Here is a 55713-nt window from a genome sequence, read left to right as displayed (position 1 = left end):
AGGAAAAATGATTGCTTGGCGTTCGTTCGATACTCGTAAGACGGGTAAGAGCTGAACGTAAACAATTGATTGGAAGGTTTTTTTGTTTTTTTTTGTTTGTGTATTATAGTTAATGATTAATTAGTAATTATTTGAAATGAGTACATACTGATTATTTATACATTTTATTGGCATATTCTAAGCTTTTAGCTCTTAGGTTTAGATGTCAGAATCATAGACTAGGCTACAGTAGCAACCGCTAACATAGGCTAGGCTTATTGCTAAGAGACATATGCTAAAGTCCTAATATATGTATGCTAAATTCTAATATATGCAGTAAAAATGGGGTTGAACATTACATGCAGTTGAATATTACTCAAGTATGTACAGTATTTTGCCTTTTTGGAGTCATATTTCTTCCGTCGGATCGGCGTCGTAACCCTAGAACATGTGTTTTAGGCCTGGAAATATAATTTACTGGGGTGTTTTTGGAGGGCTTGGAACGGATTAGCACACGTTGTAAAATGTGTTCCAAGATACGAAAAACTCATGATACGAAGGCCGCCTCGGAACGGATTAATTTCATATCTTGAGGTACCACTGTAGTTTTCTTTTTAATGTGTGTTCACATTACAGTATAAAATACTAATACGTAACCTCTAATAAAGGTCCTTGTAAGTAAGAAGGGTTAAGGACTTGCAACTTTTCCAGTTTCTTGCTGTTTCTTTCAGTTCAATCTTTTTACTTCAAAGAAATTTCTGATAATGAGAATGCAGGTACAACACCAACAGATTAGCAATATTCTTTGGTATTAAATGCTTCTAAGCATATAACTGACGATTTACGTGCATGAATTACTGTATTTGTTGTACCCTGCAGTCTGTTACCATATTTATTAATTTTATAAAACTGCAAATAATTTGCTGTGCTTTATTGGGCTTTTTTAATTAGGCCCTGATTTCCAGTATAAATCATCATTAATAATTTTTTTTTTTAACTGAATTTTTTCTTTCTGTTAGGGAGTTTATGAGTGATCCAGTAATGAAGCCCCGGTATAATATTCCTTTGCACGAAGAAAGGGAAATTGCACTAGCAAGGTTGCAACGTATTTGTGATGCTGGTTTTATCTCTGTTCTTGATTTCCGAAACAACCCTTTAAGAATATTTGCAGCACATGAATTAGCTGCTATAATTGACCCTGCAATGACCACCAAAATGACAGTCCAGGTATGTTGCTATATTTTGGGAACTAAACCACTTACATTCCATTTAAATTTCATAAACATAGCTTAGTTTCATTTGTTTAGCAAATCATTGTATCTCAGATAACTGATTATGCACACTCACATGTTGAATAGACTTTAAACCGTGATAAGGGCTATTCTTGAAATGCCATTAGGTACTACCTACAATGTTTCTTCTTCAACCTAATGTCCCAAATGCGTGATGGCTGTAGTCTGCCACTTGACCTTTATGCTGTCTTTCAAGAACAAGTTCCCATGAGTCAGAAAATGTGATTGAGTATGGTTATTGAACTATCTTTAGGGTTTTGATCATACATGTTCTCTCTTTGTCAAATCAGAAAGTTCACTGCCACCGTATTTTACCTTGGGGAAATTGCTCATATGTATCCAGATAACTTCAGTAGTGGCAGTTATTCCTAAAGAGTGTTGCAATGTTGTAATCACCAGCATTATTTCATAATTAGTTTTTAGACCAATTCACATTAACAGTAAACACACTGTTGTTCATATACAAAACAAACCTTTGGTCTTAACATTAGGATAATACTGGCACCAAGCTGGAAACTGGTAGAATTAATAAAAAAACTTGTGTGATCCAGGGACTATTGGCATCTGTACCAGTCACAGGGTGTAGTCCCCGTTCCAGAATGCCCTTGGCGCCCCGTTACCTATCAGTTACTTTCCTAATGCCTTTAAGATAGGATGTGATTACTTTATCTGTTTAAAGCCGGTTTAGTTTGCCCGTTTAATTCATATTTTCCTCTCTCTCTCTCTCTCCCTGGGTGATCTCAGTGTGGGTGTGATCTGCTAGATGTGTGTATGTTGTGAGATATGGAGAATTTTGCTTCACCAAGGGAAATTTCTTTGGGATCTTGCAAGAGACAAAGGAAATGCCCTAGAGTGAGTGGTTTTCTTTGTTCAAAATTTTTAACATCAGTATTTATGGATCCTCATCCAACATGTAGTAGGTGCAGAGAAAACGTATGTACTATTACTAATCCTTGTTCAGTTTGTCGTGGTTGGTCAGTGGAACAATGGATGAAATTTTATGGAAAAGGCCAGTACAAAAGAAAGGAGACGCCACCATCTTTGGATGACCAAGCGTTGTCGGCTTCTTTTGTATCGGTGATACATCAGACTGCTCCATATGTTTCGTCACCTACCTTTGATGTTTCCCATACCCTTCAGTTTCTTCTAATGATTCGTTATTGGAAACTCCAGGAGGGGTTTTGGGTAATTTTGTGTATATTTACACTGTCATTCCCGGCATGGAGAGGGGGATTATCGCCATCTTTGTCCCAGATTTCAGCCCCCGATGCGCAGAGGAGGGAAGGAATGTGGTCGGTGTTAGGCCTACCAGGCGTACCATCCTTGGAAGGGTTGCTATCTCACTATATGGCGTCACGTTTCCGGGCCCGCTAACTATGAATGTTCCGCATCCCCCTGGCCTGCAATTTATGGGAGCGAATGCTACGGCACTGACAACAACATCGACATTTCCAGCGATGCAGAACTTTGAAAACAGTTTTGCAGCACACACAGGGATATCAGCAGTAGCTGCTCAGTCTCTCCCTACAAGTGTGGTGACGTCACAACCAACGTCACACAGGCATGGCTGACGCCATGATGTCACAGCCTGCTGCTTCTCTCACTACTTCGTTGCCTCCGGAGATGAATAGGCTTTCTGACTCATTGGTACACACAGAGTCATGAAAAAATTACAAGCTCTAGAGGAAAAAATAGATAAGAAAGACAAAAAGAAAAGACGTGAATCGCCTTCTTCGTCTTCTTCCTCTAGTTCGACTTCATCGCAAAATTCAATGACGTTACTGCGTGTATCAGTCAAGCGTTGGAGGATAAGAGACTTCGTGACTGATCCTCGTGCCAAGAGGGGAAAAGTAAATTCTTATTCATCTTCGAGCCAGGACTGTCACATCCCTGTCAGCAACAAAGTGAAGAAGGCAGTGGCTAGTAAAGTTAACGCTAACGAATGATGTCATTTACATGCACCCGAACGGGCGAAAGCATTGACAGCCACTGGAATGGCAACTGCTGCGGAGATGCCAACGGTGAGGACAAAGTGGTTGGTAGAGACTCCACTGCCGTTGGGGAAATCAACAGTGAGTGGGCAGCATTTGACGAAGAATGGAGAATGTATACCAGTTTCTCCTGTAAGACCTTTCAAAATAAGAAGGAAGGATGAAAGAGCTCCCATTAAAAGGGCAAATAATAATGAAGAGTTGGTAACCTCTCCTGATACACCGATGGAAGGTGTTGTTCGCCTTGACGATAGGAGATCAAGGTCAACTTCAGCCGCCCAATGACCTTGAATAATATTAATAGAGATAGAGAGGAAATTAGTACGATTTCACGAGAACCGTCATCTTGGAGGAATAGACGGTGTTCTCGCTCTAGATCTGCGAGCATAGAAGCAGTTAGGCAGTCACGTTCTCCTCGTGGCTATTTAGGGTCGGACAGCCATGATGCACCTGAACGTTTGTCAGAGGATAGAAGTGAACTAGCTTCTCCTGTAGCCGAACACAATACCTTGGAATCGGAGGAAGGGGAAAACCAGGAGTTTCGGGCTTCATATGCGGAGGTGGTTGATTTGATTCGACAATTCAATAACCTTTCGAGGAGTCCAGAGACACCTGCCAGTATACTTCCTCCAGGAATCAACATGATATCTGGCCTGAAAAAGAATACAAAGGTGTTGTATGAATTACCTTGCTCAAGTCATGCGGAATCGGTTTTACAGCATGTCAATGCACAGATTGCTGGAAGGGATAATTCGTTAAGAGCAAATAGATCATTAAGTTTATTCCCTTGCCATTGCTGAAACAAAGGAAATATTATGCGACACCTGTGGTTCCTTTGCTATCAAGACAAATCAACCCACATGCGGTAAGGTTTAAAACCTGGATTAACCTTGGATCAAGTTACGATGGAATGCCCGTTGATGACTTATCAGGAGGCTGCTACATTGGAAGCAACGGCTTCTATCTTTCAGACTGCTTCTTGGTTAGACCTTTGGTCAACAGCAGTAGCGAAAATTGCATCCTCAGAATCAACACGAAAATTAGTGGGTGAGACAATGTTTTTCAGATTGCTCCAATTGGGTTCAAAAGCAATTGCGTAGTACTTGACGAAATTGAGTGCCAATGTATGGGCTAATATCCTGTTGATGAGGAGAGATGCAGCATTGGCTAGATTAAGCTGCACTATTGATTTGGATTCCCTATTAGCAATGCGAAATGGGGATATCCTAGAGTCGCAATTGCTGTTGCCAAAGGGTATAGAGTGGTACCTCAAGATACGGCCTTCGTATCATAATTTTTTCATATCTTGAACCGGATTTTACATGTAAAATGGCTAATCCGTTCCAAACCCTCCAAAAACACCCCAGTAAGTTTCCTCATAAAGCTAAATTGACCCATAAACAATGAAGTATACTACAACAATTTGGACCATTCAATACCTAGCTTAATACGTACTAGTAGTACTAATATGTATGTACCTGTAAATAAAGTGTATTAGTGTGCATGGTATACAAGAAATACTGTACGTATGTAGTAAAATGTGGAAGCTTACCTTTCGAGTGAGGCTATCTCCGAAAGTGGCGACAGAGGACAAACGGCAGAAAATTTGTTACATAGTACGTACACTTAACTTAACGAAACACATTAACAAAACCGTAACACGTAACTTTACAAAAAACTTCAAATTTATTATTTTTTTTTGTCTTTTTGATTTTTTTTTTTTACTTATACTTTGTTTTTGTTTTTTGTTTTTTTTTTTTTTTTACAAAATTTCAAGGTTTCTTTACCTCCAAATGGATGCCAGTCCGTTTATGGAATTTTTCGAACCACCCATGAGAAGCCTTGAAGTCGGGTTGCCGTCAATGTCCCCTCTTCTCCGTCGTCTTCGGCTTGGACAATCAAATCGCCGAAATAGCGCTGGCCTTTGGCAGATTGGCGTCTCGGTTATCATATCGCCAGCAATTTCTTTGTCCTCAATCCATAGAAGAAGCAGCCTCTCCATTTCATCATGCATGTGGCTTCTCTTGTTGGACCAAAATAGTCACGCCCTTGGAAGGTGTAGCTGCTTTGATGCCTTCCTTCTGGTTAAGGATGGTGCCTATTGTCGACGGATTTCGGCCGTACTATTCCTTAGTGATCACACTCAACCACATGCCAGCTTCATACTTTTTTATTATCTCCATTTTTATCTGCAAAGAAAGCATTCTCTTCTTTCCGTGAACTTCAGCAACTTTCTTGGGACCCATGACTATACTGTACGTAATTTAAGTTATGTAGTATACTAATTAAGTTCTCACACAACACGATAAAGTAGTTCAATGAAATCACTAACACGAATTTACGTTTACAAACGAAATCATATATGTGAATGAACAAATTCCGCGTGCGTACGATAACGCTGGTATGATGCAATGGCTGAAGAAGAGCAGGCAAATCTCGGACTTTACAGCAACAACCTTTCGTATCTTGAACAATTTTCGTATATAGAGCCACAAAAATCTTCGTACTATTTGCTTTCGTATCTCGAGTTTTTCGTAAGTTGAGCCTTTTGTATCTCGAGGTACCACTGTACTAGAAGCTGCTATAGACAGAAGAAGAATGGATACTAATGACAGATTAGTCCAGCAACCAGTTAGGAAAACATCTGAAAGCCAGGCTAATTCTAATGAGGTAAGACAACATCAACAATTACCTCAAAAGAGACCAGTGAGACATAACACCTCTAATAGGTCAACAAGACCTTCTTCCCCACAGAAGTTAGCTCATCAGCCCTTTCACAATAGACCCAACAGAGGAAGGTTGTATTAGGGGCAGGGGGAGAGAGGTGAGGGAGACAGCATACTGTAAAGATAATCTAGAGCATAGGATACTTTTCAGTAGCAACACACTCCTCTCAATAATAGGAAGAGAGTGGGGAGATAATAGATCCAGGTACAGGGATTGGAGAGGTATATGAGAACAGATAGCTCTCCACCTTCCATAATGCAATAAGCTATGGCATTGTATGAAACGCCTAGAGAAGGAAACCAATAGATTCTAATATATCTTTGGTTCAAAGGTTATAGTCCATTTGTCTTATACATCTATTCGGAAATGGATAAAGGTGGAAAAGTTTATCAGTAATTTCCATTATCATGAATTCTGGAATGTATTAACGCTTGGTGTGGTCATCATGGAAACTATCAGAATTTTCAGTATGAAGAAAACATTGTCCATACTCTTGAGTCATTAAAAAAATTTTCTTGTCAATATGATCTGTCGCTATGTTATCAAATCAACCTAACTTGTTTGTTGTCAAATCAACTTGACCATTTTTGCAGTAGTCATTAAGTTTGCCCACACTTGAAGGGTAGATAATATCTAGCTGTTGCCCACACTTGAAGGGTAGATAATATCAAGCTGTTATGTGTAGTTTTCACTTAAACAACAATTGAATTGTCTTGGTATTATCCTCAAAGGTTGTGCACCAGAAAGCAATATTGTTAGTAATGAAGATATATGTAATGCTGTGGTTTGCATAAAGTGATTTGCAGAAATCATATTAAAACTTCTGTTTTATATACTTTTTCATGGTAATCCCTATGTGAGGCAATCATTTAAATTGTAGTATTATTAATATTAAGTATTTTATTTGAGATGAATCTTACTATTGTTAAATTGAGCTATATCTCCCCCGTCAATAGGCGAGTTGGCATTCAAAAAAAAAAAAAAAAAAAAAAATTCGAATGGCTGCCCGGATGACTTGTCTAGTTCTCCACCAGGTGTTTCGAATGTTTTAGCTCTTGTCAAAATTCTCCTTGCCGCCATTGCGGCTAGGCGATTGTTAGTATTTTATGAAGTTTGGCTGTTTTTACACCTTTTACGGTATTGTAATTTCATTTTCCTTGGATATCTTCCACCGGAAGTAAAACCAATAACATCAAGCTATGTAGGAATGTTTTGGTGTAACCAGGATGGTGAAATTGGAAGTTTATCAACATTCCTTTGTAGCAGGGGTACAGGGTGTGATTTTGGAACTACGTACTAGATGTGAAGAATACTATAGGGAATTGTTCTGAGAAATTTATGCCTGAATATGTCAGATATAGGAAGACTGGAACTAATAGGTTGCGAAAGCAATTAGTTAGATCAGGGCTTAAACCGTTTTGTCAGGCTATCCCTACTCAGACTAGGCATTTTTGTAGGCTAGTATTGACTTCCATTGTAGCTCCGCCTTCTACTCCCCATTTGGTTCAGGAAAAGCGTAACGAGAAGTTAGAACATTAACCTATTTTTAGTTCTAATACAATTTGAACTTAGTTCGTGACAGGAACGTTCTGAATCCCTCCATTGTGCACTCATTTTCGTGTTCCCTGTTAGAAGTAAGGAGTTGGTGCCCTCGTCTGTACGTAGCCCGAGCCTAGGACTCCCCTGTGACAGTTGGAAACATCTGCTGCCAGGGAACCGGGTCGGTTCTCGGGACGATGGTATTCTGTGCCCTCCAATACCTACTTCGCCCTTTTCATGATCTGAATCTCGTTTGAAGCGTTCGCCAAAGGACCGTTAAAGAGTTCACATAAGGACCATTTCGGTAAGTGTTGATGCTCGCTCCGTAGACACATTCTGTCGTCTTTAACACCTAGTTTGAGGTGTTAGCATGCATAGACTTAATAATATATGGATAATATAGGTATATGTAGACATTTTATTGAGATGATAATGTATCTGTAGCGAGTTTTACACGTTTAGATATGTCGACTCGGTCGACTGATTATCTCTCATGTTTTGGTTATTCTAAATTCATGTATGCTAGCATATTCCTTTTTCTTCATAATGCTTAGGTTTGTTCTTTGCGTGCTTCCTCTTCGGCTATCGGCAAATCTCTTACTACTGCCTCGATTAATGTTTCTCTTCAAGGCGACACTGTCTGTAGTATCTAAAGTTCTTGCCAAGTTAGATATTTTAGCTTCAGAGATTTCTAACGTAGTTTCATATAGGAATGCTTTCAAAGTATGTACAATCGCTTTCAGACAGAGGCGGGAGCGTTGTTGTAACTTCTCCACCACCTTCCACTTCTAGCGCCTCGCCTCGTTCTCTCTCTCCCTCTGTCGACTCGTGCGGACTGCGGACCAGGGTTCCCAGACATACGATGATTATCGTACAATATAGTATTTTGACCCTCTGTACGATAAACGATTATTAATGAAAATACGATAATTTAAAGAGATTTGGTACAATAATTTGTTCTGATACATCGGGGAACCCTGCTGTGGACATTGTTGACTCGTGTGAAAGCAGTTGACTCGTGCTCTGAGTACAGACTTGGCAGAGTCCCAAGTCGCTTAAACTGTCTTGCTCTCAATGAGTCGTGGTGGATTCGATACAGCACTCAACTGCTGTCACCTCTTCTCGACAAGTGTCACTTTTTGTCGCCAAGGGTTGCTGAGAAAGAGGAATCCTTTAAGCTCTTTGTTTACCTCCTGTTGGCAGCTGTCTCCTCCCGTCTTCTGCTGACGGAAGAAGAGTTTGAACGGAGTTGGAGGAACTCGTTTAGGCCGGTCGGCGTTTGTTGCCACAATATGCCTTGCTGTATCCTCATTTTGTTGAGGATAGAGGCCACATAGAGAATATATCTTAATTTTCTTAGCACATTTGGCGCACTAAATAAAGGAGAAGAGAACCAACGCTTTCTCCAATTTGAGAGCATTTCGTAACTTTTCTCGTCCTCGGACACAATCTCCCTTTGTGTCTGCCTTGGCTTGTAGTCTTGTCTTTTAAAGTCGCGGAGAGCCGAAGGCCGACTTTTGCTGTACAACGCTTATTGGTCCTTTAACCGTCTTTAATAGGAGGTTCGCTTTCTTTCTCTTTCCTGTGGGATCTTTCTCTTTCCTGTGGGGAAATGAACTCGAGACTGACAGACATGCTGATGGATTTTCAGTCTACTTGAGTTATTACCTTTTTATCTATGTTGTCTCGTCTCTGAGACTTCTTAGAGAGGTGGAGACGCCAACCCAGCGGAAGTTTAGTGAGGAAACAAGTAACTAAAACAAGTACGTAACTCATTTCTGATGCTGCAGGGTAATGTCCTCATGCTTATACTCACTCACTCTGTTTGGAAGAAGTGAGAACACTTTCGCTTCCTGTCTGATTATGAAGCTTGGGATTATCTATTGGTAGTCTTATTTTATACCTTTCAGGGATAAGTGCAGATTCAGGTGCTGGGATATGAACAATTGCAACCTCTTAACATGCATGGAGAGACTTGGGACCAGTATGTTATATGGTGGAGACAGTGAAGGGCAGTTCTGATTCTTTTTGGTTGTCCTCCACTGGTTTAATCTCCCTCTTATAGCTTCCCTTGTCTTCAGCAGAGTCTCTCATAAGAGTCTTTTAGTAGGAGATTGTATATACGTAGAGGGAATGATGGTCCAAGGGTAATTCTTTAGGAAGACACCCATAAGTAATTGTATATATTCTTGGACATTTGGAGACTGAATAACAGTAAGTGTCTGCCCATATACTTGTTGATTTTCTGCAAGGCCAATAGAGTACAGGTCGGTCGGAGAAGAGATTATCGGTGACTCACCTTCCAGAGTGAGCCACAATTCACCCTCGCCGACACAACATTCCCACCTGACCCTTTTAAATATACGTCCAGGCCGACAACCACAACTTAGTACTTAGGGTCCTTCTGGAGATGTGGCCCACAAGATTTGTCTCTCTCCGACTGACCTGTACTCTATTGGCCTTGGTTTTCTAGCATGGTTTTAGAGCCTTTCCAAAGAATGGTCAGACTTGTGGTACACATGCAGAATGTATTCCACTTACCATACATTCACAGTCATGCAAGTTCCTTCAAGAGGTTTTTACCAGAAGGTATTGCTGTTCTGTGCACTTTGTTTGGGTTAGTGTGCAGCCCTCTATAAGTTATGTCAGGGACTTGTTGCCCATTGGTAGATGGTGTCGACTTTAGGAGCAAGACACTTCTACTGAATCAGTGATTCAAGTTAGCCCCACTCTGTCAACAGTATTCCAAAGGCCAAGGACCTGTCGCTTCTTCTGGCCCAATTTCTATGCATTATATTGTTAATTCTTTATATCCCCATTCTTATCTAGTGATGTGGGGATGATATTTAATTATGCAGACTTGTTGGACAAGATGAATAGGCATGTGCTGCTTGAAGATTTTAGACCTGAAAGAAATTTCCTATATGGTAAGGGCTTTTCCGCATGAGGAAACATGGCCTCACTGGTTATTTTCAGATAATCATGCTCAATTAACCCTCTAACGCCGAAGCGGTAAAAAAAAAATTGTCTCCCGTGTGCCGGAGGTGTTTCAGAGTGAGCGCGGAAGCGGAAAAAATATTTTTGTCAAAAAATCACAGCGCGCTTAGTTTTCAAGATTAAGAGTTCATTTTTGGCTCCTTTTTTTTTTTCATTGGCTGAAGTTTAGTATGCAACCATCAGAAATGAAAAACATTATCATTATCATATATAAATAATGCGATATATGATAGCGCAAAAACGAAATTTCATATATAATTGTATTCAAATCGCGCTGTGCGCTAAACGGTTAAAGGTAACAAGTTACTTTCTTTTACGTTGTAATGTACACTAAATTGCTATCATTTTGGTATATAATACATTGTAAAACGATAAAGCAACACAGAGAAAAATATTATCACAAAATAATGCATGAATTCGTAATGCGCGGACGTAAACAAATATTTTTTTCAAAAATTCACCATAAATCTAAATATTGTCCTAGAGACTTCCAATTTCTTTCAAAATGAAGACAAATGATTGAATATTACTATACTGTAAGAGTATTAGCTTACAATTGCAGTTTTCGACCATATCTGACGAGTTAAATTTGACCGAATGTCGAATTTTTTTTTATATATATATTTGTTATATGCAATTATTTCGGAAATAAGAAAAGCTACAACCCTTCAAATATTTTTTGTTTTATTCTACATAAAATTGCACACATTTTTCATATATAAAACTCTATGAAATGCCTAATATGAAATGGAGCAAATATTCCGAGAATGGTACGTACGCATTTCGGAGATTTGTGGCGGAGAATCCGCGCGCGGAGGGAAGGAAAGATTTTTTTTTTAAATTCACCATAAATCTAAATATTTTGCTAGAGACTTTAAATTTGTTTCAAGATGAAGATAAATGACTGAATATTACTAGACTGTAAGAGTTTTAGCTTACAATTGCGTTTTTCGACCATTTCGGTAGAGTCAAAGTTGACCGAACGTGGTTTTTTTTCTATTTATCGTGATTTATATGCAAATATTTAAAAAATGAGAAAAGCTACAACCTTCAATTATTTACTGTTGTATTGTACATGAAATTGCGCACATTTTCATATATAAACTTTATGTAACGGCTAATTTAAAATGGTGCAAACATTACCACAATCGCACGTATGATTTTTTCGGAAGAGTTAAAGCGCGGACGTAAAGAAAATGTTATTTTTTTTCATAAATTCACCATAAATCGAAATATTGTGCTAGAGACTTCCATTTTGTTGCAAAATGAAGGTAAATGCTTGAATATTACTAGAATATAAGCGTTTTAGCTTACAATTGCATTTTTTGACCATTTCGGTAGAGTCAAAGTTGACCGAAGGTTGAAATTTTGGCAATTATCGTTATTTATATGAAAATATCTCAAAACTGATAAAAGCTACAACCATGGGTTGTTTTTAGTTGTATTGTGCATGAATTGACACATTTCCATATATAAAACTTTATGTAACGGCTAATTTTAAAATGGTGCAAACATTACCACAATCGCATGTACGATTTTTTTCGGAAGAGTTACCGAGCGGACGTAAGGAAAAAGTTTTTTCATAAATTCACCATAAATCGGAATATTGTGCTAGAGACTTCCAATTAGTTTCAAAATTAAGGTAAATGATTGTATATTACTAAAATATAAGAGTTTTAGCTTACAATTGCGTTTTTCGACCATTTCGGTAGAGTCAAAAGTTGACCGAAGGTTGAAATTTGGCAATTATCGTTATTTATATAAAAATATCTCAAACTGATAAAAGCTACAATCATGAGTATTTTATTGTTGTATTTTACATAAAAATGCGCACATTTTCATATATAATACTTCATGTAACAGCTAATTTACAATGGTACAAAAATTATGTCAAAGTGACGAAATAATTTCCGAGATGTGTCACAGATACTTTTTAGTGCGATAAGAAAGAAATTCGCGCTTGCGCGCCTGCGTAACGATTGTAAACAAAACAACACCTTGATCCGTGAACTCCCAGCATCCCCCAAGGCGCGTGATTCAAAAGTTTTAGGCTGGTAGGCCTATAAGTATTTTTCCGCGAATTTTTAAAAAAAACTTTTGTATGTCGACGTAAAATACGTCCAGTCGGCACCCGAGAGACAAAAAATGTCAACGTAAAATACGTCCAGTCGGCGTTTAAGGGTTAATGTACAGTTTCAGTGTAAGAATTACGACTTACAAATAACTTTCATTAATTTTGTAAGTAATCCAGAACCAACTTTAGCTCCAGGACTGTAGGAGGGACACTGTAACCAGAAATCGTCCATTTGGTTTGTAAACCTAAGTCCAAGTTTTGGTCTTTTCCCTCTGTCATTCAACACAGAGTTTATCTAGTGTCATTACATGTTCATGCAACATAGAATGGTCAAACTACACCTGGTGAAACTTTTTAGATGTCAGGGCAGTGGAATGACATCAGGATGCTTAGCAGGTTTATTCCCGGTCAGAAACTAAGTCTTTGTGGGAAGTTTGCTGCTTTGAGTGAAATGAAACAACAAATTGGTTTGATCATCCATTCTGTGGAAGGACAGTGTTTTAGCAATTGGGGATTTAGGAAGAACAAGGGCCTTGACATCCTTAAGTTTGGCACTTGGTGTGGATTTAAGGAACACTCATTTCGCTTCCTAGCATGTAGATGAACAGGGACATACGAATGATTACTACTACTTTGTTGGCCCTTGGGCTTGAGCAGTGGATGTATCCTTAAATTTTGCCTAATTCAGACTCATAGGCCTGCCCCTTGTATCTACTCTGAAATCTATTGAGCAATTTCATGTTCAAGAATTGCTTAGTCTCCTGTAGAGCCCTTGTACCGCACGGACAAAACTTTTCAGAATTTCCAATGCTCTTGGTAGATGTTTCATTCTTCCGTTGAGAAGAAATCAACTCTACTACACAATTCCATACAGTTCCATTGATGTAGACATCTCCTTAACTGCTTGGAGATGTTAAAATGTCCCCTCTCAATAGTAAGATTTTCAAGTTATCATAGGATCTGTCCTTAATTTAAAACTGCCATGGCCTGGGGTCAGAAGCAGTGGTCTGTGTGTTGCTGGGGGTACCATTCTGGAGGAATTTTCAGCACCTGGAACCTTGTAGACGTCAATGTCTTCTGTTTAGAGGAGATAAGACTTTTCGCTGTCTACTTCCAAAGTTATCGTTCCATACATACTTTCCTCAGTATTTCATCAAGTACTTTTAGATCTTGCTGAGGACCAGCACTGTAAGGTGTTGAGATTGAAGCCACTTCATCTCTATATCAGTCTCTCTCTGGAGTTTGGATGTGGGTCTAAACTTTATCTGAATTTACTGTAAAACTTTTTATTTAGCAGTGGTTAATAAGTAAATTTACTGTCAGCACCCTTCTTTAAACTGGTGTAAAGGGAATGCTATTTTAGCTTTCTGCCTTAGAGCTGAGGGTGATGTTAGGCTAGGCTTTACAGTTCCCTGTAAGAAATTCCAATTTAAAAACCCCGGGGGGGGGGGGGGGGGGAGGAAACTTCTCTATCCTGTTGGGCATTTAAATTTAAAGGTTAAACCTAGAACATTTTTATCATTCTTTTAGAGACCTTGAACATCTTTGTCAAAGGTAAATGCTGGAAGAGGCAAAGTTAACCTTTGGTTTTGTGGTTTTAAGAAAAACAGATGTGGTCAAAGGTGAGCCTGGAAGAGGCAAAAATCAACCTTTTGTTTTGTGGTTTTAGAAAACCTAGCTGCCTTTGCCAATGGTTAAGCTTGAAGGCAAAGTTAACTATTTGTTTTTGGTTTTAGAAAACCTAGAATGTATTTGTGAAGGTTAAGCCTGGAAGAGGCAAAGTTAACCTTTTGTGTTGTGATTTTTAGAAACTTATAACGCCTTTGCCAATGGTTAAACATGAAGGCAGAGTTAACTTTTGTTTTGTGGTTTTAGAAAACCTAGATGTATTTGTGAAGGTTAAATCTGGAAGAGGCAAAGTTAACCTTTTGTGTTATGAATTTTAGAAACTTTGTCAAGGGACACAAGGTCCTCTGTGACATAATGGGTAGGCTAGTGCATAAGAACTAGCTCCATATCTTCTACCTTATTGAAGTTAAACATTCATAATGTGAGAAGCAGTTGCAACTTCATATAGTGTTAAGTCAATTTGTCGCTCCAAAATAGGATTGATGTGTCACAGTAGAAGTACAATTCAATTTTTGCCCAATTACTACCTTAAGTATACAGAATTGTGTTTGAAAACAGTAAAGCCCTTAATCCGCTACTAGTAGTGGGTAGTCTTTTCCTGAACCGAAAAAGAGCAATTCTTTAGGCTCTCTTGTTTAAATCCCGGGTTTTAATATTTTGGGGAGCGTGAAGGTACAAATTTCGTATAGGAGCGTACCTTTATATTGTAAAGGTATTAATTTTAAGTGACTGTCTTTTGATAAAGCTTTTGGACCCAGGCACAGGGGTCCCTCATACCGCTTGCGTTCCATGCTGGCTGAATCGAAGTGGTTTTCTACGCAAGGCTGCTCTTTGCTGCATACGTATGAGAGCCTTGCCTCCCTGAAATGGATACCAACTTCTGGTGGTAATAAAATCCACCAAAGATTCCAGATCAGGTGAGAATGTTTTGGGTTTCGTATAAGAAACCTTTAGCTCGAATGGCTGAGCAGAATTTTGTCTAGCTGCACTACCCACCATCCTCCTCGTAATGTGGGAATCAGCTAAATTTAACAGTAGGTAAGATTCATCTCAAATAATGTAAATTTTCATAATAAAATTTATTATTTGGTTACTTACCTACTGTTAAAGTAGATCCACCCAGCCTCCCCACAACTTAGTGGCTGTCAAGGAGAATTCTGACAAGAGCTAAAACATTCGAAACACACCTGGTGGAGAACAGGTAAACTAGACAGTCATACAGGCAGCCATTCGATTTTTTGTTTATTTGAATGCCGACTCGCTTAATCGGCGGGGAGATATAGCTAAAGTTAACAGTAGGTTAGTATCCAAATAATAAATTCTATTATGAAAATTTATATAATTATTTTATTCCAGTTTAATCTTTTTGGAGGAACTGTCTTAAAACTTGGCACAGAAAGACACCATGAAAAACTCCTAGCTGGCATTGACAATTTGCAAGACATTGGGTGCTTTGGTCTAACAGAATTGGGATATGGCAACAATGCTGTTGAAATGGAGACTACAGCCATATATGACAAGGAAACAGGTGAGAATACTTAAAAAACTAAGTTGAATTGATAGCAATTAAATTAAAGTATACCTATATTTGAACTGCATTTTGTAATTACAGTACAGTAAGCCCCTGTAGTCACAGACTCCAGATTCACAGACACTCGTATGTGCAGATTTCTCTCTGGAACATATACCCCCAATATTTGCAGGAAATTCACCTATTAGCGGTATTTTGTCTTGAAAAATATCTACATATTCCTAATTTTTTTTATGAATTCCATCATAAAATAAACTTTTTGTGAAAAACTTAAAAAACAGGTAAATAAACATTTCTAGTGAGTTTTTCTTGAGTTTTAACTTACAAAATAGGCAGTTTTGATCAGTTTATAGGGTTTTCAACTATTCACTGCTTCTAGCTATTTGTGGGGGGTGTCTGGTATACCCATCCCCCACGAATACAGGGGAACACTGTACTATATGAATTAGTATATTTTCTTGCACTGTGTAGGGAAGTTCAGGTATATATAGTACCTCGGCTTAAACCATTCAAAGTTACAACTGTCATCTGTTAAGGCATTTCTGGTAAATAAATTAGCAGACACAGGCTTCATAGACTAGGCAACTTTTGAAACAAAACAAATCAGTTATGCCCAGCTGTACAAACAGCCACATATTCCCTGTAGTGCAGTTCATACTAGTTATAAATATTTCGTAAACACAACTTACAAACTATTTTTGTTCTAATTTCCATTTGTTGTCTCATCTGTCGTACAGTGTAATATTGTTATGTGGAATGAATGGTTGGAAACTGCAGCATATTGCACCAGCAAGTCTAGCTAGCCTGCATAGATTTCACAATTGAAGATTTTTTTTAGTTCTTTTTTAATTCTTTCATAGCATGTTCGGTACACGGGGTAAAAGTAGTACAACAGGTATACACTGTCTGAATTTCCAGAATGTATTTGATGTTGTGCTATGAAAATTACTGGCAAAAATAAGAAGTCTAGGTATTAGTATAGATAAAGCAAGTGACTGGATATAATACTAGCTGATAAACAGAAAAGAGTGGTCATTAAATAGACATTCTGTTATTGGCAAAAGGTCACAGTGGTGTGCCTCTGGGTTCATTGCTTGGTCGTAAATGCCTTGTAGCTATGGCTGACCAACAAAATAAGTTTATTGATGACATGTGAATTTGTATTAATGCTATTTATGATAAAAACATTACAACAGTTGCAAGAAGGCCTCGAGAAAATAGGTTAGCAAAATGGCTGATGCCATTCAGTTTATTAACATTTGGTGAGAAATTAAGTTAGTGAAATGGTCATTGGCCAGAGAAAGTCACTAATGAGGTCCATCATTGCAAGACTACTGGTTTTCAGTAGGGTCACCGTTAATTCAACGACGACAAAAAAGAATGAAAAACCAAAACATCAAGGCATAAAAATGCAGGCAGTGCTAAAACAACCAGCTTCTTGGCTAGAAAAGTATTAGCACTGTCCTGCTATGAAGGTGGTTAGAGAGAAACTGATATGTCACAGCGTTGTTGGGGGTAAACAAGGTCAGGCTGCGCCTGCCTCCTTAACCACCATTGGCTGTCTCTCGTTGCTATTTTAACTGGGCTCCAGCAGGCGCTAGAGAAATTCCCCTACATGAAGACCAGAGGTTTGTTAGTTATGAAAAGTACTAATTGATTAAAAATTTATCATATTAAATTCCTGAATATAAGTAAATCCCAACACCTTTATCAGTCGCAGAGAAGTGTTTGTTCAGTAGGTGATCGAGGTGGGTAAATACTCCTTGAATAGTTTCTGAATCATGTCCCCATTATTAGGAGTAAGATGATTTGATCTGATAATCAGTATCCCTGTTAAAAAATATGTACTGTTTGCTTAGAATTTTCTTATTTAAAATGTATATTTATGACTGTTGGATAATTTTACCAACTTAATGTTTCTAGATGAATTCATTGTCAACACCCCAACAACACTGGCACAGAAATATTGGATCACCAATGGAGCAGTCCATGCCAAGCATGTTGTGGTATTTGCACAGATGTTTGTTGAAGATGTAAATCATGGCATTCACGGAATTCTAGTTCGTATTCGTGACAATGATTTGAATGTGAGTATTATCAACTTTGTAATCAATGTGGTAGAATATATCAAGATTGGATAGTTATCACATAGGTAATATGTAGATGTCATTTTATTTATAGAATGTTGAATATGACAGTAGGAACTTGTTTATATGTTTTTTCTTTTTTTTTTTTTACACCAATGAAAATGTAAGACTTAAAAATGTTTTGGTAGCGATATGAAATTTATCATTAACAGTCTGCTTGGTACTTTTAACCATTGTGTTGACAATTGTTTTCTTGCATTACTCCTTAGGTAATGCCCAATGTTCGTGTTGAAGACATGGGTTATAAGATGGGATTGAATGGTGTTGACAATGCAAAACTAGTGTTTGATAATGTCCGCGTTCCTCGTGAAAATCTCCTCAATAGGTTCAGTGATGTTACTGCCGAGGGAAAGTTTGTGTCACAGATTAAAAGGTAAGCAGGCTGACTTTAAGTGTTTATTTAGTATTGAAATTTTTTAACTGTACTCTACACAAAACTACATTCGTAGAATCTGTGATGTCGTAAAAGAAAAGTAATTTTTCATGGAATTCTTAAACCTGAGTATTATGAGTGTGAACTATTAAGTGTTTCCCATGTTTTGTTGTGATCAAAGCTCTAGAAAGGTATCAGAAAAAATTGTTCTTCAAAATAAAATATTTAGCTCTCCGAAGACTCAGATTTTTAAAATTATCAATTATAATTTCAGTTCTCGAGCTAGATTCCTCACTGTAGCTGATCAGTTATTGTCAGGCCGTATCTGCATTGCTAGTATGTCTATGGGTGGGGCCAAAGCATCTCTTGCTGTTGCTCTTCGATACTCTGCTTCACGGCTTACTGTTGGTGAGTTAGTAATTCTACAGTGTGCATGCATTCTTTATTTTTTTCATGTTGCTTCTGGGGCGTGTCCTATAATCATAGAGGGTCCTCTCCAATGAGTAGCATACTGGTGGTATGTCATCATAAGGGATTGCCTCATAGGACATCTCCTCTGTTGTAGATACACAACTCCTGGGCAGCCGAAGGACTTCTCCCCTGTTACAGTGCAGTTACTTTGACACTAGGATATTTAGAATGTATCCGCATTGAGCATTTTGTCATAGGACATCCCTTGGTTTATCCTATTTTTTCTTCCGTCTACTTGGAAAAGACCTATGTTAGACCTCTTCTCTTCAGCAGGAAGCTGGAGGTCTTCTATTCATGGTCCCAGAATTATATGTTGGAGTAGAGGACCCCCTTCTGCCTTTTGGGAAATCTCTCGGAAGCTGAATGATGGAGTTCCCACACCTACCTCCTTGAATTGTATAAAGTCTGAGGAAGTTGCACTCAATTCTAACTAATGTGGACTTGGTTGTCCTGTACACTCCATGCTCCAAGACCATGAGCTCTTCAAGATGAGCATGCCAACCTTTGAAGGAGGCTTACGAGTACAAGAACAATTCAGAGGGGTGATTTAAGGGTAACTGCCTTTGGTAAGCTCCAAAGTCTTTGGTTATTAACCCTAGTAGCTCCTTAACCCCAAGCTGAGCCGTCTGCTGCTGTGATTGGTCACATCAAAAGGACTTCTCTCCACTCAGTTCCTGTTCAGTAAATAAGATCTTCTGAATGTTTTTCAGAACCGAGGAGGTTCCTTCTGTTGATACTGGCGAGGTGGTACAGGACTCGTTGTGTTTAGTTTGTCTGAAGGATGCGGACCTCTCATCGCCCTCAGAACCCTCGGTGTAGTTCAAGAGCTTGGAGCGGTCTTGTTCACCTAAGAAACTCGACTTCCTACTTGGGAACTTACTCTGGTACTGAGTATTTTCCCTCAACCTCCTTCAAGCACATGCATCAATCATCTCCCAGGAAACTTACTTTGTGAGCAGTTTTCCTTCTGACCTAGGCCTCCTTGGTAGGGTTGGGAAGCTTCAGGGTCCCATCAAGCACTGAGTAGTTATCTGAACTTCTCGTCTCCTAGAGGTTAGGTGTTGTAGACTTCATGTTATCACAGGCCAGTTCAAGAAAGAGGTGTCCTAGAACACCCTTTCATCAAGTTTTCCCACTGATTAGGTGCATACAGAAGTGCATGACACCAGAGGAATACGTTCCTCCTTGGCATTTTAAAGTAGTTATCTGTTCATAGTATTTGAATGGTAGTTCATTACTGCCTCAAACCACTTTTGCTTTCTTCTGCATGAAGTGTTGCCCACAGATCCTTGGACAAATTTCCTTAGGGTCCAGTAGTGGCTGTTCAACAAGTGTCTCATCCAGTGCCCCTGGTGGGATAGTTTGTATCTTGCCTAAGATGATTGTGTGGAGTAGGAAATGAGGGAGTTGACTGGCCTCTTGTCTTTCCCTTTTCTCCTTTCTTCATTCCTTTGGGCAGTTGGAAGAATAGACACATCATACGCAGGAACTGGCTTGATGCAGGTGAGCGTTGCAGCCATGCTGTTACAGCACTTTCATGTTTCGCGCAACATGCAAATCTGCTTCTCAGTAGCTTAAACTCCTCTCTCCAGCAAGGGGAGCAAGAAGTCGTGGCAAACTTGTTTCTTGTGGCCAACATGGTTTGTTCCTGAACAGATATATGTAATTCTTTTGGACTTCCGTGAATCCAATGAATCTGGTCAAGTTTCATTGTATTTGAACCCAGTGGACTGAGCATTAGATATCCAAATATCTAACATCTCAAAGGCTTAGGTCTTCTTCATTAGCAATCTCATTTCCAAGAATGATCAGGTGTGCCAAACCTCCAGTCGGTTCAGGATTCTCATACCTTCCTCCAAGTATGAGTCTATCCTATTGTTAAGGCCGAAGGTTTGTTCCGTATATGAACAAATGACAAATTTTTAATAAATTTGTATTTTTCATAGCTAACAAACCTGAGGTCTTAACATTGACTGCCCACCTCTGGCTGCCCCTCTTACTTTTCACCCTGGGTTGGAAGAAAAACCGATGCATCACTGGACTTGAGTGCAGTCTCTCGACTTGCTTCCACCTCAGCTATGCATTGAATGCCAGATGCCACAGATTCTTTGCATTTACAATATTTGATTGTTTTTAACTGGTTTCCAGCTTGTGCCAGATTTATCCTGTCGTTAAGGTAGAATGTTTGTTAGCTATGAAAAAACAAATTGATTAAAAATTTGTAATTTTCTATGCATACATATTAGTATTTATTGGCTTTATAAGATATTTTATGCTATATTGATCTTGCATCTGTGGGTTCCATGATTTTAGTGAGAGAAAAAGAGGTTAGGTCTTACAAATGAAAGGAGTAAAAACAACAATCCTTGATGGTCAGAATTTTGTTTTTATTGTCTAACACTAAATTTTTATGTGTCAGAGTTTTATTCAAAACATAACAAAACTTTTGCATATTTCTTTTGAGATGCCATGCTAATTAATACAAAAATAACAGCAATAAAGTTGAGAACATCACAAAGACCACCAACCATAGTATATTATCTGCTACCAGACCAAGGTGCTGGGAAGTGAATGTGGAATGTGAGCCCTTTTGTTGCTCAGTAATGTCCCTATTCAGTTATCTTACAAAGAGATAGGGATGTAGGTTGGCCAGATGTAGCTTTTTTGTGGCACCCAGCAAGATGTTACTTCAGATAATTCAAGTATGTACTAGATTATAGCCATAAATCAAGAAAAACAGATAGAGAAGATACCCTGGGAGTAAGAATGGTTAAACCCAGAGCATTTGATCTCATTGCTGCCATTCAGTGCTGGCTTTTCAGTCATGGAAGGAAATGAAGAGCACAACTCTGGTTATTAAGCTGGAATAAATTGGTCAAAGACCAAAATACTTAGATTTTAAAGGTCTTAAAATAAGCAGCTACTTTGTTTCATTTAGTGAAGAAGGTATAAAAAATGAGTGGTTACCTTAATGAAGTGGTTTATGCAAAATTTTGATGACTGTGCTACCAGCAATAGCTATTGTATTCTGCATCAAATCAAGGCTTAGGTCATTGTGGTTCACCCAAAAATTTACTGTAAGCTTTTGATGTCACCCTGAACTCCCTTTTGAGAGCCTCAGCCCTTAGTTTCTTTTGAGCTTCAGCCAATAAAGTCAAATACTGCACTTGTCAGTGATTTGAGAGTGCCCCTTAATGCTTAGGATGATTTATCCCAGATAATTGGGATTTTACTTTATCCATATTTTTGTAATGTACATGCTAGAAAGATATACACAAATGTGTTGTTGAACCTTAGTCCAGATAAGAAGAACTTTAAATGTTTGTCTGAGGTTCATGCTTATGTTTACAGGTCCCAGAGGAAAATCTGACACGTCTATCCTTCAATACCAGTTGCAGCAGCGAGCACTTATGCCACTTTTGGCCAGAACATACGCTATCAACTTTGGTTTAGATTATGTAAAAGTAAGTATAAGCTTATTTTATGTTTGGAAATGAAATAAATCTGTCCTTTTTTACTTCAGATGTTAAAGGCTGTTTCTGTTAGAGTGATGAAAGTACTCTTAAAGTGCAAAATTACTGCTGTTTTTATTATCTTTATCTTTCAACAAGCGTCGTTGGGCATTCCAAAAACCAGATGGATCTGAGCACCCAGAGGTAGTGACAATGTGTTGTGTAATCAAACCTCTTGCATCATGGAACTTGGAAGAAGTGGTATCTGTCTGCAGAGAACGATGTGGGGGTCAAGGATACCTATCATGTAACAGGTACATGATTTTTGCTTCTCTTGCATATTATTGAATTTAGTATCATAGAGACTTCATAGGGGAGCACAGTTGAGGGTTGCAGTATATGAAGGCAGTACTAAAGTCTTGCAGCACCCCTGCTCCAACTTTTCCTTTTAATCTAGAACTATTCCTTGGGACCAACCTTATAAAAATACTGTATAATTATATGGGAGTTGATATTTTGAATGACATTTTTTTTTTTTTTTTTTTTTTTTTTTTATCATTGGGTACAACTTGTGGAATTATATGAAATATATATGTACTAGTTCTTGTTGAATTACAAATATGAATGTATTATATATGAACAGATGAATGTATTAGATGTGAACATTAATTTTAAGTGTAAAGTAAAATTCATATAATTTATTGTTTAAACTAAGTTGTATTTTATCAGATTTGGTACATTCTTGGGCTTAGCACATGCTGCTATGACAGCTGAGGGAGACAACAGTGTTTTAATGCAGAAGGTTGCCAAGGAAAGACTAGCGGCCTTTAAACCCCTTAATGTCAATGCTGACCTTCCTGCCAACCCATCCAACATTGAGTATTTGCATGATCTTATGAACAGAAGGGAAAACCTTCTTTTTAAAGTAAGTTATATTAACAAATTGTTAATTTTATTGTTTGTTAAATGTTTAATTGATTTGGCCTGAATGTTTCTTTGATAAGTTGAGATACTATTTAGCCTACTGAAAGATTAGTGAATACTTTATGCAGTGTGAATTTACTGGTAATAGTCTGTTATGTTGGGCTAAATTACATAGTAACTGCTGTGACATTTCTCCCAAGGATATTGCTTATTGCTAAAACAGTAACTAAGAATGTAAATGTAAACCCTCGAGATGGAAGCCTATTAATAAGCCAATATATGGGCTTATTAATAGGCTTCTTTGGTTAGCGTAACAGTGAATGAAGACAATCTTTTCCTGGCTTTTGTGACCAGTCAGCTTGGAAGTTTATTAGTTCTGTCATTGCAGCCGACTTTCTCATGACAAAAATCCTAGGTAACTGACTAAGCCTTTGCCTTTACCATTTTTACCATTTTGTGTCTGGTATTATACCAAGAAATGAAAAATACTATCCTGTGCTGACTCCAGTACAATATATAGATATTGGTCAGTGGCGAAGGAAAACAAGTTGCTAAGCCTTCCCACAAGCTCCAAGCACTTTCAACTCAATTTTTAAACAATTTTGAGGCCAGTGTAACTTTAGTGGCAGGCTGTTCATTTCTTAAGACAGTGAAAAATGTAGTTGGAGTGGGTGGACAGTATGACAGATTGAGAAAGTAAATGAGATGAAGTACAAGGATCTAAAGCTGGAAGTGGGAGAAAACCCTGCTGTTGCACTAAGTAGTAATAGCTAAGCATAGTTTGGACAGCAAGATGGAAGAAAAGAACTTGGAATGGAAATGAAGTAAAGGGTAATATGTGGGTGCAGATTCTGTAGTTTCATCACCTTAATCATCCTTTTGTTCATCTGTTGTGGCATTCTTTATGATGTAGACTTTCTATGGTTTTATGACTACATCAGACCTAATAGATGAGTGCTGACCTGTATTACATTGGTTGCTCCTTTGAAGTACCCTGTGTCATTGTAAGACTTCTAACCCCCAGCATTCCATTGTGGATCTGATAAGGAAGCTGGACACTATAATTTGATATTCATATCAGGTTTTTGCTTTCACTGATATCATTCACTGTAGTATGTCTTAGGGTGACAGATTCTACATAGTATATAGGAGGTCAATCCCAAAGATCTTTCACAAAAGTAATGAGTTTACCACAAACCCATTACTTACATAAAATCTGAATTACAACTTATGTGGAAAGGATCAGGTTACTAAAAACACCAGAATTAGCTAATTAAGACTTGGGTATATGTGCAAGTTCTTTGACCAACCTCTTGTATAAGAATCTGTGTCACTCTAAGACATACCACTGTGAATTATATCAGTGAAAGCAAAAACCTTTTATGTATATCAACTAATTAAGACTTGTAAGATCCATGTCTTAATTAGTTGATTCCAGCATTTTTAGTCACCTGATCCTATCCACCTAAATTGAGATGCAGATATAAGTAATGGGTTTGTGGTAAAACAATTATTTTCTAAAACAAAATTTCTCCTCCAAGCACATAACTAGTAATACAACCTCCAATCTCCCAGCCCAACTAATTTCATATAGTGCTTGGATTAAACAACACAAGTATAATGAGACATATGGTAGGCTTAAAATATGAGATTCACCCTTGCAAGTGCAGTTCTGTTGGCTGCCTGTTGTTTTCTGTCTTCCTTTATTTTAAGATGGAGTGAAGAGGCTTGGATGATTTCATAGCACATGTAATGGCCAATAACAAGTAATCAGTTTGTGTGGAAAAAATTTTTAGTTGCCAAAAAATTATAAATATTATATCTTTTGATAAATGGTAGAGTATGTTAATATTTAGCTCTTTTCAAGAAAGTACTTCAATTGCCTTAAAGAAGAAAGTCAAATGTATGGGATATAGAAAATTTGTCATTTGTTCATATGCGAACAAACCTTCGGTCTTAACAATAGGATAGACTCATACTTGGAGGGAGGTACAAGACATCCTAGACTGGCTTGGGGGCTTACCCACCAGTCCAGCTCCCAGAAGAAATGACATCTGGAGAGGGACTGAAGCCCGTTGAGAAGCTAGATAAATTGTTATCTAACCACTAGAACCTGAGTGACATACAATGATGTATGAGAGAACCATTGTATAGGGAACCAAAGAGAAACTTTGACTGTCCAATAACAATCAAGACACCAATCTATGATCCAACGGGAAAACTTTTGCCACTGTCATGTCGATGACCATGCCCAGGTAGAGGATCCTTTGACTGGGTACGAGGTTTTACTTTTCCTGGTTGACTAATATGCCCAGTTCCAGACAGAACCGAAGTAGACAATCCCTGTCCTGCAGCAGCTTTTCCCTGGAAACTGCCAAGACTAACCAATCGTCGAGGTACCTCAGCAAACGGATCCCCTGAGCATGGGCCCAACTTGACACGAGAGAGAAGACCCTTGTGAACACTTGAGGGGCTGTGGTCAGCCTGAAGCACATGACTTTGAACTTGAAGACCTTGTCCCCAAGAGAGAAGTGAAGGAACTTCCTGGATGTGGGATGAACAGGGATTTGGAAGTATGCGTCCCTTAAGTCTATCGACAGCATGAAGTCACCTTCCCTCATGGCTGCCAACACCAAGCCCGGGGTCTCCCTCTTGAGCCGTGTCTTCCTGATGAAGTGATTCAAGGTGGATAAGTTGATCACAGGCCTCCATCCTCCCAACGCCTTGAGCACCAAGAAGATGTGACTGTAAAACCCCGGGGACGGACGCACCACTTCCTCTATCGCATCCTTGTCCAGCATTTTCTGCACTTCCTCCCAAAGAGCCAAGAACTTCAGAGAATCTGGAGGATATGCCTTCCTGAGCTGTGGCTTGTCCGACAGAGGTGGAGAGAAGTCAAATGGCAGTAGGTATCCCACCCAAAGGACAACTACCACCCACTTCTTCCATTTGGCCCAATGGCCCGCCAGGCACCCCCCCAACCGTGGTGCAGGAGAGGGAGAGGCGCCTAACCTACCTACGGCCCCCTTTACTTCTGGCCCTTGGGCCCCTTCTTGGCTTGAAGGAACGAGAGCAAAAGGGGCATTGATCTTCTGACTTAGGCCGAGTCGAATGGGAAGGCCCTGCCGTAGTCGAAGTCCTCAATGGCCTACCAGGCGACGATCTCCTTGACTGCTGCTGGACAGGGGAAAGAGGAGGAGCCAGACGTCTCCGAGGACGAGACTCCGACTTAGACAGTCTGTCTTTGGTGTCAGCCCCGCACCGGTCTTTCGCATTCTCGAGCTCTGTTCGAGGAAACAAAAATTGGGACTCAACAGATCTCCGTTCCTCTATGCCAGCAAGGACTCCATATCGAGCGATCACTCCATTCTAGACAGAGCTGCGTCCCTTCTAATCAGAAGAAGGTTAGCCTATAAATTAGCACTGAGGTGAGCCAAATATGAAAACGCCTTGCCCCCGGACTGCAACAGACTGATAAGCGAGGATGCACTCACCAACCCTTCCGGGGACCTGTCAGAAGCTATCTTGGCAATAACCACAGACCAGAAGTCCAGCCAAGAAACGTCTGCAACATGGAGGCTGCCGTAGATTCCAATGCTGAGGCATCTTGCAGAGACAAGGACGGAGCCACCGACCTCACCTGCTCCAAAGTCAATCCCAGCTTCAGGCAAATGGCGGCTGGGTTAAGATGGCCTGACAACAAAAAAGCAGAGCTCGTAGCATAGTACTTCTTATGTCTCGTGAGAGGCAGGGGTAGTAGCTTGGTAGAGCCCCTAGAGCAAAGTGAACCGTCCTGGTCCGAAACAGGCATTAACCTTCTGCAAGACTGACTGAACGTGCCCCGACAAAGGAAGCTGAAGAGATGATTTGGGATCCTGAGTAGTTCCCACTAAGGCTTCCAAGCAAGAAGGAGTGTAAGACAACCGAGCCTGAGTCCTACTTTCCAAATTGTTAAACCCATGAATGAGATCAACAACTTCCTAAAAGGAAGACAAAAACTCTTGCGTGCTCCTGCTCTGGCAACGGAGACCGACGACGAGAAGGATGTGCAGGCTCGCTCCTCTAAGGCACCTTCCCCACTAAAATTAATGGAAGGGTAGCAGCCAAACAGTTGAAACCCCAACTAACCTGTCTGGGCTGGGTCCATGCGTCGGCTTCCGAGACGAACCCACTATAACACTAGGAACATCACTTACCCCAACAGATGACTCCTTAACGTGTCCATGAATGGTCATGGGCGTGGCGGACGTACGAACGTGAGATGGGGGGGAATCCCGAACACCCGAGATTGAAGGAGAATCCCCTAGAGTCCAACTCTTGGAAGCACCAGTGAGAGAGGCAGGCAAACACTCCTGCTGCACCAACTCTGCGCTTACTACCTTCGACCTCTTGACAGGCGCCTTGAGATCCTTACGGCCACGAATAGGCCTTGGAGAAGAAGGAGCACTTACATCATGTGCAAGGGCAGGGGAGGTTGCAACACATTGGTGATGCACATGGACGGGGGGGTGTGTAACACGCCCGTGATTCGAAGCAGAGGACGAAGCATCCCCTGCAGATTGCACAAGGGAGGGAACGTTAACACTGCCCGAAACACCAGCACTCGGGAACACGTCTGCATTGTTCCTCCCTCGTAGGCGAAGATAGGGCAAAGTCCTTAGCCTTCCAAAGCTTGATACGCCGACGGGGTGTAGAGGGGGAAGAGGGAGAGGAAGACAGCACTGGTTTCTTATGCAAATTCTTCTCAGGAGGCGGGGACAAAGCAACTCATTTCCTACCAGTCCTCCCAACCAATAAGGCAGCCAACTTCACATCCAAAACAGAGTCCAATCTCTGAAGCGCTGCCTGGCATATAACCTCAGACTGATGTGCCAGAGAAGGCTCCGATGACAAGGAAGGGAGATATAGCGAACTTGGTGGCAGGGATGACGTCACGGCTGAGACAGGCAGATCAGAGGAGACGACTGGGAGAGACATCATCGATGAGAGTGACATCACAAGTGGTGGTGACGTCATGCTTCCCCTTGGTGCGAGGGGGAATCAGACACCACTGGCGGAGGAATGCACAAAGACGGATCCTGTGACGTCATCAATGGGGCTGATGCTACGGCGTTTCTCTGACTCGAAAAAGCGGCAGCAGACACTGGCGGAGCAATACAAGATGGCCGACCTTGGCTACCAACGAAGACGAGGCCGGGAGGAGGGGGGATGGCCTGGCCAGTCCGGGGAGTGGGGTGCGAGCCTTCACAAAATGCGCTAGAAACTTCTCCAAGGATGGGGGACCCCCTAGCCCGAGCGTCTTCCAAATCGCTGCCATTTTGGATGCCTCCGACTCTGGAAGAAAAGAGATTGATGGAAAAGCCTCACCCCTCTCAGGAATCAAATTAACTCCCAAGGAAGAAGGGGCTACATTACAAACATCACCCTGGTTGCCTCCCGATACTTCCAGCGACAAATCAGTGGAAGAAAAGGAAGGAGACACAGGAACAACACTACTATGGGGGTTGACACTGCAGGAGACGAAGCATTGGGAAGAGTCGAAACCCTCTGATGTTCTCTCTTGCCATAAAACTACTTCCACTGCTCTTTAGGCCATGCCGAGCATTCTGTGCAAGGATTCGTTATAGTGCAAAAATTAGAACAATACCTACTGTATGTTATGTGAGGGTCAGTCGCTGCCAAAGCCAAAAAACGAGAACACGGAAAACCTGGAACTCCGGGGCACATACTTTGATGCCGAGAAGGAGCAGAAGAAGCCATAATATCAGCCAAACACAAACACACACACACTAAACACAAGCGAAACGGGCAATGAACCGGGAAAAGGCCAAGAGAGGTTAACAAGACTCGCCCAGGCAGTCAAAGAAAGACTGGCGTAGCGGCATGGTCCTTGACCACTCCTCACCCGAGCTACGCATGCGTTGCCAGATATCACAAGATTCCTTGCTTTCATCTGCTTTTAAACCAGATCCAGCTAGGTGCTATAAATTATTCTATTGTTAAGACCGAAGGTTTGTAGTTATGAAATAAGTAGACCCTTGACTCACGAACGCATTGACCCACGTACAACTCGATCCCGACCAAAATTATAGGTAAAATTTCACCCTTGACCTACGAACTAACTTTGAGATACGAACAAAAAAAAATGCGGGGAAAAAAAAGGAAATAAAAATTCTGTTTGGGTCATGAACTAATTTTGAGACATGAACATTTGAAAAATGCTGGAAATTTCTGGAAAATAACAATTCACTTTGTTTCACAAACTAATTTTTAGACACAAACATTTGAAAAATGCGCGAAATCGCCCAGCACACGTGAGAGCGTTTGAGTTGCCATGGGAACAGCCATCCTCCAGCCGCCCACGCACGGCGTCACCCACGCATCGCTCTTTGTCTCATCTCATTGTGTACAAGACGTTCGTCAATTCGCTTAGCATTTTTTGCGCTAAAACTTGTGATTTTCTTCAGAATAGGCCCTAAGAAAGTGAAGAGTGGTGGTGAAAGTAAGAAAGTGAGAGTGATGGTGAGAAGAAGGTGCAGGAGGAAGATAACCATTGAAATAAAGAAAGAAATTATAGAAAAGTTTGAACGTGGTGTTCGCTGTGACCGATATCGCAAGTGAGTACAAGATGGCCAAGTCGACAATTTCGACAATTTTTGAAAAACAAGGATGCCATTAAAGAAGCAAATGTTGCGAAGGGAGTGACAGTACTAACCAAGATGAGATCGCAAACCCTCGAAGAGGCAGAAAAAATAATTTTGAAGTGGGTACATGAGAAACAGATGCAGGTGATAGTGTAAACGAGCCGATCATCTGCGAGAAAGCTCGGCAAGTGTATCAGAGTTTGCTGAAGGAAACTCCTTTCTACTAGTGCCACGCCAGATGATTTTAAGGGCTAGTAAAGGGTGGTTTGATAACTTCAAGAAAAGAACTGGTAATTCACTCTGGTACTTGAGGCATGGTGAGGCTGCTAGCGCAGACAAGGCTGCTGCTGAGGCATTCGTGACTGAGTTTGCCGAGTTCGTGGAGGCCGAAGGATACGTCGCTCAACAGATTTTCAATTGTGATGAAACGGGCCTCTTCTGGAAGAAGATGCCCAACAGGACATTTATCACCCAAGAAGAGAAGGCGCTCCCAGGCCACAAGCCAATGAAGGATAGGCTTACGCTTTTGTTATGCTCAAACGCAAGTGGCGACTTGAAACTAAAGCCGCTACTTTTGTCTACCATTCAAATCAAAAACCGCGTGCCTTTAAGCAGCACAACGTAAATAAGGCCAGACTGCCTGTAATGTGGAGGGCCAATACAAAAGCATGGGTGACACGGAACTTGGTTTATGGAGTGGATTGATGAAGTGTTTGCGCCGACCGTGAGTCAGTACCTAACAGAGAACAAGCTACCCCTGCGGTGCCTTCTGATCATGGATAATGCCCCCCGGCACACCCTTCGTACTTGGCTGACTGCAGTGAACATGACTTCATTCAGTTCAAGTTCCTTCCACCCAACACGACCTCTGTTCTCCAGCCCATGGACCAACAAGTCATTAGCAATTTTAAGAAATTATATACGAAGGCGCTCTTCTTCCAGATGCTTCCGTGTAACTGAAGAGACAAAATTAACCTTAAAAGAATTTTGGAAGAAGCACTTTAATGTTTTTCAACTGCATAACCTCATTGATAACGCATGGACTGAAGTTACGTACCGCACATTAAATTCTGCGTGGCGGAAACTTTGGCCCCAGTGCGTAACTGTCCGTGACTTTGAGGGCTTCGATGCAGAGATTGTGCAAGAAATTGTGTCCATGGGCAACAGTATGGGTCTACAAGTCAACGACGAAGATGTTGAAGAATTGGTCGCTGAACATTCAGAAGATTTGACTGCGGACGAACTTGTTCAACTCCACAAAGAGCAGCAGGAGCAACTTGCTCGGGAGCAATCAACTGACGAAGAGGGAGGCTGGGGAGGAAGTTACAGATGTCAGCAGTGATGTGATAAAAGCCGCATTGGAAAAGTGGAATGATGTCCAGTGCTTCCTGAATTGTCATCAATCCGGACAAAATTGTTTACGAAACAGGATCGTGAATATGCTCAATGAAAATTTAATGAGCCTTTCAGAAAAGTTATGCAAGGAAGGAAAAGGCAACAGACATTGGATAAGTTTGTGATTAAACGTTCACCAAAAAAACCTAGAAGAGTTGAATCTCCGGAACGAGATCTCCCCGACCTGGATGGGGGAGGGTCTCCTTCCGCACAATAACCTCCTCCCCACCCACCACCCTCCTCTCTTGTCCGTCAAGCCAGAAGTCTCGCCAGTCATAGTAAGTGTTCACTTTACAAACGTTTTTATAGTGTTAGTTTACCATTTTTAAATTATATTATTAGATATATTAAGGTTTTTTACACTGACTTTCACATTATCTGTGTAAAATAAAAAAGGCAAAATATACATAATATATATTGGTTCGTAGGGGTCGAGAACCAATTAATATTATTCCCATTAAACCTTATGGGGAAATTAGCTCCGAGTCACGAACAATTTGGAACACGACCAAGGTCTAGGAACGGATTGTGTTCGTGAGTCAAGGGTCTACTATACAAATTGTCTTAGAAAATTTGTCATTTTAAAGTCTTTAACCCTCTTACGCCGGAGCGGTAAAAAAAAAATTGTCTCCCGTGTGCCGGAGGGGTTTCGGAGTGAGCGCGGAAGCGGAAAAAATATTTTTTTCAAAAAATCACAGCGCGCTTAGTTTTCAAGATTAAGAGTTCATTTTTGGCTCCTTTTTTTTGTCATTGCCTGAAGTTTTTAGTATGCAACCATCAGAAATGAAAAAATTATCATCATCATATATAATAATGCGATATATGATAGCACAAAAACGAAATTTCATATATAATTGTATTCAAATCGCGCTGTGCGCAAAACGGTTAAAGGTAACAAGTTACTTTTTTTCCGTTGTAATGTACACTAAATTGCGATCATTTTGGTATATAACACATTGTAAAACGATAAAAGCAACACAGAGAAAATATTATCACAAAATAATGCATGAATTCATAACGTGCGGACGTAAACAAATATTTTTTTTCAAAAATTCACCATAAATCTAAATATTGTCCTAGAGACTTCCAATTTCTTTCAAAATGAAGACAAATGATTGAATATTACTATACTGTAAGAGTATTAGCTTACAATTGCAGTTTTGACCATATCTGACGAGTTAAAGTTGACCGAATGTCGAATTTTTTATATATATATGTTTTATATGCAATTATTTTGGAAATAAGAAAAGCTACAACCTTCAAATATTTTTCGTTTTATTCTACATAAAATTGCGCACATTTTCATATATAAAACTCTATGAAATGCCTAATATGAAACGGAGCAAATATTCCGAGAATGGGACGTACGTATTTCGGAGATTTGTGGCGGAGAATCCGTGCGCGGAGGGAAGGAAAGTTTTTTTTTAAATTCACCATAAATCTAAATATTTTGCTAGAGACTCCAAATTTTGTTTCAAGATGAAGATAAATGAACTGAATATTACTAGACTGTAGAGTTTTAGCTTACAATTGCGTTTTTCGACCATTTCGGTAGTCAAAGTTGACCGAACGTGGTTTTTTTTTTTTACTATTTATCGTGATTATATGCAAATATTTCAAAAAATGAGAAAAGCTACAACCTTCAATTATTTTTTTGTTGTATTCTACATGGAAATTGCGCACATTTTCATATATACAACTTTATGTAACGGCTAATTTAAATGGTGCAAACATTACCACAACCGCACGTATGATTTTTTCAAAAGAGTTACCGCGCGGACGTAAAGAAAATGTTATTCTTTTCATAAATTCACCATAAATTGAAATATTGTGCTAGAGACTTCCAATTTGTTGCAAAATGAAGGTAAATACTGAATATTTACTAGAATATAAGCGTTTTTAGCTTTACAATTGCGTTTCTTTTTCAACCATTTCGGTAGAGTCAAAGTTGACCGAAGGTTGAAATTTTGCCAATTATCGTTATTTATATGAAAATATCTCAAACTGATAAAAGCTACAACCATGGGTTGTGTTTAGTTGTATTGTGCATGAAATTGCGCACATTTCCATATATAAAACTTTATATAACGGCTAATTTTAAAATGGTGCAAACATTACCACAATCGATGTATGATTTTTTTCGGAAGAGTTACCGCGCGGACGTAAGGAAAAAGTTTTTTCATAAATTCACCATAATCGAAATATTGTGCTAGAGACTTCCAATTAGTTGCAAAATTAAGGTAAATGATTGAATATTACTAGAATATAAGCGTTTTAGCTTACAATTGCGTTTTTTGACCATTTCGGTAGAGTCAATGTTGACCGAAGGTTGAAATTTGGCAATTATCGTTATTTATATGAAAATATCTCAAAACTGATAAAAGCTACAATCATGAGTATTTTATTGTTGTATTCTACATAAAAAATGCGCACATATATAATACTTCATGTAAACGGCTAATTGTTTCATACACGAAACAAACCTTCGGTCTTAACATTAGGATTTACTAGCGCGAAGCTGGAAACCGGTTACCCGGTAGAATTAAAATTACACTTGTGAGATCCAGGGGACTAATGGCATCTATACCAGGTCACGGGGCATGTATACCCAGAATGCCCACGGCTACCTGTGACCCATCAGTTATTTTTCCTACCGCCTTTAAGATAAGAGTGTTACTGTCTATCTCATTTAAAGCCGGTTTTTCAGTTTGCCCGTTCTTTATCCATTTCATTTTTTTTTTTATTTTTATTCCTTTTCTTTCTCCAAGTGTGATCAGTGTGTGGTGAGAGTGTATACGTGGTATGATGGAGAATTTTGCCTCAACATCGGGATCGTCTACCGCTTCGAAGAGGAGACAAAGGAAATGCCCAGGAGTCAGTGGGCTTTTCCATGTTCTAGGTTCCTAACTTCGGTGTCGACGGATCCTCATCCAACTTGTAGTAGGTGCAGGGAAAACGTATGTACGGTTACTAATCCGTGTTCTGTTTGTCGCGGTTGGTCGGTGGAACAGTGGAAGAAGTTCTATGGGAAAAGCCAATACAAAAGAAAGGGGGTGACGCCATCTTTGGATGACCAAACCTTACCGGGCTTCTTTTGTATCGGTAATAAACCAGGCTGCTCCATATGTTTCCTCCACCTGCTTTTGAATTGTCTCATACCCCTTCGGTTTCTCCTAGCGGTTCTGTATCGGAAATGTCAGGATGGGCCTTGGGTAATTTTATGAATAATTTGCACTCTCCTTTGTTCCCAGCAAGTAGAGGGGGAGATCCGCCATCTTTGTTCCAGCTCCTGCTTACTCAAGCGCATAGGTTAGATGGTACGTGGTCAGCGCTAGGCCTACCAGGCGTACCAACCTTGGATGGTCTGCTTGCGCATTATATGACGTCCACGGTTCCAGCAGGGTCCGGCAGCGCTGAATGTTCCTCATCCCCCGGGCTTGCAATTTTTTTTATGGGAATTAATGCCGCGGCTTCACCATCCCACTCAGTATTTACAAGCGATGCAGCAACGTGGGAGGTAGTTTGGCAGCAAACGTGCGGTTGCCAGCAGAAACCTCTCAGTCTCTCCCTACGAGAGGATGACGTCACAACATACGTCACACTCTGAGATGGCAGGCGTGATGACGTCACAGACCGATTCTCGGCCTTTTTTTCGCTGCACCCAGACGCTAATACGCCTTCTGACCCGTCAATGCAAACTGTAATGCAGAAATTACAGGATATAGAGGAGAGAATGAATAAGAGAGACAAAAGAAAAAGTGTGATTCGCCTTCTTCGCCTTCTTCCTCTAGTTCGGCGTCATCGCTAAGTCCGATAACGTCACGGCGAGCGCCAGTCAAGCGTTGGAGGAGGATTCGGGAGTTCCTGGCGGATCCGCGGGCCAAGAGGAGAAGAATCAATTCTTCCTCTTCTTCGGACCAAGATTGTCATTTCCAACTCAGCAAGAAGGTCGGAAAATCAGTGGCTTATTAAGCACAAGGTTGGCAGACGAAGCCGTTCGCAAGAGTCCGAACAAGCGCGAGAGAGGTGACGGCCGGCGAGCTAGCGGCCGAGGCGGAGTTGCCAGTTCGGATCGCAAAAACTGCGATACCTCTGGTAAAATCGACGTTGGCGGCGAAAGGTGCAGCAGAGGATGAATGCAGGTCCCAGTTTCCGCCCGTAAGGCCGTTCAAAATACGTACGAAGGACGATAAGGCTCCTATTAAAAGTACGAAAAACAAATAGAGAGTTGGCAACCTCGGCGGATACGTTTTCGTTGGAAGGCAGTGTCCGTCTGGATAGAAGGCCGAGGCCGGGCTCGCCGACGCTCGAAAACGATGCCAATGCTAATAGAGACGAACTTACCTCTGTCTTAAGGGAGCCTTCATCTTGGAGATCTAGACGAGCATTCTCTCTCTAGATCCGTGAGCAGAGAAAGAGTGAGACGTTCTCGTTCCCCTGCTGACTATCTGGGATCGAGCCAACAGCGGCCAGCAAAGATCAAAGAGACCGCGGCCGTAGGGGCAGGCGGCCGTGGAATTCCGGGCCTGTCTGTCAGAAGATAGAGGCGAGACAACAATCCCTCGTGACGGAGAGTGGTACACTAGAGACCGGAGGAAGGAGAAAACCAAGAGTTTTCTGGCCTCGTATGCAGAGGTTATTGATTTGATTCGTCATTCAATAGCCTTTCGGGAGAAGACAGAAACACACCGGCCAGTATGCTTCCTCCTGGAATTGACATGGCGTTTGGACTAAAGAGGGATACCAAGGTGTCGTATGAATTGCCTTGTTCGAGTCATGCGGAATCAGTCTTGCAACACGTAAACGCAAAGATTGCAGGGAGGGATAATTCCTTCCTTAAGATCTAATAGATCATTTAAATTTATTCCCCCTCCAATGATAAAGCAAAGGAAATATTATACGACACCGAAGGTCCCTTTGCTGTCTAGACAAATGAACCCTAATGTTGTAAGGTTAAGGCCTGGATTAACCTTGGATCAGGTTAAAATGGAGTGCCCTTCGATGACGTACCAAGAGGCTGCTACGTTAGAAGCAACAGCTTCTTCTGTCTTTCAGGCTGCGTCCTGGTTAGACCTTTGGTCAACAGCAGTGGCGAAAATTGCAATCCTCGGAAGCAACAAGGAAAGTAGTGGATGAACCATGTTCATTAGATTACTACAGTCAGGGTCCAAGGCCGATTGCGTACCTGACAAACGTAAGTGCCAATGTTTGGGCAAATATCCTGCTAATGAGGAGAGATGCAGCATTGGCTTATGACTAAGCCGCAATGTGGATTTGGATTCCCTGTTTAAGCAATGAGGAATGGGGATATCTTGGAATCGCAACTACTGTTGCCAGAGGTCATACTGGAAGAGGCGATAGATAGAAGAAGGATGGACACTAACGATAGGTTGGTGCAACAGGCAGTTAGGAAAACGTCTAACAGTCAAACTACTCCTTTGGAGGGAAGACAACAGCAGATGTCTCGAAAGAAGACAGTGAGACATAGCATCCCTAATAGTCACAAGACCCTCTTCCCCAAAGAGGATAACTCATCGGACTTTCACAATAGAAACAACAGAGGAAGGGGCAATAGGGGAAGAGGGAGAGGCTCAAGAAGATAGGATGGGCGCCTCCCATCACTCGGCCACACCAGTGGGGGGGTTGCCTGGCAAATCACTGGAAGGTGTGGCAGGCAGGAAACTAGGGGCAGAGCAGCGGGTGGTGGATGTTCTTTCAGGATCGGGTATTTTGATTCCGTTCGAGGTACCCCGCCCCTGACAGATCAACCATTACCAATTACCCCACGTCACTTATGCCCACAAATCTCAGAAGGCCACTATTCTGCAGGACGAAGTGAAGAAGATGATGGAAAAAGGAGCTGTGCAACAAGTATGCAGTCCGACAAAAGGCTTCTACAGCAGATTTTCCTGGTACCCAAAGCCAACGGGGAGTGGAGGACAGTAATAGACCTGTCAACGCTGAATCTGTTTATAAGGAAAACCAGTTTCAAGATGGAAACTCCGAAAACGGTTCTACAAGCAGTCAGAAATCGGAGACTTTATGCTGACAGTCGATCTAAAGGACGCATACTTTCAGATACCAGTCCCATCAGTCTTCAAGGAAATTTCTCCGCTTTCAGTCCTTGCAGGGAAAGCTTTCGAATTCAAGGTCCTGTGCTTCGGATTGACAACGTCTCCTCAAGTTTTTACAAGAGTGTTCACCCTCGTGTCGGCGTGGGCGCATGCTCAGGGGATCAGGCTAATAAGATATCTGGATGATTGGCTGGTGATAGCAAAGTACAGGGAGAAATTACTCAGGGACAGGGCGGGCCCTCCTGCAGCTTTGTCACAGCCTAGGTATTGTGGTGAATCAGCAGAAGTCGCAGCTGGATCCAAGTCAACGTTTGGAATATCTTGGGGAATGGTGATAGACACAACACAAGCCAAAAGTATTCCCGACAGACCAAAGAGTAGAATAGAAATGCAAACAAGTGTGAATGCCTTTCTTTCTGGGAAAGCAGACACAGCCAGCAAGACAGTGGCAGGTGGTGCTGGGAATCCTAACCTCCCTGGAGAAGCTAGTACCACAAGGAAGGCTACACCTTCGGTCCCTACAATGGAGGATGAAGGAGTTTTGGTCACCAACAGTAGATCACCCGTACGAGCAACTTCCCTTGTCGGCAGAAGTGAGGAAAGACTTGCTGTGGTGGGTGGACGACGACAATCTGACAGTGGGTGTCCCCCTTCCAACAATCCTCCCCAGACCTCTTGCTGTTCTCGGATGCGTCACTAGAAGGCTGGGGAGCCCATATGGAGGAGTTGATGGTGTCAGCAAAATGGAGTTGAAGTTGCAAGGACAGAGAAACTCCATATAAACGTGCTGGAGTTGAAAGTAGCTTTCCTGGCTCTACAAGAATTCAGGAGAGAGTAAAGGGACACTCAGTGGTATTGATGTCAGACAACACCACAGTAGTAGCTTATATAAACAAGCAAGGAGGCCTAGTTTCTCGGGGCAGTTACATGTGATGACAGTTCAACTTCACCAGTGGGCTATAGAGAACCTGGTAGACATCAAGGCCATGGTATATTCCGGGAAAAAAGAAACATAGTGGCCGACAAGTTGAGCCGCAGGGATCAGATTCTGGGAACGGAGTGGTCCCTACACCAACAGGTAGTGGACAGGATGCTCATGTGTGGGAAGGACCGATCATAGACCTATTCGCAACCAGGTACAACAAAAAGTTGGAAGTGTATTGTTCAGTAGTCCCGGACGCAGAGGCAGTAGCAGAAGATGCGCTACAACACCCCTGGGACAATCTGGACGTGTACGCATTTCCTCCATTTTGTCTAATCCGTCAGGTTCTGAAACAGGGTAATGCGGTCTCAGAACCTCAAGATGACCCTGGTAGCCCCGTTATGCCGAAAGCAGAGTGGTTTCCAGACCTACTGGAACTCCTAGTAGATGTGCCAAGAGAGTTACCTCCATGAGCAACCTCTGTTTGTCACTTCATGTCGAGAGGTACCACCAGTCGGTGAAGTCCCTATCGCTTCACGGGTGGAGACTGTCAAGTATCTCCTCCGAGAGCGAGGGTTTTCGCAGAAAGCAGCAACTCCAGATGGCAGGTATATCAGAAAATCATCTGCGACATTATACCAAGGAAAGTGGTCAGCATACTGTGATTGGTGTCGTAGAGGGAACGTGTCTCCACTCGGTACCACTATCAGCAGTTAGCAGACTTTCTGATATATCTCAGAACAGAAAAAACATATGTCTGTATCTGCAGTGAAGGGGGTACAGGGCTGCTATAGCCTCAGTCTTACGAATGAAAGGAGTGGACATATCGTCTTCATGGGAGTTGGCCATGCTGATGAGGAGCTTTGAACAGTCATGCCCACCAAAGGAGCTAAAAGCCCCAGATTGGGATCTGACCAAGGTACTGAGTAGTCTGACAAAACCCCCCTACGAACCACTAAGGCAGTCCACGGAGGAGGAGCCTGACCCTGAAGACAGTCTTCTTATTGGCCCTGGCTTCAACAAAAGGGTGGGGGAGCTACATGGCCTCTCATATCTCATAAAGCACTCGACGAGGTTGGAGATCAATGGTGTGTGAGTTTGTCCCAGAATTCGTGGCAAAGACCCAAAATCCAACAATAGTAGACGGCAGATTCGACTCCTTTACCATACCTTCCTTGGCAGACTTTGTAGACTATGACAAAGCTGAAATGCTCCTGTGCCCCGTCAGGGCACTAAGGGAGTACTTAAAGAGAACAAGGCACCTCAGGCCGGGGTGCCAGAGGTTGTTCGTAAGTACAGGACGGAACAAGAAGGAATGTCCAAGAATACAATATCATTTTGGCTAAGGGAGACGATCAGAGATGCTTATACTGCAGAAGACAGAGGGTCAGATAGCCAGGTGGGAGCTAGAGCTCATGACATCAGGGGTGTGAGTGCTTCCCTGGCATTTAAGAAGAACATGTCTGTGGATAAAATTCTGAAAGCTGGCGTGTGGAAGCGCCAAACAACTTTCACCTCATTTTATTTGAAAGATGTTGCCCATAGATCCTTGGACACCTTTCCTTGGGTCCAGTGGTGGCGGCCCAACAAGTTGATATAGTTCATCCAGTGCCCTGGCGGGTCAGTTTGCGTCTAGTCTAAGATGAAGGTATGAAAGTAGAATGAATGGGATGACTGGTCTTTTTTCTTTACTACTTTCTTCCTACTCCTTTAACTACGGGCAATATGAAGGAGAGTACCGTCATGTGCTGGAACGGACTAGATGCAGGTGAGATGGTCAGCCATACTGTGAAGCTATCTTAGCTGATGATATACTTTTCAGTAGCACAACACCCCTCTGGATAATAAGGTAAAAGGAAAAGAGGGGTGAAGGTGGATCCCAGTCCGCAAGGGACGAGTAAACAGTAGAATGGTATCTACACCCAGTGGGTAGGAAACCAATAGATCCGCTTATATCTTTGGTCCTAGGTTCATTGTCCATTCTCTTAGAATTTCCCTATATATTCGGAAATGGATAAGGTGGCAAACTCCCAGTCAGTTGTAGAGACTTACCTCCCTCCAATAGTAAGTCTATCCTAATGTTAAGACCGAAGGTTTTGTTTCGTGTATGAACAAATACCAAATTTGTAACTAATTTGTATTTTTCATAACTAACAAACCTGAGGTCTTAACAGTTAAAGGCCCACCTCGAACCACCCCTCTAGCAGTCTAAACGGGTTAGATATAATGATGGGTCACAGGTAGCCGTGGGCATTCTGGGTATACATGCCCCGTGACCTGGTATAGATGCCATTAGTCCCTGGATCTCACAAGTGTAATTTTAATTCTACCGGTTTCCAGCTTGGCGCTAGTAAATCCTAATGTTAAGACCTCAGGATTGTTAGTTATGAAAAATACAAATTAGTTACAAATTTGGTATTTTACAATGGTACAAAAATTATGTCAAGGTGACGAAATAATTTCCGAGATGTGTCACAGATACTTTTTAGTGCGGCAGGAAAGAAATTCGCGCTTGCGCGCCTGCGTAACGATTGTAAAAAAAAAACAACACCTTGATCCGTGAAATACGTCCAGTCGGCACACGGGAGACAAAAAATGTCGACGTAAAATACGTCCAGTCGGCGTAAGAGGGTTAACACTGTCTTTTTTTCATATTTTTCAGTTGCATTATTACATTTAAATTAATATGCAGCATGAAATTAGAAAACTTCAGCTGTGATGTGTCATTGGCATTAGCAATGGTCAGTTTTTCTGATACTGATTTTTCATAATAGAATTTGAGTACCCCACATTGTTTTCAAAATTTATAGCAGTCCTTGGAGTAATTATACCTATAAAATTTGACTGTGTCAGCCATTTGATTCATTTAGTTTATGATGCATAACTCTTGTGTCTTTAGGACTGTTTTTGGCTTTGGTTAATAGTTATTATATATGTATTACTTTTTGTCAGATGCTTGGCAAAAAGTTGATGGCAGCAGGAAAGGAAGGCTTATTTGATACTTGGATGATGCAAGAATCAGATCTTGTGCAAGGTTCTGCTAAAGCCTTTGGTGAAAGACTCATTTCAGACCAGGTTAGTTTATTTTCTTATCCATGAGGTGGCAGCATTGTATTTATTTGTATGTAATGAATATTAAAATTATTTTTGTTGAGGAGTAGAGTAAAAAGTACTTGAGGATGAGAGGGAAAATCTTGTGCAAAGTTTGGAACAACTAACTAGCTAACCTCTAGTAATTACAACACTGTATTGTAAAATGTAACTTATATTACTTTTTTCAAAACTCATACAAATTATGAGAAGAGGTTGAAAGGTGGCATTACATATGGCGTAATTTGATATTTGTAGTAAACATCAGCCATCTCCACTGTCAGTCAAAGGAGACATTTAATTTCAAAGAATTCCTACTCAGATTTAGTAAGTAAGGTGTTTGTTTTTTTATTAGTTGAAGAGATATTAGCCATTTAGAAAAACTGATACACTACCTCCATAAAAATGTTAACACATTTTGCACCTCTGCTTCCGAGTCTCCATTTGTGTTAGTATGAAAGGCAAACGAGAGCATGTAAATTGTGTTGAAAGTTCTTATTCCATAAATCTTATTTTTTCATAGGTGTCACTGTATATAGTGCATTTTAAACCCAACAAACAAGAACCCTGTAAAAGTTTTGAAGTTGTGTGCCTCATCCTGCTAATATTTAAAACAATAATATTTTACCCATAAGCAGGTTAGCAGTGTTGTTATTTAATAAGATATAAAAAATTTGGGGGGATGATACATATTAAAACTTGGGTTGATGTGAATATTGCAGGTGACTTGCACCCTATAGATAATGAATGTCACTCTCTCATCATCCAAATGGATTGTTAATCATACAAATGGATCGAATGTATAACTGTTGGCCTATGCCTTTGAGCTAAAGCATTGTACAAAAGAAAAAAATTGCTAAGTTGGTACAGTGAAGGGTTTTGTTTTCTTAGATTTATAAAAATAATTTTTTTGCATTCTAAGATTTATTGAAAGCAAATGAAAATTTGAGTTCTCAACAGTTTGGATTAGTGATTGAGAAGTGTGAACCAAGTTTGCGCCCAGTTTTGACCCTCATGCACCATCTTTTCTTGGTTGATATTGTAGAGAAGAATATGGCAGACTTCATTGCACTTGGCCTGATCTCCCAAGAAACTGCTGCTCAGGTTAGTAGTATTTTGTATGGATTTTATTCATGCCAAATTATTTAAAACATTAAAATGCATTTGGGATCAAATTTATTCCACTAGGTTAAATGAGAATGTGGATAGTTCATAGAACCTACTTGCACTTTTTAATTGTCTGAAATACCTTGGTGTGATATTATATATGTACCACCTTTAAAGTGATAATGGTATTACATGAAGCAAAAATGTATTCAGTTTTAAAAATTAGAATCCTTCGGTTTTTCAATAGAGCAATTAGTCTACATGCTTTTGACAATATTCTAAGTTTAAATGAAAATGTTGAGTTGGCTATTCAGGAAAGAATCCCATTTAAATTTAGTGTTGTTTTATTTTGTTCTCACTAGAATGTGGAGTAATTTGTAGGACATTGGTGGTTTTAATGTTTAACAAATTTAACATTTTCTCCTATTTCTAGGTTACAGAAATTTCTCGCAAGTTATGCCGAGCCCTGGCACCAGATGCTCTTGCCCTTTGCGATGCCTTTGCCATATCAGATTCAATGTTGTCAGCACCAATAGCTCTAGATTGGGTGAAATATAATGTTGGTGATAATCAGGGAGAACTTGAAGGATTTTAGTTTCATATTTTTCATTCTTATATACCATGCCTGAATTCCACTTACTGATTCTACTTAAAACTCAAATACCACGCCTGAATTCCACTTAACTGAATTCTACTTAAAACTTCAAATACCACTGCCTGAATTCCACTTAACTGAATCTACTTAAAAACTTCCCACAAAAAGTTAATGCTTCACAACTACACTTTTAGTGCTGTCTCATTAAGTACAAAGAACAACTTTTGTAATCATTAAAACTTTATTAGACCAGAATTTATGAAATGTACAGGAGTTTGATTAACTTGTCTCTTGCCTTTGGTGCCATTAGTAATGGATGTAATTAATCCAATTACTTGGTAATGTAGAAATTCATTCAGACTTCATACTTCCTGGATATTACCCAGTTTTAATCAACATATACAATGCAATTAGGTGTAAGGTTTTATAGCCCATGATGTAATTATATAAAAATAGAGACATATAATTTTATATTCTAACTTTGTTTTATTTCATATCTCTGTAAGTTCCTGCTGGCTTTGTCCATAATAGTCAACCAATTACTTAATTTCTCACATGAATATCAAGTAATATAATTACTTATATTAATATTACAATACCAAATTAAGTCCTAAACTTGTATAGCAAAGTTAGACTAAATACTGATTAGATCAGTTGCAAAAATAGTTGAGAAAAGAAAATATTCCTAAAGTATAAATATTCAACAGCTTTCACTTCTTATCCTTCCTGCTACCACTCTTCTCACTCATTTCCAATTTTTGTCGTCGTCTTACACTTGCAAGAATGTTTTCAAAATTAGTGGTCTTTTTCTTTGCACTACCTTTCAGTCCAGATGTACCTGGTGTTCTTGTGGCTTCGTGGAGTTATTCTTAACATTTGAAAGTTCTTCATCAAAATCAAAACCAGATGTGTCTATTCTGAAAGTAAAGTACAAGATAAGAGTACAGTAGCTATACTTTGATGCTTTCAGTATATCATATGACTGACAAAAGTATACTGAAGTAAGAATGTTTATACAATCTTAATGGAAAAATAATATTGTATTTAAATCCAACACCTGGAATTCCAGTTCACCTTAAATAAGAACACAGTTTTTCTTATCCACGAAACACTACCTAACTGCAGCACAAACTATATTGCTTAATTTACTTTTTAATTACAATATCAATCATGATACTAATATGAACTTAGTGTTCTTTATTCCGTAAACATACTTATACATTTTTTATTCTTATTTCATCATTGGAATAGTACTCTATCATCCAGGACTAACCATTAAATATTTTACTCAATATTGGCCCATTTTGTTGCTTGATGTAAATAATGTCAATATCATCCACATGCTGACAATTACACGATATATGACTTTCCTGTTTCCGTTTTTCTCCAAAAATTTCTCCAAATTGTCAATCTATTTGCACTATGGAGACTTGCTAACCTCATACTCCTGATCAATAGATCTGTTTACATACGAAGTTTCTAATTTTACTTTGTGTATGAAAGGCATTTTATAACTTCTGTTTCATTCTAAACTGCTATTACTGGCCTCACTGAAATGCTGCTCACCTCTGCCAAGTAGGATATGTTTTCTGGTCTGTTGTATGACTGATAGCATTACATGCAAACCACTGACAGGATTTTAATTAAATTTTGTAACCACCAATGGGCTATCACTTTTGCTAATTAAGTTATGGTGTATACTGAAGAAGATTTGAAAACTTTTTACTATAAAAACCAAGCCACATGCTCATCAATATTCTGAAGTTTATACCTTACAACATATAACTCACTGTGAAGAACTGAAACACAATGTTCAACATACTTTGCTTTCTCCTCTTCTTTTCTACTTTCCGAGTCATTCTGTGAGGGTGTTGGTGGTCGTCTTCCAAGCTCCCACTTCCAGGTGATCGGAATGCTACCATCCTTGGCCACAGCTTCCATACTATTTATGATTTCTGAGGGACATGGTTCTAACCCTGAAAAGTCACATTAGTATACTACTATTAGGAAAAATATATATATATTATTGCTGTAGAATGACATGAATTCATGTACACTGGCATTGTATATTGGGGGCAGTAAAGTGGTGTTGTTAAATCATAATTCACTCCATGATCAACTCCTAAGCAAACAATGAGCAAGACGTCACTGCATACTTTAAATATGACATATATATATATATATTTACCACATAATTACATAGTTAAAAGTTTTTAGTATCCTCAGCTAGAGAGGAACAACTAGCAAAATGGCTTCAATTTGTTTATACCAATTGTTCATGCAAGGGGAGGAGGGAGGGTCCAGTCATGTAATTACTTGGTAATTGGCAAGTCCAAAAGTGTCATAATCAAGAAGAAGTAAATATCAAACAAATAATTGTCAAACTCGTGAATAAATAGAGCCTAACTCTATCTAAATATGCCGAAAGGAAAGACAATCCAGAATACTAAACCAACATGGTGAAATGTCAACGAGAAAGTACGAATTTCAGAACAAAGCTAGAACTAACAACTGTAATACAGCCATCAGAAGCATATTAAAGCCATTTTGCTAATTATTCCTCTCTTTCCCCGAAAGTGAGTGGGCTAGTCATCTAGCCACTAGAAAATAGCGAGACCAGCAAATTTCAAAATTCTAGCTGCCGATACTAGAAACTTTTAGCTATGTAATAACTCGGTAAGTTACTTATATAAAAATCCTTCATTAACATAAAACAAACTGCAAAAGTGAAGGCCATCATTTTGAAAGTCCATTAATGTTTACTGAATTCTTTTAAGTTCCATTTATGGGTTCAGATAATGTTTTCACCACTTTTTCTGTCCTGCAGTTTTCATTTCATTTATACTCCTTTCCATGGACTTCCTGGAATTCCAACAAGTCACCATTCTCTCTTTTCTAACCAACTGTTCTTATCCTTTCTCATCTCATGTCCAAATGATTCGAGCAAAAGAGAGTCCAACACTGAACTGTTATTAAGTGGAGAGTAGTACTCTCAAGGGAAACCTCTTGTGAAAAAAAAATGGATGAAACAATGTCTCTTCTCCTCAGGGCAAGTTTAGCCAACAGGTTGGGACTCTAGTGCATCAGGGAAGTCAATGCTGTTCCTCCTGATGCCCATAACTGTACTAGGGCAGGGCACACAAAGTCTGCCGATATGTTCAATCAAAGGTTTAGTCATGAGGTAGCCTGAAGAGATGCCATAGCAACAGACTCATGGCAACAACCTAAAAAGCTAAAAAGGTAGTCGCTCCAGGGGAACTAATTTTTCTGCCCTCAGACTGACTAATCCAACGCAAGAGTAGTCTCTGTAGGGGAGGAGCTTACTTGATCTGCTGAACAGAAAGGAACTCCCTGAAGTACCTACAGGAGGATCTGGGATAGGAATAAAGGAGATAGAGAGGAAGGAAGCGAGGAATTCAATTGAGTCCAGGATATGTTTTTTCCTCTGATAAGGCTGGAAAAACACATCTTGTCCTGTTTCCTCTTGTATCAAATTTCTCCCACTGAGGAGGAGACAAGCTAGAGCACTCCTTGCGGGGTAAACAGACAACATAAAGCACCCACAAAGATATTCACTCCCTTCACAATGGCATTGGTTATGTTATTTCTTCCTATCAAAGAAAAAACAGCTGAAGTACAATCCACATAAAAAAGCAATGGAAGTAATACCAACACTCAAACATTCAACAAAAAGGTAGGGAAGAGTGAGCGCAGCAGTAAGTCCACTTCACAACAACAAAACAATTTTAGTGACGGGGGTGAGAAAGGGGCATTCCCAACAAAGCCTCATGACCTTCAGTTAAAGACTTTATTACCAAATTCAGAGGGAATTTCAGCATGTGCTGAGGATTCTCCTACATGAAAGATAATGGTTTTTATTTCCATAGCAAAAAATAAATTTACTTCAAGTATTACTGAACAACTACAAGACAACACAGATTCAAAATTGAATTCTGTAACCAGAGTAGCAGCAGAGATGTGTAGACTCAACAAAAGCCAAAGAAAAGGTGACTGGATTACCAACAGGTGAGTGGGCAGTAACCCACCTAACACCTACCGGCAAAGCAACCTTCATTACATTGTTACCAAACTTGAATCCAAACCAGCTGCTGCCAAAGGTATTTCAATTTAAAAAGATAAAGGTTTGTATTCTATAAAGAATTAAAGCTAAATTGGTATGGTTGCCATGAAGTATTACAATGTTTGTTAAGGAGGTGGGGTAAAATAATTAACAAGAATGAGAGAGAGAGAGAGTGTGTAAATATTGCAATTTATTAAAAGTACACTCATTCTGTCTTTAGAGTTTAACTTAAAACCTAAATATTAACCCCTCCCCTGGATTCTGATGACAATTATAACCATAATCCAATTCCGGAATCTCTGATGACAAGTACTTCATCTGAAGAAATTTTTGTACAGTAAAAATCATAAAAAACATCATAGCAATAAAAATGATATTGTTATGATACAATAAAGTTTGTTCATACTTACCTGGCAGATATATATAGCTGTATTCTCCGAAGAAGTCCGACAGAATTTTCAATTTAAAACTCCCGGCACACGCAGTGGTCGGCCAGGTGGTAGTACCCATTCCCATTCCCGCCGCTGGGAGGCGGGCGTAAGGAACCATTCCCATTTTCTGTCAGATTTTTCTAGTGCCACTGTCTCCTGAGGGGAGGTGGGTGGGCACTTTGATTATATATATCTGCCAGGTAAGTATGAAACAAACTTTATTGTATCATAACAATATCATTTTGTTCATGAATCTTACCTGCCAGATATATTAGCTGAATCCCACCTTTGGAGGAAGGGGGAGACAGATTCGATTTTGGGAAACAATTGCATATATATGATTGATATTTTGGTTCCTTAACTGTTAGCATAGCTGACTTCGTGAGTACCGTCACCCAAGTCTGCTTCTGCTTTACTAGAGACTCCAGCTAGGTAGTGACCTGTGAAGCTGTTGAGTTCTAGAGGGATCTGTCAATGGGGGCGTGACCACAATGCAACTAGATCCTATATTATAGACCTCCAATTTCGGTACTGCATTCCTAGAGGTGCCAGCAAGGACGTGACCTGTGTAGCTGGTGCGCTAATGAACTGTCACGGGGAGCGTGGGACCACAATGTGACAGATCATATAGGTGTTGTTTAGACACCGAATGCTGTTAATGCTTCACTGGAGGTGCAGTAAGGACGTGGACCTATGTAGCTGGTGCGCTCCAGATGATTTGTCTATGGGGGAGTGACCACACTGTGACAAAAACATTTTACCCTACTATGAGGGCGAAGCAAAAAACATTACCACCTGACCTAGCCTATCTGGTTAAACTTCGTAAAACCAAGGCTAATGGAGGGAAGTCCGCCTAAGACGGCCTACCCAAGACCACAAAAAAACAAACACCCCTACATAAACATAATAAAAATAAAAAAAAATAAAAAGAAATAAAATTAAAAAGTCCAAACTAACATATTATTTTCTAAACAAAAGATAGGAAGAGTGCTACTCTATGTCCCCAATATATGTCTGCTGCGACATATGGGCCACCAAGAGTAGCAGTTCTCGTATGTAATCCTCATAACCTCCCGAAGGTAGTGAGAGGCAAACACTGAATACTACGCCAAAATGTGGCATTCAAGATGTCATTGAGTGCCATGTTCTTTTGGAAGGCTACCGACGTAGAAAATAGCCCACTCAGTCCATGCGCATCACCTTCAAAACACTTCATATCACTGTCTTGACAGGATGAATGCACTTCCTTGATGGTGCCCCTCAAGAAAAAAGCCAAAGCATTCTTTGACACTGGTAACCTTGGCTTCCTGACCAAAACACCACAAGTTATAAGAAGGACCTCTTATAAACCTTGGTTCCTATCTTTTCAGACAGAGGGTTGACTTCCTAGCTATTGCTTAGGAGTCTGCTTCGTCTCAAGAGCCTCAGCGAGGATGTGACCTATGGGTAAGAGGTCTTGTGGGTTTGCCGATGGGGTCTTATCCACTTACTCGGCAAAGCCTAACTGGGCATTTGTCAATGGGTGCTAATCCACTCATATGACCATATACCTATGGCCTATTAGCATAATTAAGGAGCACAACACCGATCCCGATCACCTGATCCTAACACGAGGGTTAGCGCTTAATTTTAAAAAGAGTTAAACTAAAAATTAACTCACTAGTTAAGGATCAGTGTCGGACTCCCTATCCCAGCAACATATCCGCAGACACGAACAACCAGAGAAAAGGATCTCTTGTAGGTTGAATTGACATCCTTCGTGTAACGTGGGGAGGTCAACACAGAATTGCATCTCCCGTAAGTGACAGCGTCATATGTCCTTTATGACATATTGTTATGGAACCAAGAAGAATTCATAAAAGCTCGCACTTCATGCATAGGTTCGAATGGATGGACATGAGGAACTTCAGAACTACATCCAAGTTCCAAGACGGCAACTTGGGTTGTTGAACCTTCATCGTTTCGAAAGATCTCAAGAGATCGTGAAGGTCTCTGTTGTCCGCCAAGTCCAGGCCTCTGTGCCTAAAGACAAACTAAAAGCACACTCTTATAACCCTTGATTGTAGAGACTGCAAGTTTTAGATCCCTTCTCAGAAAAGGAAAGTCAGCAATCTGGCTCACAGGTCGTGGTGGAGGAAAATGCCGTTCTTCTTGCACCAACTCCTGAAGACTATCCACTTCGATTGTACACTGCGTTGGAAAAACGCTCTTCTTGCACTGGCGATAGCTTTCGCCATTGACGTATAAAAGCCTCTCGCTCTGGCCAACTTTTGGATAGTCTGAATGCAGTCAGACTCAGAGCGAAGAGGCTTCTGTGGTACCTCTCGAAGTGGGGCTGTCTGAGTAGATCTGTCCTTACTGGAAGCGTCCTCGGGAAGTCTACTGCAAAGGCCATGACCTCTGTGAACCACTCTCTCGCAGGCCAGAACGGTGGGGCGAACAAAGTCATTCTCGTCCCTTCCGACACCGCAAACTTTCTCATGACTTTCCCCTAAGATCTTGAACGGGAAAGGCGTACAGGTCCATCCCCGTCCAGTCCCAGAGAAGTGTGTCTATCGTCACTGCAGCTGGGTCGAGTACTGGGGAGCAGTACAGTGGACAGTGGAAGCCTCTTCGTTCTGGACGTCGCAAAGATATCCACGAGCGGACGTCCCCATAACCCCCACAGCTCTTTGGCATACCTCCTGATGCAGAGTCTACTCGGTTGGCAGAAGTTGACCTTGTCTGCTGAGGAGATCTGCCCAGACAATCTCTACTCATGCTACAAACTTCGTAAGGATCATGACATCCAGTGCCCTTGCCCACAGCAAGATCTCCTTTGCCAGAGCAAAAAGGGGACTGAGACTGTGTTCCTCCCTACTTCTTGCAAGTACGCCAGAGCTGTGGTGTTGTCCTGAGTTGACTTGGACTATTCGACGAGAGACTTTTTCTTGGAAAAACTGGAGAGCTAAAAAGATGGCTGCCATTTCCTTTAGGTTTATGTGCCAGGACACCTGTTCCCCTCTCCAGGTGCCTGCCACTTTCTTACCCCTAATGATGCTCCCATCCCGTGGTGGACGCGTCGGAGAACAACACTAGGTCGGGGCTATGAAGCTTGAGAGACACGCCCTCCGACAGCTACACTGGATCTAGCCAACATTTCAAGTGATGTTTTTACCTCTCCTGAAATTTCCAAGATCATGTGTAGATTCTTGTTGTTTTCTTTCCAATTGTACTTGAGAAAAAAATTGTAACGGTCTGAGGTGCAGTCTCCCCAAGGAAAACAAACTTCTCCAGCGAGGAAATGGTCCCCAGTTAGACTCATCCATTCCTCACCGAGCACAATCTTTCCTTAGGAAGGCTAACACTTTGTCTAAGCCTTGCTGCTGACGTCCCTGGGACGGAAAAGCTCGAAAAGCCACTGAATCCATCTGAATCCCCAGATACACGATGATTGGGTTGGGATCAGATGTGACTTTTCGAAATTCACCAGTCGTAGTTCCAGGGACGTTCACCAACGATTAAGTTGTTTGAAAATCCTTCAGACACCGCGTTTGAGTGGAGGCATGAATGAGCCTGTCGTCGGTCCTTCGAAGATACAATTGGCGAAGGAGAAGACCTGAGGGGCCAGCAGGCTGAAACTATTCTACAAAAGAGGCTCGAAGCCATCGAACCAAGACCTCTTCTTCTTCTCAACTGACACACGTTCGGGAAGATGGTAACCGTGCTCTCTAGACAACCTCTGGAGAGCTGCATGAAATCTAGAGAGCAAGGCAACTGGCGAAAGAGCGGAACGAGGAGAAGGATAAGGGACTGCCTGGACTCTTGATTGGCAGCCTATCATCCTTCCTCTCGCGATGTGGCTTTGCCTTTCTCACTGCAATCAACAAACAAGTTGTTGTTGCAAAGACAACAATCATCCTTTTCGATTGGGAGGAACATTCCATTCTCAGGCAAAAGGCTGATCCTTTGAGAAGACGATGGGCGAGGGGAAGCCCTCCTCCTTCTCACATGGACCGCCAAGGATATATCTTAGGAGCGACCGAAGCGCTCAAAAGCATACTCATCGGAAGACGTCCTCTCCGGTGAAGATCGCAACACAGTAGAAAAGAGAGAGGACGTGAAGCGTCCCCCTCCCTGAGACATACATCATACATCTTAGCTCTCTTTCACTGCGGAAAGTCTTCCAATTGCCAGGAGACGACTGAACAAAGCAGAAAGGAGCTAACGGACGAGAAGCGTCCCCCTCCGAGGAACCAAAGACTACGGCCGCCTGTGCGGACCGATACCGTCTTCGTTCTCCTCAGAGGGAGCGAGACCCTCCGAGAGTTCCAACTCCTGCGCGGGGAGGACGTCTCTGAAGACTAACGTAATCTTTCAAGATTCAAATTCTATGAGATTATGAGCCATGACGTCACCTATAGACGAATCTTGACTATGAGAGATGTTCAGAATCATTACTAGATCATCTATGCTATTCCAGTTTTTCTGCAGGAAAAACTGGAGAGGTGTGAATTTCAGTCTATTCAGGGAAAAACAAACTTCTCCAGCGAGGAAAATGGTCCCTGCAATTCATTCATTCCCTGACCAAGCATGTTTCCTTCCCTAATAAGGCTGCGTTTCACTTAAACAGGATAATTTGAAGACACTGTAGAAGATTGTTCATTTGTTTTCTTCCTAAAAGTCCTCCCTTCCTGAGATCCATTACTATTCTCTGATTCTCGGCGATGTCTGAAGAAGCATTAGTTGTGCGTTCCATCCAAGCGTCCTGCCGAGCGTCGCGCTCGGCGCTGTCGTATTTGGCAGCGGAAGGAGTCCCCTTCATAATCGAACAAGGGACGTCTCGGCGAGCTAATTGACTGCATCTCTTGCACATCATTCTTGTTTCGAGGAAATCATGTGTGCTATGCCGCTGTAGACTCGGACAGAATTCTGTTACCATGCGGTAAATAGAACCGAAAAAGGTCTAATACATATATATATATACATACACACACATACATTTACACATATATATCTATACATATATATATATATATACATATACACATTCATATATATATATATATACACATACTACATACACTATATATATATATTTATTTATTTATATTATTTTTTTTTTTTTTTCTTTTTTTTTTTTTTTTTTATGAAAAAAATTCTCGCAAAGTGAAGATGTTCAGCCATGTATGCTAGAATTCCCCTCAACCCGAGGCTAAGGCCGTGATTGTAGGGTAGAAATACGGTTAGTCCGTCAATCCCGCAGGAGAGAGAGAGACGTAACCTAATGCGCATGGCAGACAATCAGATGGAACTGAGCACTGGCATTACGCATTAGTGACAGCAGACTCAGAGAACGTTCGTCGTTCTCGCACTGCTCTGCCTGAGTTGCCACCTACACCATTCTACGAATGAATAGGTTTACTATCATTATAGAGCAGAAACCAAAATCCATCAAACTGGTTATATTTAAGCGAAACTGAATTTGATAAATATAAAATGGCTAACTTGGTATTGTCATACAATACCTTAAATGTTTAAAAATAGGGAAACTGGCAACCCTGAATAGTTGCAGGGAGAACCGATTAAATGTAATAAGAATAATGTACTCTCGGTTGTCCTCCGTAGGAGTAACTATGGTATGAGTATATAACTTGAACCATACAACCGTTTGATAGTAATATGACGTATGGCCAAAAATAATATACATGATACAACATCGCTTGTTCACCTTTACCGGCATATATATATACACATATATCTGACTGGTAAGTTTTATGAACAAACGTAGAGTATTTTAGACACTTGGACAGCTACCTCCCTACTACATTCTGCCTCACCGAGGTAGGGAGAGCCATCACGCGGTAGTGTTTTGTCAATGAGAAATTATACGCTTACGCGATAGAATGAACACTCATGGCAATTATCACTATACTTCACTACACTACTATAACTTTCCAATGCAAACATGATTCCAGGCTACGCAAAGATTTAAGAATCACAGATAGGGTATTACCCTCCAAAGACACTATTGTAGGGCCCGAAGGCATCACAGGTCTTTGGAGGGATAAATTCTACTGGACGGGTAACTTGTGTTACACGCCTGGAGGAAGACCCTCCTTACACTATCACGTTCTAGTTTACGTACCTATGATTCATAAGCCTTCCACGCAGAATCAGACATATTTTCACACTCGTTGCAGCGCTCATCAAACATACAAACATGTTTCCTACATTCGCGGCACACTGTATGAGGGTCTACCTTGCATTCTTCCACCACAACCTACTCTGGCCTAGTTCGAACTAGATCCAGACATCGTAAGTTTAATGGAAAAATCAAGCCAAAATATAACAATCCACAATTAGCGTATGCCTAACCACCGATCCTAATCAAATAACCAAAAATCAATCGGGATATCAAGTGACCAAAAGAGTTCCAAAATCCAATGACGGAGGTGCAGAAAACACTGTTGTCTGCACCGGCGACAGAAAATGGGAATGGTTCCTTACGCCCGCCTCCCAGCGGCGGGAATGGGTACTACCACCTGGCCGACCACTGCGTGTGCAGGAGTTTTGAAATTCTGTCGGACTTCGGAGAATACAGCTATATATATCTGGCAGGTAAGATTCTGAACAATTTGAATATAGGAAGTTTGGAGGCTTCCTATTTGCTCTGGAGATTGATATACAGGTATGTTCAATAAGTAATGAGAAAATGTCAGGCGAGAGACACTAAATATGATTTGGTCAAAATACTACTTCATGGTGAAGTACACATACATACATACATATATTCTAAAAAATGACAAACTGGCAAAGTGCAGCGGTGAACGTGGTGGAACCAGTCTGATCCGGTTTGCCAATCTGTGAACACTTGTCAAAATGCATGGAAACATGGAGCAATGTTACACCATCAAATTTTGTGTTAAACTTAAGAAAACCAAACAAGAAGCTTATGGAATGTTAAAGGAGGCCTATGGGGATGAACAGATGAGCCAAGCAAGTTTCCATCGGTGGTTTAACAGATTTTCTGACGGAAATGAACAGGTTGAGGATGAACCCAGATCTGGAGCACCGAAAAGTGCACGCAAGGAGGAAAACATTGAGGAAGTGCAAAGGTTAGTAATGCAAGACCCTCGAATATCTGTGTGGATGCTATCTGAAGCTCTTGGTATTAGTATTGGTACAGTATAGAGACAGTTCTGACTGAAGATCTGAAGCTCCACAAAGTCTGTGCCAAGTTCATGCCAAAGATCCTCTCTGACGACCAGAGGCAGTTTCGTGTGGAATCTTACACTGACACTCTTGAAAATGATAGAGGCTGATTTAGGTCTCCTGAATAAAGTAGTGACTTGCGATGAGAGTTGGGTGTTCACCTACGACCCAGAGCAAACATCAGAGTGCTCAGTGGAAGCATGTGACCTCCCCCAGACCCAAAAGGCAAGCTGAGCAGGTCGCAAGAGAAGGCCATGGTTATTCCTTTTCTTGACTCCCAGGGGGCTCATTCACGTTCAGTGGGTTCCTCAGGGTCAAACCGTCAAAGAGGAATACTATTACCTTACTGTTCTGAAAAGGATCAGGGACAAGATGAGGAAGAAGAGGCCTCAGCAGTGGAGGAGTGGTCAGTGGTGGTTCCACCAGGACAATGCCCCATGCCACAAGTCAACGCCTGGTGACCACTGGATGGCCGACAAGGAATGAAAGTGGTACAATACCCACCCTACAGCCCTGACCTAGCCCCTTGTGACTTCTTCCTATTCCCACACATGAAAGACAGCCTCAGGGGAACCAGATTCCATTCAACAGAGGAGCTGAAAGAGGCATCGGAAAGTTACCTGAAGGGACTACTGAAAAAGGAGTTTGAGGAGGTCTTCCAGGATTGGGGAGACGCATGCAGAAGTGTGTAGCTGCGAGAGGCAATTATTTTGAAGGAGACAAAGTTGTGTAATCCTATGAAAATAAATAGCGTCTCTCCTGACATTTTCTCATTACTTATTGAACATACCTTGTATATAATAATTACAGCAAATTTGAAAAACAAGTGACATAAATTGTTACTCTGCTTGCCACTCAAGTAAACCTTACATTTTTCTAAGGCTTTGCAGTATCATACTTTGGCTCAATAGTAATGAATATCATATCAATGGCAAGGCAATTAATCATACTTTACAATGTGTTAAATGAAATTGGATATCTCTCTTGTCTGATTTCTTGTAAATATTTTTAAGTAACCGTTTTTCATTACAGTTAACTTTACTCATGATATCAA

The 55713-nt window shown here is 40.8% G+C and overlaps 1 protein-coding gene across 1 annotated transcript; it reads left to right on the top strand.

Moving 5' to 3' along the window:
* Positions 1 to 1000: 1000 nt before the first annotated feature.
* On the top strand, positions 1001 to 42969 carry LOC135212067 (uncharacterized). The gene is made up of 11 exons (XM_064245411.1): positions 1001 to 1206; positions 15585 to 15756; positions 17683 to 17846; positions 18116 to 18279; positions 18554 to 18687; positions 22102 to 22214; positions 22362 to 22516; positions 22932 to 23127; positions 41114 to 41236; positions 42212 to 42355; positions 42792 to 42969. The coding sequence occupies exons 1-11, from the start codon at positions 1006 to 1008 to the stop codon at positions 42951 to 42953; spliced, it is 1728 nt and encodes a 575-aa protein (XP_064101481.1). The 5' UTR covers positions 1001 to 1005; the 3' UTR covers positions 42954 to 42969.
* The last annotated feature ends 12744 nt before the right edge of the window (positions 42970 to 55713 follow it).

The sequence above is a fragment of the Macrobrachium nipponense genome, chromosome 40, assembly GCF_015104395.2.
Source record: "Macrobrachium nipponense isolate FS-2020 chromosome 40, ASM1510439v2, whole genome shotgun sequence".
NCBI classification, from domain to species: Eukaryota; Metazoa; Arthropoda; class Malacostraca; order Decapoda; family Palaemonidae; genus Macrobrachium; species Macrobrachium nipponense.
The sequence above is the reverse complement of the archived record's forward strand: the minus strand, read 5'-3'. Positions and strand labels throughout refer to the sequence as shown.

What these genes read in the sequence shown, in the direction of transcription:
- LOC135212067 (XM_064245411.1), top strand. Translation starts at nt 1,006, where the DNA reads ATGAGTGATCCAGTAATGAAGCCCCGGTATAATATTCCTTTGCACGAA. An exon ending in CCACCAAAATGACAGTCCAG is followed by an intron (nt 1,207 to 15,584) that starts GTATGTTGCTAT and finishes ATTTTATTCCAG; the next exon opens with TTTAATCTTTTTGGAGGAAC. An exon ending in TTGGTTTAGATTATGTAAAA is followed by an intron (nt 22,215 to 22,361) that starts GTAAGTATAAGC and finishes TCTTTCAACAAG; the next exon opens with CGTCGTTGGGCATTCCAAAA.